The sequence below is a fragment of the Myzus persicae genome, unplaced genomic scaffold (genome assembly GCF_001856785.1).
Source record: "Myzus persicae strain clone G006 unplaced genomic scaffold, MPER_G0061.0, whole genome shotgun sequence".
In the NCBI taxonomy this organism is placed as follows: domain Eukaryota; kingdom Metazoa; phylum Arthropoda; class Insecta; order Hemiptera; family Aphididae; genus Myzus; species Myzus persicae.
The window spans coordinates 201,659-262,752 of NW_019103817.1; the positions used below are offsets into that span (position 1 = coordinate 201,659).

General features: G+C 32.3%; 1 protein-coding gene across 2 annotated transcripts; it reads right to left on the minus strand.

Moving 5' to 3' along the window:
* Nucleotides 1-18,773: 18,773 nt before the first annotated feature.
* LOC111035353 (homeotic protein ultrabithorax-like) lies at nucleotides 18,774-59,448 on the minus strand. Of its 2 annotated transcripts, XM_022316936.1 has the most exons (5): nucleotides 59,357-59,448; nucleotides 40,412-40,561; nucleotides 32,667-32,710; nucleotides 25,760-26,875; nucleotides 18,774-19,293 (listed from the first exon to the last, which is right to left on the minus strand). In XM_022316936.1, the coding sequence occupies exons 4-5, from the start codon at nucleotides 26,829-26,831 to the stop codon at nucleotides 18,887-18,889; spliced, it is 1,479 nt and encodes a 492-aa protein (XP_022172628.1). In that variant the 5' UTR covers nucleotides 26,832-26,875; nucleotides 32,667-32,710; nucleotides 40,412-40,561; nucleotides 59,357-59,448; the 3' UTR covers nucleotides 18,774-18,886. The 2 variants fall into 2 exon arrangements, with proteins under 2 accessions (XP_022172628.1, XP_022172629.1); XM_022316937.1 differs by lacking the exons at nucleotides 32,667-32,710; nucleotides 40,412-40,561; nucleotides 59,357-59,448 and having other exon boundaries at nucleotides 25,760-28,786.
* Nucleotides 59,449-61,094: the final 1,646 nt, after the last annotated feature.

Below are 61,094 nucleotides of genomic sequence, written 5' to 3' on the forward strand. Positions count from 1 at the left end.
CGCTAATAAGCCATAAAGTATACGTAGTTCGGTACTACCCACGTGAACACATGATGCGATTATTATTCAATAGTGAACTACATAAAATTCGAGAATTTCAAAACGGTCTATTGTTCTGGATTTAATAAGTTTTCATGATTAATAAATTATCGAGTTACAAATATCCAGCGTGGTTTAACACTATATGAACTCCACCTCAACGCTAAGCGAATTGTAATAAAAATAAATTACTTCATTACATAAGAATATCATTATTATATGAATGTGGTTATTATTATTTTTCGGTTATGATCGATCATCGTTTCAATAACAAACAGATAAGCATTGCTATGTTGAATATACATACGTAATATTATAGTGTTGAGCTAGTGTCACACTACAGTCAGAGAGTGAGCATAATAATATGTACAGGCGACATCATATAGGATATTATATGAATAATAAAGAGCTATTTAAGCTGTCAGTGGTCAAAGAACACGTGCGCCATCGAATGATATTCTGATTCTGTGTCATTTAAGCATAGTATATTATTATTACGATAAAATATTGATTAAACCGTTTGAATTTTGAAATGTATTTAATGTATTATATTTAAGTGTCTTCATACATGTAGTGTATCCCAAAAAATGTCGACAATCGTTGTTTTTTGCCAACAAACGTTAGTACACTCCAGCACTGTAAAATATTATAATTTATAATTATCATCGGCTACTATACAGCTACTTCAAAGGCACACGTATACAATAATACTGCAGTTGTGGGCTTGTGCCACGTTCATGTATAAGTAAGCAATTATTATTACATTATTATCGCAAATTGATAACCGTTTTAATGACTTTTGTTTCCATTTTGCGGGAGACATCTGTACATACATAACATCATAATAACATATATAATGAGTTGTTAACAATGAGTTTTTATCTTCACAGTTTTCAACTTTAAGATTATAATAGTGTGTCAGACCATTGTGCGCCGGCGATATGTGCAGACCCGTGGATTCCTGAAACTGTGAAATTGATTTCAAACGCGATGTGCCATGGCCGATAAGCAGCCGTACCTATTTACGTAAATATGTGGCGTGCAGTTAAACCGTGCATTACCTACTACTGTAAATGAGTGTGTACGATTGAATAAAACGCCTTTTTTTAACCAAAAGTTTGAGTTTTGAAAAAATCATATTGATACCCAATCGATTCCTATCGGTTAATCGTGATTGTATATTTTATATCAATCAATTATTAATGCATAGATAATATTCACAAGTATCGTTATGAAATGAACTTTGGTTATTATTAGAAATCGGTAGAATATGAATATACAATTTTTTTTTTTAACTAATGAGTGAAATATTACTCCCGGGTAATATAAATCTCAGGTGACATTTTACCCTTCAGTAAAATTTCGTTAGAGATAATTTACAGGAGCAAGTACAATTTTTCCGGGCAGTAATACCTGAAGAGTATGTGCAACTCTCTCGAATCTCGAAAAAATAATGTTTACTGTCTCACCAGTCAGTGACTGGCAGTCACCTACATAAACTAATATAAAATTATTTTACAATTTAATATCCTTCGTGTATTTATTACATCAATTATAATAAATAATATAGGTAGACTGGGCTAATGACCTTAGTAGTTGAAGCCTTAGCCCTCAATCAAAAAAAAAAAAATATAGGTAGATTGATGTGATTTTTTTTATTCCCACGGGCATTTTTCATACCAGAAAATAAATTTTCAATATTGAATGTGGATTCTGGTGGCATATTGGATGAAGTAAAAGTAAAAATTCTTTATTTGAAAAATATTTTTTTCAAACTAATTAAGAAAAACTAAGAAAAAATTACAGGAAAGCGAGAATAATTATGCAACACGGGTTTTCAAAGGTATAGATTTGTTCATTTCTTACAAATATTATATAATTATTATACATTTGGTTCCATATAAATACTCAATTTTTCTCCACATTTTCCAAGAATTTTAAAATACGGAAAAGTCATAATAATATATCTATAAATACATACTTGTATATAAAAACGCAACATATTCAAGCTTTAATACCTACTGTTTATACAAAAAGATAGTATATTTTAGTTTTAAAAAGTGACATCATATTAATTGGTCAGTGAATTTTAGGTTTGTATTTTATTCAATATAATTCTAGTAAATATATATTTAATTTTGACCGTCTTGATTATATACTACATTATGGGCATCAAAACATCAATAAAATTTAAGTCGCTACGCTCGTTAATCGTTATATTATAATAAGGCAGTACAAGAATGTGATTTTATAATATTCTGTGTAATTAAATAATAAATTTCAACAGCACAAAATATAATATAGTTGTCTGTTATTAGTTTTATAATTACCTATTTATTAGATTACAATTAATATCATAATTTTTTTTATGAAAACTATTTATTGTGAATAACTTGCACTGCCGTATTATACAGCAATAATATATTATGATTATCATATAGAGCTAAGCAATAAAATTTTACCAATTGCCAACAATAAACCTGAAAATTAAAATACATGACTGCTTATATATTGCGTTTTATAAAATAAAAAGGGGTAAGTATTGAGTAAACCGTTGACATTAGAGAATGAGATGATTTATCGGTTTTTTCAAACACGATAGAACGACATAGGTGTCGTACGCAGAATTGAGTGCAGCCAGACAATATAAATTATATAATAACATAATTAAATGCTATTATATCGATTTAATTGATATTTTAAATTGACCAAATTAGTCATATTATCTCGTAAAAAGTACTAGTATGTAAATAAAATAAAATACCAATCGTATCAATAAAATAATTAGCTTAGTTGCAGAAACACTTTTAATACAATAATACATAAATATTTCTATAAATGATTTGGTTTGATAAATTCTCATTTGATAATAATCGTTTGGATTGTACTAAATTGAATTATATCGTAGCAATTTATTGATTATTTTATTTATTTATCTGTACAATAAATACTCGATACTTTATAAAATACATAGTACAATATGTTTTTATTGAAATTGTATTGTTTATCACGGCACTCGGACGCTAGGAGAAAATCAACTACAAAATTGAATGACAAATAATACTTCTCTAAAATGATGTATACGACACGTTAGAATATTTATTGTAAGTGTCGGTAGCAACATTATATTGAACATAATCGTTTATTAATGGAATGGGTTGTTTTTGACCGAATCTCGGGTCGCCAGTCTATCGGGCTGAAAAATCACCTCAACATTTTGGAAAATTTGGTCCGTTTCTCGGTCAAAATGTTAAATAGACTAAAGTCAGTTACGTAATATGTAGGTACCTGTATACAGTTATACAAACAAATAAATTCTATAATTGCATATATAAGCATACAGTTATGTGTATAAAATTCATATTTTTTTTTTAATAACTAGTTATTCTATAAAATTCCTAAACACGTTCGTTATTATAATAATAAGTTATATGATTTTACTAGATAACATTAGATAACATTGAATAGAATACCTGTTGGGTTTTCGCTGATGTACCTATGAAATTTATAGTCATCGTTAGGTTGATAACCGGATTTTCAAATGTACATGCCGACAAAAGTGCACCACAAAACGGTGCTATGTTTTAAAAAAAAGGTACTTAGTAACTTTAAATGATGCCACCCAAAAATGTCTTGTACTAATAAATAAAATTGTATGAACAATAAATTGTAATAATGTAGGGATTTTGTGTTTGACTTAACATTGATATTTGATTTTTTTTTATTGTGGTTCCTGTAACATTTTAATAATTTAATAATAATATTGTGATAAATTTAAGTTACAAATCAGAAGAAACTTTTTCGAAATGATTGTTTTTATTTTACATACATATTATACATTTATACACTAACTAAACCGTTATTGTTAGTTTATAAGATATCTAGTTATTAGTATGTAGAATAACTAGTTTAAGTATGTATTTTTAGATTTATTCGATACATTAACTGAAAGTACTTATACCCGTAATTTTGTAAAATAACTAGTTATTTTATTGAATTACAGAATTATACATTATTCATACATTAGCACATACACATAATAAGTATTTTACGAATTACCAGTATAAATCGATAGAGTTATACTTATTGCTTAATATGTGTCTTAATGATTTTTACCTTTTAAGTTTAAACTTTAAACAATATTATTAAACCGGAAGTGTTGGTAGGTACTGGAGTTTCAAAAATCGTCAGAATGAAAACTCTTAGCACTCGTGTGCAATAACATAACGTTTTACTGTCGACACATAGTTAGGTACATACCTATTATTATGCATATTTGCGGATATCTCGAAATTCTATAGGTATAGGCCTACCTACCTTTATATTATATTATTTTTGTTCGGTTCGTGCGTATCACCTAGTTTTACGCGTATACTTTTTCATGCTGTTATCGTACTTTTAGAAAGAAAGAAAAAAGCTCCATTCGTATTAATATTAATATATTAACGATCGAGAAAACCATAATCATGTGCACACTGGCAATACACTAGGACAATGTTGGGCACCGACCTCGTCGGCTATCGCACTGACAGTTGTAATATGTTATACCTATCGCCGACACGCCAAGTCGATTTCAAATGTTTTATGATATCGTATACCCATTTTCCACTCTGGATTTCGCTCGGGGAGACTGAAAATCGGAAAATAAGGGTTCGCCATGAGACGTGTGTAAATTCGTGAAACATCACCGGGATCACTGCAATGTCAACGATCGTGACACAAATAAGAAGCAGCTCGCTATAATAGACAGCCTAACGATAGAGGACGAAAAACGAGGAAAAAATCGCTCGCGATATTCGCAGACGATACGATTCAAGCTCGTATCACGTTATTATATTCCGTCGAAATATTCCCGTTTGGCTGTGTCATGAAGGGTCCTGTGTCACCGTCACGGAGGCGCTCGAAATCATGAACATGTATACTGTTAAAAATTGTGATTATTTACACGGGAATCGTAACCAGATTTACATCCTGGTACGATGCATCTATGTCCGGTCACGTTTAAGGAGGTTCACAACTCGCTGTGTCGTGTAGAGTTCGGTATATTTAATACACAATATAGGTGACGTGTGACCAATATTTTGCTACCTATGTATTAAATAAATATACCAACACGACACTGCGCGGAGAGTTGCGAACTTCCCCTCCCCTCCCGCCATAGCTTATATTTTATTGATACGAACAAATTAAAAAATTAACTACATTTTCACAGAATTTAAATTTGAACGTTCGGATGTTCCGTATCGTTGTTGTCGGTTGATATTGTGACGCACGTGGCGGAATTTCTCTGTTGAGGCGAAGATAACCCAATCATAATATTAATATTATCTTATGTGGACAGGATTGAAGAGTGTTTGAGCTTCGTGTTCGAAAACGATGCTCGCCGACGACCAGGACCGCATAAAGAAATAAGGACCAGCAGAGAAGACTAGAACCGGCGCGTGGACCGTGGACCGAGTTGACGTTTTTTAAGCCTCCGCAGGTACCAGGACCGCATGTGACCCGGGTGGCCGTCACTGCCGCCGCCACCACCAGCGCGAATAATATTATTATTATAATTTATAATATTAAAATATCGAGCTAGAACATAAACGCACAATATTATACTGCTTTACTAATATATTCTTATAATAATGTGTTACGACCGGCCCAAAATATTATATCACATAATATTATAAATATTATTATTATGTTCGTTTATAAGTTACGTACGGGAAACAAAAACGCATTAATATTCTCTCGGAAAAACGTGCCAAACGCGATTTTCGTGTCCAATCCAAAACACGTCTTATTGCCAACGATTGTTTCACACGAACAATAATTATTATTATTCGTTTCCACAAAATGCTTGCGCGATTCGTATGTACCGTACATTGTACTAGAAACTGTAGAAAATGATTGTATGTATACTCTGTTCACAGTTATTGAACTATTATAATAGTACCTACTACCTACGTATCGCTCTACTTGGTTACTATTGTTATTCGAAGCAGCTCAAAGTTCGACGTGGAGACTGAAAACGGATGGAAATAAGTCCATACTATTGAATTGGTAATAAGTATTACATAATATTGAACAGCAAAAGTTTTTTTGAAAATCGTATAGCCGTAAATCATGTAATGAAATAATATTTTTTGGCGGATCTTCAGTTCGTCTTGCAAGTATCGTTGAATATTAAACCGAAAACAAAAAAATACAAATAATTATATCAACATCGTTATTTGCTAATTATACCAGTCACTAGTCATCGTGGAAAAATTATAACTTCAAATGATATCTTAAACGATTTCAACCTGAAAACAATTGATCATATCCATACATATACAATATATAAATTGTGCTTACATAATTATTACACTTTTGAGCAAAATTTAAGGTTTAGTTCTAATATAAAAGACATAGCTATTATTGTATTAATGTACCTATTATAGAGTAATATTTAAGTTATTGGTACAATCATAATATAATACATATTATATTATATACTTAAATTGAAGAAAAATTTAAGTTACTGGAAATACCGAGGTTTTATTATAATATGTTATAATTTTGACTATACTGACTAAATGAAAAATATTTTAAAATTATTTTCAATCCTTAAGCTGCCTATAACATAGTGGAAATATATTAAAAATTAAAATATACCTATATAAACTTACAGAAAAGTAAAGTTGCATTAATAAATTATACAAAGCATAATAATATTATTGGCGTAGTTGCATATTATGTATAGAACTACGCTAATTCACAAACTCTTTTAAGAATTCAAAATATTTTATTTTATTCTGTCCCAGAAAAAACCGAAAGACTCGTTGATAGTTTTAATTAAAACTCTATTTAAATTATCGAATTATAGCGCTGTAATGCTGCAGTTGTTCATAGTATGAATAAATGTATTATTAGGATTAGGAGACAATGGGACATGTGACGCTTTTGTACACAATATAGGTACGTATAAGCAATGTTATATTTTATGCATACCTACTACTGTATTATAGTTTACTGAAATATTAGTTAAACTTAAAATAGTTAATACGTATAATTTATTTATTATTTTTAAAAAATTTTAGTTTTATTATTACGTAGGTACAGAAACGGATTGAACGAAAAATGCACAACATATTCAATTTTTATTAAATATTTCATTATTACACCTGCAGTTATCTAGTAGGTACCTATAATCTTTACTGACAACTTACCCAAAATATGGGTTGCCATTCATTTTAGTATTTTATTTTCGTATTAGAAATCATTATTCGTTTTATTTTACACAGTATTCTTTATTGTATTTTTTTACATATTTCACTATATTTGAATCTGTATATTATTTTCTCATTAAATTGTTAGCGTTTATATGTGACCTATAATAGCCGTTAATAGCTATAATATTTGTCATATGACTTTTTCAACTCGGAAAAAAATTAAAATTAAAAACCATAAAACCATAGAACATGAATTTCCTAACACATGTTTCTATGAAAATTATTGTCAACGTATGATGGAGGTTGCGTCGTGCCTATTATACATCTATATTCTATACTGCGTGATGCCTACGTCATGATGCCGTGACAAAATTTTGTTGATAATAATATAAATAACATACAAATCCGTATTCGATAAGATATCGTAGTATTATTATGAAATAAATACGAGTAGATTTATTTTTCTATAAACTTTGAATAATTACTCTCACAAACATATCGTTGATAAATTTATTTATAAAATAATTTAATATTATTATAATTTTTGATTGAATAGACATTAATATAATATTATCATCAACATAATTTTTGCTTTACACTCGGTTACGTCTTTTTGCTGAATTTCGTGATACGTTATATCCGATGGGGCAATAATAGGACATTATGCTATTATCATTGTTATGCTAAATGCTTTTGTTCGTGCACCAGTCCATATAGGCGTGCGCCGACATTATCGGTACTCCGTAGGGTTGTCATAGTCAATATTAGTTATAATAAGTATTATTATTTAAATACTTAGCATAAAAGACAATACAAAAGCCGACCATGAAGCTTCTAAATGAGATATCTTCTACTGATACTCCACTCGTAAACTTTAACACGTACGCGGAAACTAACAAAACAACCTCTACAATATATACTCGACTACAAATGGCAAACCAACCAAATTAAATTCAATAAAAAAACAATACTATATGGTATAATCCTCAAGTTAAAAATGAAGGATGAAACTAACAGGCGATAATGATGCACTTGTAAATGGGACACGTCATATTCATACAACACATAACTACTTTTAGTCAAAAAACAAACTACACACCTATTATAGTAGTATACAATGTAAAGTGTCGGCAAATACATAAGTAAAAGTATTCAAATACTTTTTCAAAATATACCTTAATAATTCTATTTAGCTTATATATTTTCTATTTTAATTCTATGAAACATAGAAATTGAGAATGTAATGACATATTTTTTTCTGTGAATTATAATCAAAGAAAATCAAATACTTCTACAAAAAAACAGTAGAATATTTTAAAGTTCCACCGAATGATATACGGTGTAAAATATATTATGGTCTATAAAGTTAACGTAAAACATGAAAATCAAATCGAATTTTTTTTAAAAAATTTGAAAGTATTTTAAAGTAACTATACATGCTATTTTATAGTATTTGTATTTATACTGAAATAATTATTTTACTGAGTGTTAAAATACGTAATTAAATACTTTTCAAAATAAGTATCTGTATAATATGTAGTTGAATACTTTTAAAAATGTTTTTTACAAGACTGGTAGTATATTAGTAGTGTTATCTCTAAGTATATTATGTGAATAATATTATGTGAACTGATTTTAGGCTCGAAGGGGGACTTGAAAATGTAATACCTATATGGCTATATAAGACCCCACACAAGTTTTGTTCTAGTCAATACTTTTCTAGATAATGCAAGTGATTTCTGTTAATAGAATCATTCAGTATATACATACGTTTGCATATTATATTACGTAAATAAGTTGTGTTTTTTTACCCTTTAGTTACTTTAATTGATCAATCTGTAGTCGACCGGTTGCGTAACTAATTACCAGCTACCTGTACATATTATTAGGTACCTATAATATGTCGCAGTATTAGCTACCAGTTACTACCTACTACAACAAATCCTGCTCATGAACTATATAGCTATTTTACATATATGTATAAATATTGTAAACTGAACCATTACATGGTTTTGTACATACATGTTTTAAGTAAGAGTACTATTACTATGTATATAATATACGTATTATATACATAAATAAAAATGTACCTATACCCAGACGGTTATACAGTGCAACTCATTATAGATATCTATCGGTTTTATTCGGAAAACATAACATTTATAACGAGTGAGCTGATCGAAATCTCTATCTAATTCAGGGTCTTTCGGCCATTTTAAATTAATAATATTATCTCGCATATTTTGCATACTTGAAATTTATATATATATATATGCAAATAAATACACAATGTTGTATACACATTTTATTTTTCACTTATTTAGAGCTTGATTAAAGAAGATGTCCATTAGCATATAATTGTATAATAATATTCGTTTAGCTGCAGCTAAAAATGGTATTATAATATTATAATTTACTCGAGTGCCAACCTATAACATTAATTCAATGATATATTATGTTCGATATTTGTCTACAAAACATAACATTTATTTTAATTAATATTCAACTATTTTATTTTATTCTTAATTTTATCATGTTTTCCACATTTTAATATCTTGTAATTTATTATGTTAAAATGTCCCTACTTAATATTACCACCATTATATTGTTAATTTATATCTAACACCGATTGTAATACAATAAAAATGTGCAAATATTTGAGAACAGCCATAAGACGCACAAAATTGTAAATATTATTAGTTATAATAGTTTAATTTCAGTTTGTTAATATAATTTTTATTAAATAAAAAATAATGTAATCTATGCTAGGTAGTAGGTATAGTAAGTTCCAATATGCCATATATAATTAATTCTAAACATTCAAATCTGTATTCAATTGTATTAATTGTTTATATAATTAATATTTATTACAAATCATTAAAATATTGTGATTGAATTATCATAACTGCATAATATATATTAAAATTATGTTTATATAGGTAATAAAAGCAATGGATTTAAAATGTAAATAATGCTGTGATATTGCTTATTAATACAGTTAAGTACGGTATAATAATACGCACCTTAATAAGTATATTATATTATTATATATTATTACTGTAATTTTATTAAAATAATAGTATTATTATACTTGTCGAAAATAATTTATGCTGTACGTAAGTACATATATTGTAGATAAAATACTATTACCAAGATTTACATACTTAGATTTGTTTTACTTGCAATATCTACAATCTACATATTATCTGGTAATATCTGGTATAGATAATGTTGTCTTTTGGATTTTGCACGGCGACCTTAGACTTTAGTTCAATGCCTAGACAATATTGACACATTATACCCGTACCTTTATAATATGTGATAAATCATCCCCAAAATAATGTTATGTATTATAACATAGAAAAATTCTTAAGACTGCCAATGAAGATTTTAATCATGTCAAGGTCACTTGGATTTAGCCTTCCCTATATTGCGTGTCTCGTAATAGTGTAATAAGAATATAATATAAGTCGTGGTACATTAAGAATGGGCCGTTATTTACCGATCGAGCCTCCACGTCACTAAAAAAGCCTTACTCAAAAATGTCTGGGGCATTAAAACCCAGAAATTAACATACCAATATTACATAGGTATACGTATGATACCCATTAACGAAAATGTATACACCATAGCGCACAGTAATCTTTGCAATGTGCCTATATAATATAAGATCCTTAACAGTTGTGTCCAGGATTGTTCCGTGGGAGGTCCAAGCCTGGTTCATTTAATGTCGGGTAAGATCATCTAGTATTGATCACGAAAAAGGGGTGGAGGGTATTGACCACCTCGAAAACTATTAGTAACTATACTTAAAATGGTAAAAATATAAGTCGACATAACATACACAATAAGAATATTATTGACCTACAATATTTACAATTTCGTAGGTTTATAATAATTATATGCTTGCACTTAGACAATGCGCGTCTATATATTCTCTGCGCATGCATTTGTAATCGAATGCATAGATTCTGAATTCGTGTGGAAATAATGTGTAAGACTTACAACACGCGGATTCGGGAAAAAAAATTATGATATTCGTATGCTGCTCGTACCCTGTTGGTATATAGGGTGTAACTGACAGAAATGATTAATGCAATAACTTGTATTATAATCAATATCTTGAATTTTTTTTTTATATATAATTATAGTCACTAGCACAACTTGTATAGTATAAAAAATATTATTTTTATTTTTTAATACTGAATATTAACAATTTAACTACATTTTTTTTGGATAAGTTAAAAATAGCCAATTTTATAATCTGATTATAAAAACATTTATCTAAGTCGAGTAGTTTATTTCTTAGAATTTTTTAAATATCAATATATATTTGATTAAATTAATTTGGAACGTAATAACTTTTTTCAAAATATAATATTTTAGGAAATATGCTGACATAATAGTATATTTCTTAAATTATTTGCTACTCATATAATGTTAAAAAAAATTGTCCTACGTTAAGGTATCATTATTTTTGTTTTTTTTTTATTTTTGGTCAGGTTTATCTGTTACACCTTGTATATTATATATATAGGTCGCTGGTCGATTGTACATACATTGCAGGATCACACGTGGTATATTTCTATGTAGGTACATATCTAAATAACAAATGGTAATGATAAACCAAAAACAGTATGGTCATCGTTTGTAAGTAACTAGTATTTTTTAATATTAGCGTTTTAGCATTATACTCTTCAACTAACTTAACTTCGGCCTAACTAATCGCAATAAATAGTCATATTATATAACATTATTATAATATATTAGTTGAGTTATGATAATACATTTTGTAATAACACGGGACGTCTACAATAGAATATTATTACAATATACAATAGTATATAAGAGGTAGAAGTGTAATGAATATAAACAGGGTGCAGTGGGTGTCTCCGTCAATAACTTTGTTCAATCCATATTTTTTAAATTTCGTTTCGAATAATATTATCACAGAGTCGGAGAGCCACAACCGTTATAGTCCATACAAGTATACAACTTAGACACAGTTTAACTCAAAAAATAGAATGTACCCACTTTAATAGTTACAGCATGGTACGTATTTTGCTTTTAGCTCGTTTCTTAACCTACTTTTTAGATTTCGTTGGAAACGTTTTAGTAGTTATGTATAATTACGTTACCTACTCATATTTCTATAGAGTGTATATATATATATATATATATATATATAATGTAATAATATATAGTCCCATACAGCATCGAAAGTCTTAAAGTTCAGATAGGAGGCGGGCAGAGGAAAATAACACATATTATAATATCCACACGTCCTATATTGTCGTACGGTGGCGGGGGAGCGCGGTATGACGTATATCTAACATTATGAACGAGGACAAACACGTGGTGGTACATCGTAACCATCCTGTACCTATATATATATATTTAGGTTGCGTATACCGCGGGTTATTGTACGTCGCGTTTATTGCCGAAAGATATTATATTATATGTAAGGATTAAAGGATTACGTAAGTTTTTGGCTCTCGGGTATAATAATAATAGTAATAATATAATATAGTAATACGCGGGACCGTATACACAACTCGTTCGTCCGGCGGATTCCGTGTGTGGTATTATTGTGCTCGAGTGTCGGTTATTTATATATTATTGTGGTCGTGCAGTCCTGTATATAGCCAATAGGAATATTTTCATTATTAATAATATTATTCTAATATAATATACGCTATAGGCCTACACGTCCGGAGGAAATAATAACCATCGAATAAATCGTTATTACGCCGATTCGCATCATGCTGTTATTTCCATCCGCGGGTGTTCGGTTCCGGTTATTTATTTGCTGCTACCTGTATTGACCTATAGGCGTAGCACCTATATACGAGTGGTATACGTGGTATCTGGTTTCTCTCGCTTTCCGTCGTCGATAGCGCGCAATGTTGTAATAAATAACGATATTATAGAACCGTGCGAGGACGACTACGCAACGACGACGAAATGATGGTGATGGTGGTGACTGTAGTGATGATGAAGACGATATTGATGATGATGAGGATGGTGATGACGTGCATTTTATATATAGCCATATAGGTGTGCTTGTTGTTACGATATCGTATTCCCGACCCACCTGTGATCCTTGTTCGCCGACGGCCTCGAAAACCTAGATGGCGCTAGAAATCGGTGCAAGCCCGAAGGACTAAATTCAAATAAAAAAAGGAGTTCGTGTGTATAGTGCGACTGTGCGAGTACGTGACATGGTCACTGGTATCCAAATAGGATTTTCTGTGTGATTATACTCGAAAGGACTATACGAAAAGAACTTCGAGGGAAACCACACTCGGTCCATTTGACTCTGACAATAATATAGGCGGTGTATAGTCTGTTAATTACGTCGGTCCGAGATTATTTAAAATTATAAATTAATATAAACGAACCAATAATTCACAATGTAAATCTATCTAGACAGTGTCCTCGGGTCCGCTATAAGTCTATAATCATACTTAGAGGTGGTCACAGGGTGCATATTATTATAGCATTCTACAAATCAACGAAATGTGAATTGGCCATCTCTATCAGTTCTCAATCGAACTGTTTGATTTTTAGTTTAACATAATATAATAGAAACCTTGCCGAGTTGCCGTTTGCTTCCCTCATGAAGCCTTTAAAGAAAAATTGGTGAATTCAAAACTATAAATATGCCTTGTTCCAAAACACTTTAAAAACACTTTAATATCTACGATATTGTAATCATACATAATATGACTACTCTATAACCTATATACAAAACCATTGTTCACAATTAACACTTTTTTAAGTGTGAATAAATTTTAGTTAATTATCACTGCAGCATCGACCATATAGGCACTACAATACTACATATAGACTAATAAATTAAAGAAAAAATTAAAAATTAAAATTGTTCGTTCTCGAGTCACTGACAAATTAGAAATGGCCTTGCTCGTCGGTTAATCGATCTTTGTATTCAAATCAAGTCAATAGCCGAGAGTAAAGCGTACTTACCTATATACCAAGTAAGTATCATACGGCTGCACATTATACCCAGCACTTATAAGGTGACTGCCGAGGACAAACAAGCGCGACTTGGTGCATCGCTGCAGCTGCAATTTTTGCACAGATATACACACTCACAATACACAAGCGTAATAATATGATTTAAGCGTACTGTTAGTAGAGGTTAGAGCGTTATATTAATGTTTTCTTAATCGACAATACTAGCGATCGTCATCATACGACTGTAAATTATATGTACCCATGTATAATAGGCTTAGATGGCCTTCATGGCGCACTGGTATGGGTACGAATAAGGTAATAATTTAGGTAAATAAACCTAAATGCCTAAAATATGGAACACACTGTTTTTCCCGTTTTCCGAGGTTTACCCAGTAAATCGTAATAAATTGGTTTATTTTGTTATCTGTATAATATTATATAAATGGGAATAATTCGTTACCACCAAAATTGTACATTTCCTTTTCAGCTGTGTATAAGCTACTATTGAACAGCGCACTCACGCATGCCACAAATTAATATTTAAATTTGGTGACACGTAAAAAAAAAAAATGTTAAGCTATTAATATTATTTGACTTTTAAGCTCAATATATTTGATTTCAATTAAGAAAATAGAATTAATTATACTGCGGTGTAGGTTTAATACTGGTTACGTTTAAAAAGTGTACCTATAGATATTATAAGTACCACACTACCTACCATATTCAGGGGATTCATAATTTAATTTGATACACACATCGCAAGCCCGGGCATAAACGAATTAAAGCTAAGTTAATTTTAACTTTTGAACTCGACTTGACATTTAAAATTTAATTTTCATTAACTTAGAGTTTACCTAAACTGATTTTTATTGATATAAACTTAAAAAATAACGAGTTACTAATAGTGGAATAAAATTTACCTTAATTTATAAATAATTAAATAATAAATATAATACAACTAATATTAATGATGTATTAACGCATATTGAATGAACATTTACTTGGTGAGACAAAAGTATAAATACTATACTTACGTGGTATAGTGGGTGACATCCTCGAGTACGATTATACACGACAAGTATGTACAATTCATGTTTTGTCAGTGTCCGTTCAAGGTCCGATGGCCACATCACGCGAAACAATAATCACCACTCACGACGATTTATTATTAGATATGATATTATAAATTATAATATAATATATGACTGCGCTGCAGTTGGACGCGGTTATTAATAAAATATTATATTTCTTATACATATTTATGCAAGCGTATTTCCTATACGCCGTACGCGATACGCTTAGTTTCAACAATAACGATAACCAAAATAATAATAATAATAATAACTATTATTATTATTAATTAACAATATATATGCATAGACGTCGACGTCGGACACCCACAGCTGCAAAATTCTGCCGCCGACTCTGAAGGTAAGTATATTTTAATTTATAATATTATTTACGTACCTGCCTATACTATACGGAGACGGCTGAATCGCCTCGGTGGTCTTGGAAAATATTTCTGCGCACACTTCGAATCCGACCATCGCATGTCGATGTTTAATAATATTGTATATTAAGTGTAATATTATTATTAAATAATATGTATATATATACATATATACACATATATAGGTGCCGTGTTATATATCTAATGCGTATAAATAACAACACCGATGATTAACGCTGATTTTTTGAATCGTTTTTTTTCTTTTTAAAATACTAATATAACAAATCGGGTTAATATATTTAGGACAAATAGTAAATAATATATAATAATATATATATAGCAAATTTTGAAGTAGAATTCAATTTACACGTAATTATAATAATAATAATAATAATATGTAGTCTACTAAATAGCAAAAAACAAAAAAAATTACACTAACTTACAAATAAATCAAAATTTACAAGGTACAATTATATAGGTATAATAATAATAAAAAATTATTATCCGTTTCGTTTTTTAAACATTAGTACATAAAATTGACGCGAACCGACTATATAATCACATTTTTCGGTTTTTCATAATGCCCAATATAATATTATTATTAATATTATGCGTAAATATTGTAATACATTTTATAATATTATAATTTATTACGCTCAAATAATATTAAATTATTAGTATACTTAGGTCAATACAGATGACTGTATAGTAATATTGAAGACAACATTTCGGTCGCGTAATTTTGTTCATTAATATACAATGTCATAATAAATTACAAATTTTTTTTTGCTTTTTATACTTCCATAATCTATAATATCAATATATACAGTAAAATGATTTTTTTCCTGAAATCTATCTTAAAAAGAAAAACTTGAGTGCAATCGTTGTTTGTATATTATATTTTGCTTACCTATATAAAATATAACGGCGGCACATTAAAAATACCTATTATATATTTATATCATATATACGTACTATACGCGACAATTTAAGCGTTTGTAAAGAGGGGAGGGGGAGGTCGCATTAAAAACAATAATAAAATAGATTTTGGCACCAATAAATAATGTTTAAACACTAAAGTCGAACCGAACAAAAAAATAATAATAATGATGTCAATAATTATAATAATAATAATAATAAATATAATAATAATAATAATGAAACTAATACAACAAAATAATAGTCATACATAACCAGAACACAAAATAACGTAAAAAAAAAAACAATAGAAAGAAAAATTACACGTTTATTTCGTTGATATATTATACAGTTAAAACATAAATCGCGATGTACAATCAATTAATTAGACATTAGTCTGTTGATTATAATTATTATTTGTAACGAAAAATGTTTGTATATTACACAAAGGATTGCAAATTTGCAATATAATACTGTAGCTATAATGTCAAAAGAAAAAACTCAACAAAACGAAAGCCGCGATAAACCGTTTTTTCGGGGAGCTATTGTATTATTGTTACTGTTTCGTCTTAAATGATTCATTAATATTGTCGTACATCAATAATTTCTCCAATGATTGTATACATATAATATACATATACATATATAGGTATTCGTGTGTGTGAAAAACGTTTTATAATATCAATACTATAGGGGAAAGATTGCGAAATCGTAAAAACCGACTACTTTATTCTATCGACTGCAGTTTAAATTAGACATAATAATATAGTATTATGCATACGACTTATAAACGATACCTATGAGTACATAATATTTTAATGGATTTAATTATAATTTAGTAATTATATATTACATATTTACACTTCACATTTATTATATAAATATTAGAAAAAAAATTAAGAAAACGCTAAGACTCGCTTAAAGACGGAGATCGATAGTTTGTTTTTATCTAAAAAAAAAAAAAATAATAATTATAATAAATATATCAAAACCACTGGTTATGTTTCGAGAAACGATCTGTATAGTTTTATGTATATTATCATAATAATCATTACATTATTATCATTACGTTTATTATTATTTAAGTATTAGAGGCTAAGTAAAAAAAAAATGAAGGAAAAAAAAGAAACGATAACACTTGTTTAAATAAAATACCTACGACGATGCTATAATTATATTATAACAATATCATCGCATCACACTCGAACGCGTCCAACTCGGGGACTATTATTATTATATTCTACATCATTATATTGCGGCATATACACGTTTCGTTAAATACACATATACATAATATCTATAATATAGTAAAAACACATTGCGTTATGTATTGTATATTTAGCCTAATAGTATAATCTCATATATTTTTATATAATATATAAACGTAGTAACTTAAATTGTATCTTATGTATGTACAAGTTTAGACAACATATGATTTTTATAACATAGTAATATTATAAAATGTCGACACTCTGGAGCCGATTTATGTTTTTACACACACCGAAATATGCTAAGATAGTACACAGTATTAATATTGTCAACCGGCTGCGATTAAAATATGTGTACCTATACGTATACCACGTTTACCCCACCGTTTTGGAATGTCATACCTATAATTATATTGTTATTGTTTTCGAGAGATGATTTGTATTTTTCCGGTCGATCTACGGCGGTTGATTATTACTATGATATTGAGCGAGATTCGGGATAAGAGCTCGTCCGGTTTATGGAAGAACTATGAGTATAATAACATGAAATACGAATAGCCGCGGAGTACGGGTTTTATTGTAGTAAACGGACTCACGGAGTGCAGAGACTTGTCCGTGGGAACGGCGACGAGAGGGAAGCCATTCCCGCGATCGCTTTGATAATATACCGTGGCGAAATCTGTTCACGAAACTCACATCGATCGACTTTATTGGTGTGCCCGACCGCTGTAATATTGTACAGGAAGATCATTCTGGCCAACCGCAAATATATGTATAATAACTAATAAGACATATTATTTGTCTGCAGGGGACGAACATTGAAGGAAAACAAAATACATTTGAAAATACCAAAAAGGGGTCGATCTCTTCTCCGCGAATGTGTTACATCATTAGATATTTATGTTATGAGAAATAGGTCAAGACTTACGTCGCACTCGGACTTACGCCCAAAGTGCTCAGACGGATTGCATCGGGTAATGATGGTGGAGGTGGTGCGGTGGCGGGGGCAGCGGCTGCAGTTGATGATGTATGTGGTGCATGTGCATCGGTGGATGGGCGGCGGCTGCGGCGGCTCCAGAGTAGTGCGACGGTCACTGATGGTGTTTGATGGGCCCGTTGCCGTGGTGGCCGCCGATCACCTGCATGTGATGCTGGTGATTGGCGTTGGCGCTGCCGTTGCTGTTGTTGTTGTTGTTGGACTGCTGCTGTTGCTGTTGTTGCTGCTGCTGTTGCTGTTGCACGGCCTGCCGCTGGCTGTTCTTCTTGTTCTTCATGCGCCTGTTCTGGAACCATATCTTCACCTGGCGTTCGGACAGCGCCAGGTTCCGGGCCAGCTCCCAGCGCTTCTGCTTGGACACGTAAGCGTTGAACAGAAACTCCTTCTCCAGCTCCAGCGTTTGGAACTTCGAGTAAGGTTTTCTCTTCTTGCGCACGGTCACCTGACCCGTCCATTCCAGCGGGTTGGACCCGACGCCCATACCGATGCTCGACAACGAACCTGCGAGGACACAAAACGAACGAAGTTAATAAAAAAATACTTGATATTGGGCTCGTGAATTTTTTATAAAAAATAACTGAATATATGCGACGATGGCACATTTTGAATTGGTTTATTATTACATTTATTGAACTTCTAGTCTCTTTTGTATGTACCTTTATAATGTTTAAATCTGCAGTGTCTGCAGCAGTCGGGAAGGTTTTTTTAAAAATATTAATCGAATCACAATACAAGTAATATGCATTACAAAGTTTCTTAGAAATATAAAAACCTACAAATTAGTTTGGAATTATAACTTTTAAGACGGTCTGCAGTAATACTGCGAAATAGTTATTCGAGGCGTCGGATACGTTGAATAATTCGATATGAATTTTCCCTTTCAAAAATAGATTATCTTCTTGATATTATTCGGAATTTTGGCTGTTGTATAATAATATAGGTATATCTATAAATCATATAAAATCAACTTTTTTTTTTTAATACAAGTTAGTTATAGGTGTTACTTTATTAAACTGACATATAATAAGTATAGTTTTATTAAAGCGAGTTATTTGATGTTAAGAGTAATTCAAATTATATTTAAACGCTAATTAAAAAGATACGGGTTACCATATACGAGTATATTTCTGATTTATGTAGCCCTCCATATTTTTCTGTTTCATACTTTCTTTAGCTTTAAATGTTTTGAAAAAAAACATTGCAAAAAATATTATTCCGTAAAAATGCCATTCCTTTATTATGTTATTCTTTTAAATTATAATTCCCAAATAGATTTATATTATAAAAGGTTATTTTTCTTGAAATCACAGTTCCGTTTGGATATTTTCCCGATTATATTGCTCACCCTAAATATAATTTATAGCTATAATATACAATTCCGTATAATTTCATTGCAGCACACGTTTAGGGTTTCGTGTTAAGATTATATTGTAAGTTGCAAAGCAAGATCGAAAGTAAATCGATTTTGACCCAAAACGATCGTCGATCACGGGTTATCATTTTTATTTGTATTACTATCATTATTATCATTATTAATCTTCAGCGACCCGGTCGCCACATAAATTTATTTATTATTATTATTATTTTTTTTTTTCGTAAACGGATTGAAAAGCATTTTTATTTTTACAATGATACGACGCATTAAACACGTCACGGTCCATTTGTACGTGTATTATATAGAGTGATATGTTTACGGCCGGTTCGGCGCCGTTTGGTCAGATCTCGATCAAATACCTATTATGTACAATATCGGCGATCGGCGCGGTCAAATGGCTATTCGTATAATATCGTATACACAGGTATAAACCGTGTCCGTATAGGTATACAGGCCGTGTGACTTGAACATCGGTCATTTGAATATTATTCTTATTTAAACCGTCAAATCGTTCGGTGTAAAAGCGTTTTACCTACGTCGTATATGTGTCGTCGATCAACGCGTGCACGGGTATGAATACACGACGAATGCGATGCAGCGGGTGATCGTCGCACGGTATAATGTGGGCCACATAAAATACCTCATGTCCTCATATCTATATATATATACCTTTAAACCATACATACATACATACATTGTGTAGGCATGGGTGAACGCTGCAGGTATATATTTTATGCGGTATGGGCGGGAGTGTTCCCTCGTCGCGCAATTTATGGGTAGTACCGACGATTTAGTCGGAAATCTGCAATTTTTCGGGGTATTTATACAATACCTATATGTTTGTGTCTCGTCTGCGGGTGTAACATCCCTCGCGCGGTTGGGGTGAAATTTGCGCACAACCGCCCCTGCTACTCGCGCAGTATACCGCGGCCGGTATCCGATAAAATATTTGTATTTATATAAATTACGAAACGCGTTATTTTATAATATATATGAGTAGATCGTCGATGTCGGCATTTTAATGAATTTCGAAACGGGCGTTCGTTTCGTCTCTTCGATTTACAAGATATTATATAATATGTAGCCTACACCTCTAATATTATAATAATATTATATTATGACGTGTACAATATCTGACCGCCGCACATAGCGCACTTGAAGGGTTGATTTTTGTTCGGTTTCGTATGGTGCGACGGCGGTTGGAATTCGTCCGACAAAATGTACCCAAGTCGTTACCGTAACCGCCCTATATTAGCTTCCGAATCGAAATCAGCTACGAGGTGTGCCGTGTCACACAAAGTATAAACCCACACACTCGAACACGCACACACATAATATAGATATTATTATAATGTATTAATGAGGGACAAAATAGTAGACGGTCGAACGGGCGCAGCAGCTGCCGTCAGGGGGCACTAGTTGGGCGCACACTCCGGGGCCGCCGAGAGTCGACAACTTGGAAAATTAAAAAATGGTTTTTTTTTTTGGTCGTGCGCGACACATAACAGTAATAATAATAATAATAATAATGTATGTATGTATATAGAACATGTAGTATTATAGTAGTGTGTAGGAGACTCGCGCGCGTACCTATATATATATATATACACATAAAATATTACACAAAACGCGCCCGGCGACGGGGGCAGACGGGTCGCGCGCTTAGAAACTAATAATAATAAGCAGATGTTATATTGAAGCATAAACGGAATTTAAATTTTTCTACGCTCGCACACGCGCTCACGTAAATATTTTTTGTTTGTGTGTGTATGTGCGCGCACACGCGTTATGGTTATAATATTATGTTCCTCCGGAATGGCACTCGAAGTGTCGTCGGCGTACACGTATATATTTAGTAATAAGTAATAACAATCTCGTGTGTATGTACGGAACCGACAGTGGTCGTCAACATTTGCGTAGTAGCAATAACATGCAGTGGCTACATTATTATAATATGTCGCCTATTTGCAGCCAATAATATTATGTGTTTGTACTGCAGCAGCACTGATATCAGGGCTTAAACAGTAGCGAGAAATAACTGCGGGGAGCACTATAATAATATGATCTCCGTATAGTATTTACAGCTGCATATATTTCGTGTCGTGCAAGTCCTATTAGGTATATAAATTAAGGATTGTGTAGCGATAACTGCAGGATTGAAAATAAGGAACGTTAGTAAAAATTCATAAAGCGGTAGTTATTAAAATTAGTAGGTAGAGAAATAAAAACTAAAAATAATCAACAATGGTTTTAAAAGCACAGTGAAGCTGTCGTTGAAAGATTATAGTATCTGCTGGTATTGTCACAATGCCATATTCTGTTTCTGCAAACTTAACATTTTCGACAGAATAGAATGTATTTCTCGGTAAGACAGTGAAGAAGATTTTTCGAAAAGAAAGAAATGTTCTAGTCGAAGGCGATAATTTGAAGTCGCATATTTGAGTGTTAAACGTGGCTTTTGGAGGAAATGTTAATGGTGACCTTTTTCAATTGTTTTGAGACGCAGCTACGACAGGAGGGCTGAGTTCTCTTGTACCCCTTTTCACTTTGAGCCCTGTATTACCATATTTGTTGGAGATATTATGTGTAACTAGTGTATGAGTGTGTATAGTTTTATCGTGAAATTGATATGACTATGAACTCGCAGCTGCTCGATTGACGAAAAATAATGAAAACCTGTTTGCTTCCTTCACCCAATTATTGAAGAAGTTAGGAATACTTGTAGGCAGTTACAGTACTAGGAATAACGTCTAATCGAGTAACATAATTGTCTTGAATGTACTTCTAGTTTAATCGCTTTTTAGAAATATATCAAGCTCGCGGCACTGCACAAACGAAGGATATTTTTAGAATTTTCATAGCACAAAAACTCCCAATTACCCTAGAAAATAATTTCTAGATTATCCTTAATTTTAAAAATAGGTGTTTTTAATCTAAAATCACTACGATTTAAATGTATAAATATTGTACACAAAACGCCTGTCCTATCATAATATATCGTTCACTGAATTTAAGACGTCGTACGATTATAATAGGTATATATTATTAATATAAGAATAATATAACCTAACCTAAACCTGGAACAATGTGTGGGCATAATCGTTGGCGAGTTTGCAAATCGAAAATGTTTTTCGTCCTAGACGATAATATAATGCCTAATATAATATTGTTGTACGGCGGGTGGCGATCGACCTGCATCAGAAGCAGTTCAGTGGAAGCACCGGCGGCGGTTGCAGTTGTAAAAAGTGTCTCGAGTCGTAAAGCTGTCAAGAACTATGGTAATAAAAACACCTAAGTATAGTTTAGTTAAGTATATAGTTTCGACGTTTACGCTCGGCCGCGGTCGACGTTTCGGTCATTTCGGGCATATTATAGTTGAGCTGCTCCATGTACACTCCATACCTGAAGATGTCTACATTTGGTATATATTATTATGACACGCGCGGGACAGAGAATTCAGAGGGCTGTGGGGGTAATGGAAAGGCGGCGGCGAGGGACAAGCTTTTAATCCGGAAAACCTATCGGTCGTCGGCTTCCGCGATCCTCCGGGGACCACCGCCGCGCCGATTCGATATTATATGATGTACATAATAGTATGAAGTATATATAATATAATGGCCGCGCGAATTTGTGCAAACAAAATAAATAACAATATCGCACTTTACAACAATAGTGACAACAGTGGCTTGCGACTGCAGCAGGAGCAGCATTCGTCGGGTAACGAAAACACCTATATATCGCATTTTGGGCGGCCGAATGAGCAGAAAAACCCACGATTTTAACCTCGGATAAGGGTGCGGACGCCACCGCCGGGAGGACAGCTGCAAATTAAGCGCAACATCAGTCGGTATCGGCGGCGATGTATTATGTATTACAATAATAATATTACCAATAATATTATTCGACTTTAACGTTTTTTTATTAGCGTCTTCCGTCTATTTCTGCTAGAACTGTCAGCGAGCGATCATCAAATCGCCCCGGTGACATTTTGAAATAACCCATTTAATATAATATGTGTTTTCATTTTATTTATTTTCACGCAGCTTTTTCTTCGCCGTTTAAACCTTTTTCTTATCGTGTATTCGGTGCTATAGTATTTTGTTATAATCTCAAGTGATAATTAAAAATAAAATTTGCCGTTTGGCCGAATAATTGTTTGGGACGGGTTGCACTGCGGGGTTGTTGGGAGCAAACTCGAAAGCCATACGCGAATCGCGAGGAATTTTATAATTTATTGTAATATGCGCGCTGGTACCGCACGCGTATACTGTAACCGACCCACAAAACTACTCCACAGACACACACACATCTATAAAATGTGAATTGTTTCGGCACGCGATGACATCGTAATTATAAATTATAATGACTTGCTCGGAGATTTGAATATCATACGTATTTCATATTACATAATCGAGAAAAAACCGCACAAAAACTGGTCTGGATAACGGTGACCGCGAGCGCGTGTTCGAACGGTGCAGCCTAAATCAAAACCACCGCTGCTGCAGCAGCGTAGGTATAATGATATTATTAGTATTATTTAAATTCGTACACGTCATTATTAGGCGGACAACGAATTCGGTAGCACCAGGATGTATTATCATCATCATCATCATCATCATCATCATCTCGTCGTTGTCGTCGTCGACATCGTCATCGTCGTCGTTATTATTATTTTTTTATTTTAATCTGGACCCCGCTCGTTGTACAGCTTGCCCGGTATATACCTATGCTTACAGGTATATACCGGGTCATACGACGACGGTCCGACCCGCGATGCCGCTCTGCGTGAGTGCTGAGCTGCCCGTGTATATAGTAGGTATGTATATAATAATAATAATAATAATAATAATAATAATAATAATAATATACACACAATGATAATAATAATATACGCGGCGGCATCGGCATCGAACTGCTGCAGAGAGACAGCTGACCTACCCGTCCAATAAAATCGTATACTTTACGGCCGCCCGTCCTTTTGTGCGCGGACGGACGCCCGTGCACGTATCGCCTCTGTTGCTCGCGCCGCACAATAATAGTAATAATAATGATAATATTACAAACCATATATACATAATATAATAGGTATATATATATGGTCACACCGCCCCTCTGCAGCAGCACCCACTGCGGCATATTATGTATATACAAGGCGGCACATTTACCTAAGTATATTATGTATATTGTATATATATATATACTATGCACTGCACGCGCATATGTATATATAGCGTGCGACGTAGGAGAAAAGAAAAAGACGAAGAAAAGGTCGAATAGTAGTATATTACGTCATTGCGCTGCACGTCGCGTTTGTTTTGAAATCGTATATTTATGTCCAAAATTTGTGTACAAGTCTCCGACCCCGCAGCACGTATATATAGTATTATCGTTCCCAGAACCCACAAACGGGTCAAACCGAGTTATTGTTCTTGTTATTATTATTATCATTTCGTCCCCGAGAAGGTAAAACGATGTGTTATGGAGGTGTGACGGGCACGTTATTTTTTACGACACCTACTCATAAAATATAAAAATGACCAAGTCCCGGTGAGGTTTTTTATATTGTAATCGATTTAAAAAACGAGTACGTACCTGTTGGTGGGTAAGGCGTCGACGTGACAGGATCGTGCGAACTCCCGTAGTTCCTGAGCGGCAACGACGACGGAGGCGGTGGCGCCGGCGGCTGGTACGCGTTGTCGTGGCCGAACGGGCCGGCCGCAGAACCGTCGGCCGAGCCGGACGTCATGCGGGACGAATTGTTGCCGCCCCGGTCGTCGCCCGGGCTGCCGGACTGCAGGTATGTCGGCTGCGGCGTGTCAGCCGGGCCGCCGCCGGACGGGTGTCGGGACGCCGAAGCGGCGGCTGCGGCTGCGGCGGCTGCTGCCGCGGCCACGGACGACGACGATGACGACGACGTGGTAGTGGTGTACGGCGAGTAGTTGGTGCACCAGGACTGCGAGAACTGGTGATGGTGGTCGGCGGCGGACGGTGGTCCAGCGGAACTGCTGCACGGCGTCACGCCACCGTTGGTGTACTTACTGGCCAGGCCGCCACCGCCACCGCCGCCGCCGAGGCCACCGCCACAATAGTCTGTGGCCGCGGGTGACCAGAACGGCAGGCCAGTGGGTGGTTTGCGGCCACCACCGCCACCACCGCCGTCCATGGACGTTCGGTGGTGGTGGTGATGGTGGTGGTGGTGTCCGCCGCCAGCGTCCGCGGCCAGGTTGTAGTAGGTCGGCGCGGCCGGTTGATGGTGGTGGTGGTGATGAGGTGGTGCGGCGTACTGGTCGAACGCGGCGTGGTCGACGACGGCAGGCGAGTAAGCGTTCCACTGGTGGTGCGAGTGCCTGATGACGCCCGCCGAACCGGCGGCGGTGTCCATGCACTCGTAACCGCCACCGCCGCCGCCACCACCGCCGATGGAATGAGACTGCAACCGCTTGGCCGGTATGTGCAACAGCGGCGGGGGCTGCTGTTGTTGCTGCTGTTGCTGTTGCTGCGGCGGCGGCGTGGCGGAGGACGCGATCGGCGTGGACGACGGCGACGTCTTAATGACGGCCGCCGGCGCGGCGCGAGCGATGTCCACCGACGGCGGCTGCAGCGACACGGACGACGGAGGTGGTGGTGCCGGCGGGCTGTCCTCGTACAGGCCGCCGTTCATCATCGTCCACCAACTCAGCCCGGGTCCGGCTGTCGGGGTCGGGCACCCTGCTCCGGTGGTAACATCGTGTTCACCGCCACCGTACAGCGTACCGACGGCAGCGTCCCCGAGGTCGCCGATGATGATAATTGTTGTGGTTTCGTACGGGGTTTAGGTGATAGACGACAGCAGGCGCAGGAGATTTTGGTGGAGTAGACGATGTCGGCGGCGTTCAGACGTCGGTTGGTGTTAGGTCAGAGTCGGCAACAGAACACAAGAAGACAAGTCCAGATCAGTTTAGAGTATTATATTATTGTGATGATAGTATTATAAAGTGGTTTTGCATATTATGTATACATTTATTTATATGCAATAATCAGCGTTCGCGTGGATAGTTATATATTATTTTAAATAATAATATAATATTATGTTATATATTTTATATGAATCACTGCCGCAGCTCCGCCGACGAGGCGCGCGCGCGTTTATTACGACGACGCGATCATGTACGGCCAAGGGTTCTTACGAGCGTCGGACGAAATAAAAAAATTAAGTACGAACTCATAAGACCGCGGTAAAAAAAAAAACCGTTGGGGGAAAAAATATCACGCCCGTTTCACTTTTAAAAAATTATAAATAAACAAATAAAGAATTATAACAAACGATAAAATAAAATAAAATAATAAAGTATCGTAAAGGCAAAACTTCGCGGGAGACGACGATGTTTTAATGTTATAAAAATATCGTGCATGTGAAATACGCGACGGAACTACCGAGACCGCGGACGGCGCGTGTGCGTGTGCGGCGAAGGTCCGAAGTTTCGTACGCACGGTGCACGAGAGCGGACTGACGTGAGAAGTGACGACCGCCGATGACGGGTGACGACACACCGCGCCCGACGGCTCACAAACGGGCCGACGCGAGCGCGTAGTAGTTGTCGTTGGTGTTTAGCGGCGTGCACCGCCGCCGCGCGCCCGTCCGTGTGCGCGCGTGTGTGTATGCGCGCGCGCGCGCCGCGCTCCCGTCTCTCGCTTCCGTCCGACCGGCGCGCCGCTCGGCGGACCGGCCTCGGACTACGTGTCACCACCGTGCGGCCGTCGGCGCTCGCCACAGCGCTGCTCTCAGGGCCGTCGCGCCTCGGACAGAGCCGCTGCTGCTGCCGTCGCTACCGTATATCATAATAATAATATTATACACACGAAATATTATTATTATATTTGTCATGTCCGCCGCCGTCGCCATAACGATATCCAAGGCGCCCTTTCGTCGCGGCACCATGCTATTATGACAATGGCGCGGGCCCTAGAAGTTTTTAGTCGTTTCATGAGCATCATATTATATAAGAATACCTACATATTATTATCGCAATTTAGATTGAACCTATGACTAACCTGAGACTGTGAGATTAAAAAAAATTACTTTTATATCGAGATGATCACAACATTTCACATAATTATGGGGTCCTCGAAAAAAAAACATAGTTAAAAATATACTTTTTTTAATGTATCTGTATATAGCTATTATCCCCAAGTGTATGTTTCGTTTTTATTCATAATTATTAAGAAAATTTATAGTTTAAGCTCAAGTATAATTTTGTCTCATAAATTTACTGTTAGGATGTATTTTATCTACTCTGATTTTGTTCTAATTTCAATAATTCAAAGAAAAAAAACTAAAAAACCCTTAATCACATATATTATAATGTGGCATTATTATTTATTCGAAAATAGACTTATATATATATTATATACTCCATATTCTACTGCTATATTTACTTATTTCCATATCTTAATAGACTCGTTGACGTGTTTCATACACTATATTTTTATGCTTGTATTCCTATTTACGTTTCGAAAACCGGCAGATGAAAACCAGTCTATATAATATATTAACATCTATATTTTATAACGTGAAGAGTGATTTAGAAAATAATATAAGTATATAATGTCTGAAACCTGCAGTGGATTTCGTATAGGTATTATATTATATACATATATCGGTATACTAACGTATATATATTTTTTATGATGTTCATATGTATATATATTATATCATACAGTATATACTTATATATATATATATATATATATGTATAACTGAAGTTAACAAATCCGGATTCTGGTTTCATATATTATCTGCGTTTCATGCCTACATATTATAATAGAATGACTGTTCGGGAACCGGCTCGTCAAAAATAATATATATTATTGTTCGTCACGTCCAAAAAATTCGATGACTAAATATATTATACATTATACATAGCGTACAAAAACTATTTGAAAACTGTGTGCGATGCGAGAAATATACGCCTATATACCTACTATATAGTATATATAGGTATATATTGGTATTTACAATCCTTCTGGAAGTAGGCACTACCAGTATTATATTATATACCTACCTATATATATATCATGAAAACCCATTACAGACGACGGTCCGGCGGTAAAATAAATTGTATTCCTGACCTCAACCCTTTTAGAGTTTACGAGAGATAACGGTCGTCGTTTACCATCTACGTCTATAAGCTGCACCTATATATATATATTATTATATAACATATATACATATATAGTTTATGTACAAAATGAGTGTGTATATCGATGTATACGGTATTATAAGTATATAATCCGGACGTCTGACCGCCGTCGACTTTTGAAATCCAAATTCGAATAACGGACGCCATATAAGGTACGACATAATACAGCATAACATACATGTATATATAATGGAATGTACAGTATACATGTAGGTACATGCGATATTGTGTGTTATTGTTGTAGCCGTTAAAACGCGAGGCAGTATACTGCACATTATGCGACGGATTAAAGGTGTAAGCGTGGACTTATATATTTTGTAATAATAATGCCTATATAAGGTTTATAATAATAATAATTTTAGCTGCAGGCGACGGACGGATTTGCACCGGTGTACAGCGAAGAAATGAATAGATGAGAATCGCCAAAAATTTGAAGGGAATAAATATATAAAAAGGAAATGGCGCGTGAAAAGACGAGCCGGGGAAACGCGTGCGCTCAAAATCCAAACCTTACAATATATACCTATAGGTACATAAAATATATTAATAGCGTGACAAAAAGGTCACATGCAGACAGATTAGTGGTGTATACCATATTTCCACGGCGAGGGACGTAGTTATATAGGAACCTATATGTACCTATACATTGTACCTCAGACAAATTTTTCTTTTTGTACACAATGCGACACAACAAAAGCGGTGTTGACTCTCGAATCACGACTCGCCCGACGTGCAGTAGAAATATACAATGTCATGTATCTATATATTATATATAGGTACCTATAATAACATCAGCTATTGTGAGGATGATCAACAACACGCCATTATGTTATATACAATATAATATATAATATTATACGTACCTATATGTACAAAGCATCTTTGCGATCAGCCTGCAAAGTAGGTATACATGCATTTATTATAAATATGAGATTTTTAGTCACGGCCCCTCGACGAAACGTCAAATATTATATTATATATTATTCGTGGGTAGGAATATGTAGCGAGAAAAGAGGGCGCGCGACAACAAAAAGTAGAGGGAAAACAAAAAATTATGTATAATATAGGTTATATATATTATATGTAGGCATGCAGCGGCCGAGGGAGAGTTTTCAAAGTCTGAATGTCATGGGGGGGGGGGGATGATCGGGAGACGGTATAATACTATACATGGCGTCGTTATTACATTATAACCGGTGAGATGGAAAATTGCGCATTGTGTCAGCGGCGGCGTCGTCGCCGGCTAAAGAACAACGGGAGCTATACACAGATGATATATATATATACATATATATACATACATACATATATATGTATATATGTGTGTGTGTACGCGCATATAATAGCTGACGTCCAAAATCATTATATTATTTGTATTTTGTGCGTCTCGCGATAGGGGACCGTCGGCGAATTCAATTTGTAAGTGCTGCAGCAGGCGAAAGCCGGTGTTCGAATTTTATGACGCTCGGAAAACAAACGACCGAAAATAATATAATAATCTGTAGTCTCTCGTATCTCCCTCACCATACGCATAATATAAAACTTGCTCGAAAAACAGTTTTCTGGGAAAAAAATACGAAAACATTTCTCGGTATATAATAATATGTTGTAAGTATATATATATGGGTATAATATATATGGGCGGGAGCTGCAGATGATACGATGACCGAATTTTTAATATTTATATAAAGAGCAGCAGGTTTCTATATACACGAGGAAAACATAAAGATGTTTACCTACCTATGTATACCTATACCTATAAATAAATATATATATATATAAGTATATTTTATAATGTATATAATTATATTAAGATGTCGTCATCTCGTGGTCCACCTGCACCGGTCGACGCTTATAATATATTATTCCTCAAATATATTATAACGATATTTAATTATATTGTATACTTAAAATAATCTTCTACAGACGACGATGATAATAATATATTAAATCGTATAACATTATACAATGATAATAATATAACACACTAGCTGCAGCCACCGCCGCCGCCGACTGTATAGATCTCAATCGGCTACGACCGGTCGAGGCGGCGGCGGCGGCGGCGGCGACGAACGCCGCCATCTTTGTGCGCGCATGTCGGCTCATTATACGATTTTCGACTGGTCCGCAGACGCGCCGCCGCGGGAGGTCCCGACGTCCGAAGAGCGCACGCACACAACTGCGCTCGTTATCTACTGTATATACATTGACTATATTTTTGTGTATTATTTATAGGAAATATGATTTAGCTGTACAATTTTATTTGTATATATTTAATTAACAAATATGATTTAACGAGTAACCTATGTAGACGCGTCATACATATATATACCTATCTGTATTATAAATAATGTATTATTCTCAAGCTTCGAATACCTATACTTGGGATTATGGTAAGTATAATAGGTGTAATAGGTACCTACTACAACTGTGTATGATGGTGTTTCACAGTCAATGACTTTTTTCTATTTTTAAAATATTTATTTTAGAAAACCAACACCTTGTTGTATTTAATTAGGTATTATTATTTTGAACATACAACAATAATTTTTATTAATAATCATGAGTACAATATCTTATGATGCTGCTCCTAAACTCAAAATAAAAATAATTAAATTGTTACCGTTATGTTTCTTAATAATATATCTAAGTTTACTTAGGTAGTAAATATTTTAAGAGATATTTTGTGTATAGGTAAATATTTAAAAAGTTTAGTTATTTATTTCCATTAAGTATATAGGTTGGTACCCACATTTAATATAATATATTCTATTCTATAGGTATTATACATATTGTACACCTTCATTTTGAACTTTTAAGATTACTCAGAGCAAGAGGCAGTGGTAGAGGACTGTACATATATTACTATAGTATAGACCGCATAGACGGTCGGATGTGTAGAAGGGAAACATATAAGTGAGTTACCTTGCGTACATATTATATTATTATGTATAAAGCAAAGTTATTATTCGAACTCCTAAGTAAAAATAATAAAATATTTTCTAGGAATAAAATTAACTTCGTGGAATATCTATGCGATATACCGACACATTTTTAAAGGTAGGTATATTATGTGCGGGAATTATCGCACGCGAACGCTCACCTCAAAATTGCATAATATAATTATTATTATTATTGTATACATAATTAGGTATTAGGTGTGTTCCATTATTTTTAAGGTATAGGTACATATTATAAGTTATAACATTATATTATAACTATGTATAAATAGGTAATATGTATTATAATTATTGCACCCTTAAAATATGAAACAGTATAGGTAAGTATATAGATTTTTTGAGCATGGATTCGATAATTACCTTGGACGCTGGCCAGAGTGATAGCAGGCAAGAAACAGTGCAACCTGTAAACACAATAAAATAAATTAAACATCTTTGATTATTATACAGTTTCGGACAAATTTACATATATATTATCATGTAAGTATCACAGGTACAATATTGACTCATATAAGTACATGACGTATCCACACGATCCAGTGTTGTATAATAATATATAATAATAAATTCGCGTGACGGAAGGGGTCCCCCTGCAACGCGGCTGCACGCTTCGCTGCACTGTAGCTATAGTGCACTGCAGTTTGCATGCACGCGCGGACACGTGACAACACGAACATATTAATATATACACACTATAATTTATTCAACGCGTGTTCTATTTATAAATTCAATTTAAGCACGATACATTTATGTAGGCACTATACATATATATATATATATATATATAGATATTATTAGGCACACCACCTAAAGTTATATAATATATTAGATACTTTTATTTTTGGTATACTGAGCTGTGGTATTTAGAATTTTTCTCCTTTGCAGGGAATGCTGTTGCAGATTGTAAATATTAGGTATACTATTATGTAGGTATAAGTCAGTATACATTGGTGTTCAATATTCATACAATTATATAATAATATATTTATATGTATACCTATACCTACCTACTTGTATTTCATCCACAATTTCTATGAGGTGGATAATATTATATTATAAATCCTTTAAGCTTTCCTTTATAAAACTTGTAATAATTTATTCTCACAATTTAATAACTATAAAATATTGTGTTGTATACATAAATAAGTATATTTATAAAATAATAAATTGTAAGACTCACAATAAAATATTTTTTTCGTTTGAATATATTGGCTAAAACCCGTTTTTACTGTTTAATAACTTTTTCCCGAATGAATTAAATAATAATATTTGTATTTTACATTTTTACTTTTATGCATTTTTGATTATTTTATCCACTCCTTTTGTAACTGTATGGTAGTGTTTCCACTAAATATATATTCCTGCCGGTCTCTGCTCATATAGGCACATATGTATAACATATTACTATAATATTATAGTTGTATAATATTAATATTTAGTAGAATATTATACATTTATATACTGTATAAAATATAATTATGACGAAAGAATATATAATTTAGTATGTATAGAATGTATATATTATATTATATCCATGTCCCTGAGATCGGACAGGTCTCACGCTGATATGGCCCACGAAAATATAAACATGGTATATGACTGTAGGTCGAGGAATCGTTCCCATTGGCAAATGTGTATACAATGTACGACATCAGCTATGGGTGTATAACATTGTATGGTTTATGTTTATATAAGTCTTAATATATTATACTTATTATAATGTACGACCATCCTTATAGCTTTGCCGAGTCTCGTGAGATTTAAAATATAATTTTCGTTATTTCTTTTTTAAACCAATTTGAAGTGCACTTGAGAATATTTTAATATACTGCAGGTATCTTATTATACCAAATAATAATCACACTGCACATACTCGAGTGCTGCCTGTCCGTGGTATACCTAATATAATGTATTTTCGTTGTTTATATATAGCCATTTAAGAATTGATGTATTATATTTTTTTTTTATATATAACGTGTTGTGTCACGTTTAATACCGCGGTATGCTGCGGCGGTCACATATGTTTTTGTCGACGACGACAATAAATCATCGGTATAAGAAATCGCTGTAGCCATATGCAGTGATACGCATTCGTTGAATAACGGCTAGCGAATAAATCACCTTCACCCGCATAATATAATATATTATATTATATTTATAACACAGCTGTTGCAATTTATGTATGCATATAATTAGTAGATATAAATAAGTCATATCATCATATTGTTCTTTATAATAATATTATATTGACATGGATGATACACGAATTATTATAGCGTGACAGTGCGACTGCGTTAGTATATTTGAATTGTTATAATGACGAGATTATAGTATTATGGCATCGGTGACATTTGTAAAGCCATTTTATAAAATCCTGAACCGTATTGCCTTGAAGATCATAATATGAAAACCCACGATTCGGCGCATAGTTTAAGTATACAAATATCATGTGAATTGCAGTCAGTTATAAATTATATAACGATAAACGATATACCTACCAATATGTCTATATACTCTCGTCTCTTTCATCTTCACATATACATAATACATATATACACATATTATATATATTTATAAATATAGGTTTGCACATGTGTGTGCAGGCAAATCAAGTTTTCTCGTTTATCAATAAATATCGAAAAAATCGGAGGAACCACGGTGGGCCTGCACCCTATCGCTAGGTCCCCGTACGGCTATATACCTATACATGTAATTTTATAATTGCATAATCACGATATACAATGACAGTATACAGCATAGATCCTATATATAGGTATAAATTATATACAATCTCTATCCGAGATTCCGAGATGGAATATACTCGCTGCACGTGCAGCAGCAGAGCTGGTCTTGGAATACAATTTCCGGTCCCGGCGGCGTTTACGACCTCGTGCATCGGACTTCCTATGGCATATACGTTCTATGTATATATATATAAATATATTATAATATATATGGTATTATCGTGGTTTCAGGTTTGTACTGTATAATATAATACATTATTGTTGATGTATATTTCGATGCACCGCACATAAAAAACATTATGCTTATATGTAAGTCGCTCAGTTGTATTGAAGTCGAAAACGTACAGAAAAAATTTGGGGGACTTGGAAAATCATATTATAATCAATATAGACAATATAAATGATTATAATTAAAAGTAATAAGTAAAAAAGGTTGGTCTATAAGTGCATGTCGAGGGAGTCACTGAAATGGATGTTGTAAAAATTTCAACTTCAAACACTCTGAACAATCATAAAAATTTAGTTTGACTTTCCGATAGAATTTTTTTTTTGATAAAGGTAGATCAACTTATAAGGAATTGTATACAATTTTAAAATCTTAGGTATAAAAAGAAAAGTATCTATTAATTTCTAACTCAAAATAGTTTTCTAATTTTAATGATTTTTACGAATTTTGTCAAAATTCAAAATTCAAATGCTCATGAAATATTATTGTGGATTTAAGCTCTACTTTTTTTTAAAATTTCTTTTAACAACAACTTATATTACTTTAATTACATTTTCAAGGTTTTTGACAGAGCGACAATTTTTTTATCGACATTACTTTAAAAAAAAAACAAATAATTAGCGAAAATTGCATATACCTATAATTTAACACGAGTTAAAATATTTTGAAAATGTTTAGAAAAGAACGTTCCTTCCAGAAAATTTTCTGTTGAAGAACATCGATTCATTAATCATTTTACTGTTCCAAAACGTGATGACAGACACACAAAAAAAAAAAAATATAAAAAAAAAATTAAAAAACACACATTGTAAAATCAACACATTCATCTCTAAGCTCAGAATTTAAAACTTTTTCCTATACGTATACGATTTCGGAGAAGGGGGTTCAATTCCCCAACTATAACTATGTGTTGAAAGGTTCTATCAATGGATATAGTCTCCTTCCTCATGTAAATAATGTCATGTAATTTTATAATATTCGTAATGTATTTATTACATTTGCTTATTGTATACATTTGATACAGATTGTAAATATATATAAAAAAAAAACTATGTGTACCTATATAATTGAACTTCACGCTTTGGGTATTTGGCAACGATAGAAAAAATATAAATATAATTTTAAGGGATCGACGAGGGTGGTATAATACTTTAATGCATACCAGCTATATGTATATATTAGGATATGTATCACGTGTGTGCAGTGTTTGATGGTTGGTTGGTTGCATTGTCACCCCTAAAATTCGTGCCACCTCTATGTTTAACAAATATATCCCTTACGACTACATTTCTGAACTATGTACACATGCAAGAAATGAGACGGGCATAATATTTGTTCGAAACATATGCTCCCATATTGCATCCATCTGGTACAAATAGGTATGTATGTATAATTATATCAATGTCATGGAAATCATGGTATAATGTACGTAAAATATATATTAATATATTTATATTATACATTGATATAATTATTTTGTAACAGCCTGTACATTTTTTACAATATATCACATCCATTATTCATTATTTTTATATATTTAAATGCTTTATACTTTATACAGAATAATTCAACCCATTTCATTATTTAATACAATAATTATATTAAGTATTTATTAAAATTGTAGTTAAAAATGAAAAATCTATGTCCCTACTTCAGGATATTGCTATAAAAGAAAAAAAAAGAAAATTCTTAGTACTTACAAATATTAAATGGGTTTTAATTAAGTATCTAACTATATATATATACTTGCAGATAATTTAAAAATCAAAATTGAAATGTTATTGAAATGCATAATATAAAAATATACAAATAAAATCATTGCAATTTAATTATATTATATGCAATTATATGATTCATAAACGGCGATTTTTAATTGAATGAGGTTTTTCATTAATTTTCACTTTATTATTTGTTCTGTCTGTATTTACTTGATTTAGATAAATGTGTTGGTACATAAAATGTTGACATTGAATGCGACACAAATGTTATAAATTATAATACGAAGTATTATAGGTAAAGACTTATGGGTACCTATTTACCTATATGAATACCATGCACCTTCCTATATATTGAGTAATATTTATAGATACATATTTAAAAGATTTACTTATATAATATACAAATTTTACACGAATAAATTAAAAAATAAATTATTTTATACTAGTTAAAAATTGATAACCCAATAATTATAGTTTGACGATTTAATCCATGTAGGATTATACAATAACTACATATTTTTTATCATATTTTGTACATTTATTTCCAATGTTTTTCGGCCCTAAAAACGGACGATGTATTTAAAAAAAATATTTTATAGCTATATACAGTCATACAGATAATGATATGTTTATAAATATTATATTGTTTGTGTGTTGTTATAATATATTCTGCTATTGTACGCGTGGCATTATTATAACGATCGTCTTGGGTGATGTAAAAATATAATATTAAAGTTGTAAAACGATAAAACAATATATTAATGCCTTTTTTGTCGTCAAATCGTATTATACGTTCAATAATATATTATGTATATAACAATTGTTATTTGTATTAGTTATATTCTGTCCTGTTTGCGACTGCTCGACGCGAGCCGTTATAATATTGCGATTATCATATATACGCACGATTTGTGAAATAAATTGACGACGAATTCAAACTATAAAAAAGTTTGAAGTGGTTTGAATAATGTCTTATAATGTATGTTATATATATATATACACTGTAGACGTTTCGTTAACGAAATTCCTAAGCGTATATAAATTGCGCACTGAAAAAGTTTGTAGCGAAAAGTTTCCGTCATCCATATAATATATATGTACATATGCGTGTACTATATCTTCTATCTCTTTAGCATTACGTTAAAGCTTTATGTCATATATATTTCATTCTTATCTATACTCGTACATTTCATTCAAATTCAGAGTTTTGTGGACAAAAATTAAAAACCTAAAAATAAAAACGTCTAACGAATCGAACAATCCATATCATACAGCTATTATGTTTATATTATATGACTATGTATATATACTTAAATAGAAGCAAGTGTTGGTAAGGACGGTGAAATGAAAGATGAAAGTACATTATATATATTATTGCACGAGTCTTAATTGTATACTGCAATATAATATCACATAATGCGCACATATCCTTGAATTACAATATTATTCAAGTACCTGTAGCGTACCTATATTTATGTTATACATTATAGTATATATAGTAATTCATATTGGTACCTATATTATACACAGTTGGTATATAAGTGACACATTCAGTATATAATGCATTTAAATATATAATATATTTACCAATACACAATCACTTTTCAGTTATACGCGCATATAGTTATATGTATATTATATTGATATGTGTACCTAATTGTAAAATATAAAACACTAAAATTAAATTATTTTATTTATTTCAGGTTGCTAATGGTTAGCTACATTTCAGAATAAAAATCATTAATTATTAAAAACATTTATTATTGTTTCATTTGATATTGTCACGGACAAGAAAGTCTCATTTTAAAAATATCATATAATGTTTGTTTATCATTTTTTTTTTTCGGTGATGTCAGTAATCCTACTTTAGTTTAATACTTAAATTATAAAGGATTTCAACTATATATTTTATACGTTGTGTTATCCCCAGCTTTTGAATATGTATAGGTAAGTATAAAAGTATAATAACACGTTTTTTAGGGAAATATTATAATTTTTTACACATACGTATTTATGCTGTGCTGTGTGCATGCTATGTATAATATAGTTACGTATATTATATTGTTATATTAATCTGGTTGAAATTCCATCTATTCCAATAGCTAAAATACTCAAGTGTATAATATACTCATGATACACATACACACACACACACACACACACACACTTGGTAGTGTGTGTATACGAACACACATAAATTGAGTTTAATAAATATATCAGCTACACACGCATGACACGACACACGTGCAGCATACACGTGTAGGTCGAATAAATAGGGGAACACACTTCGGTGATTTTCTCAGATAACGCCATCTTCGACGATATAATATATTTTTCACGGATAATTCTCTTTTTTTTCATTTTGAAGCCGCCGACGCGCAAAAAGGGCGTATATACGACGATGTGATATATTATATACATACACATACATATATTTTATTTTTCGGCTCATTTTATCGGTCTTTGGAACACGTTTTTTTCGTTAGCGCTTTCACATAGATTGTATTATTATACATAAAAATTAAAAAGGAAAATATTTTTCGACACGTGTGCAGCAGCCACATACAATGTCGCTATATAATTATTATCTCAACCGACAAAATAGATTTTTTTCTTCTATATTTTGGACACGGGGTTGATTAGAAGTGTTAGTGCGTCTAAGGATATACGCCTTATACATAATGTCTGTACTTCATTATATGGGATCTTTAAAATTAAAATGAAAGAGAACGCGTTTGTAATAGATGAGGAGTGACTTGACACACCAACGCGGTCGGATACTCTTACAAAAAAAAACGAAAAACGTGCGCTCTTCTACCAGACACATAAACTACGAAAAAAACTCACATAAATAACTCGGAGAGGAGAGATAGGACCTTGCTTATATTGCGTATATAACTACGTATTTAATATAATATAATGTAGTTATATATTTTAATTTTAGATAAGAATCTTATTATGAAACCAGTCTCGTCGACGAGAAAAACAAACACATATACTTTACTGTAATCAAAATATAATATATATTATGTTCTCTTCAACAAAACTATTCGTTGTATATATAGGTACTACTTGATAATTTTCCGACATTTTTTACTTGTTCAATTTCACAAGCTTAAATTCTAAAAAACATATAGTACCTATATCTATATACCCAAGTATAATACATAATATTGAGGTATATAGGTAAATATACGTTATGCCTACACCTCGTGGTTTTAAATTCTAGGAATAACAAGACTAACTGCACAGTTCACCTTGTATAGGGTGTATATTTATCACTCAAATGTATTGGTATATTGCAGTATCCGTATATATTTTTATCTACATCTATACCATATATAGAGCCGATACCACTAAAATATCAAAGTATACCTAATTATTATAATATGTATTATTACGAAATGATTGCGTTACCTGTTTGAAAAATAACTCGATTGAAGTTGGGAGTCCACGATTAGGCGTTTACATTGGCTTCGTGCAGAAATCTGTGACCGTTCGTCGGTTGATGCAGCGATCCACCCTCTTGCTCACGGCTGCTGTGTCTCCTCTAAGTCTTAGCCGTATCTAAAATGAAACACAACGAAGCACATTATATTAGGAATTAAATTTCACACACACGTTCATGTACACGTACACACAGCGTTACGTTTCAGTACATACACGCATTACATACACACACAGCATGTATGTATATATGTAATAAGTACTATGCTATATATATATATATATATATATATACATACGACGTACCTATAATAGGTACGTGTCTCGCATATATAATATATATATACACTAACATAGGGTTGAGATACATCACTGCAGCAGCAGTCTTCTCACGCGGGGTGGTTTAATTTCCTGAGCGCAGGGGTCCACAATCGCAAGCACTTGTACACGAGAGGGTCTCCGTAGCAATGCTCCAGCGTATATACAATATATATATATAGGCGAAGCCGTTTTATCGCTCTACTCGAGAGTAAATTTTAATTTCGAATAATGCATTATATACATACATATATATATACACAGCACCGCGAAGAACCACGCCGTTTTACCGAAAAGCCCGTCGGCTGTAATCCCTCGCGGGATACGATTGCCCGGAATTCGTGGGACGGGCACTAATTAAAAACAGACCCCTCATCGCATCATGTTTGTGTAAATACATATATATTATACGACTGCAGCGGCATGTCTCCTCCCGACTAATTATGCAGCACATTATAAATGCTGAGACTCTGACATATTATTATTTTAGACCAACTTTACTATAATCATTGGGTTGGTGAGTGGACGGAGCAGGGAGGAAAGTTCGCTGCTTTTATATGAGAAAATAAAATATAGAAACCTACATAAAAATTATGATATAGTCTATTCGCAAAATTAATAATACTAATTTAACGCCAAAACGTTGTCAATATATTATATTTAGATTTTATACTAATCATTTTGGAGTAGATAGGTAAGCAAATAATGGTTCAGTAGTCAATAAATGTAGTATTTTTTGTCAAATATTATATTATAATTTATAATGATTAAATATTTTGAACAACGAACTTTGTTTAAATGCGTATTCTATAATATTTTTGAAAACAAGCTACTATGCACTTCTGGGCATGAACTGTAGTCATATTTTTACATGAAAACAAATGCTGTAGCCGACAAGTATAAGGAATTTTAATGATAATTACATTACTCTATCTATGTGAATATCAAAATATTTAGTTTACCATAGATGTTTAATTTAGTTGGGTGAGATAAAAGTTAATGTGTTAAGTGATTTGAAAAACAATGATAATAATATGGATGCTTGGCCATATATGATTATATATAATAAATACACACTAAATATACATATATCTTAAACAATATATTATAGATGTATATAAGTAAATGATGTTGCTTCGATTAGTGCGTCTATCGTATACACAATATATACTTCATTCAGTTTTATACTATCTGGGAAATATTGTTAAACTAGATTTGTGTAGAATTAACGACGTCTATAGATTGCCATATTATTAAAATATATACAATATAATATGTGAGCGATAGTAATCCGAGCATCGTGTGCGGGCCATCTTGCATCTTCCATCCTCCCGCCATTGCCGCGCTATTCTGGTGGTTATCGAAATGCGCACAGCATAATCGGTGGCCCCATCGCCGAGGCCGCCGCAGCGGCGACGAATCTCCGCCTCATCCCGTATACAATATACTCGTAATTATAATATATATCGTCTGTAGTTGTAAACGCGTCTCGTGGTGATTATAATATAAAACACGTGTACCTATGTGTATGCGAGCGTATATATATACACTTACACAGAAGGGGAGAGAAGCGTATTTATCGTGCTGCGGGACGCCTGTTGTTCCGGACGGTCTTGCGACACACATGCGGCGACGAATGATATTATTATACATTATATATACGATGATGATGAAAAATGTCCCACTCGAAAACCGTCTGAATTTATTTTCGGTCGCGTGTGTGTGGCTCGTCCGACCGACAATCTATTGATATGAGACTGTACGCACGCACTATATACGTCGTTATATAATATGTACATGTTAAACGGGAGACCTCGGCGTACTATATTGTGTATAATATGATATAATATACGGGCGGCGATGATTGACCCGGACTCCTCGATCATCGGACGCGTAGACCACGATATAATAAAATACATTATGTGGAAAAAAAACGCAGACGCAGGGTGCGGTTGCAGCTGCGCAGGCGGAGGAGTGAAACCTCGAGTGGAAAAATGTATACCCATCGCTATACACAGAACGATTATTGGACGAGGAAAATAAGTTTTAACCCAAACATTTGGGATCGATGTATATATATATAATATATATAATATATAGGTACCCCCATAAGCCTCTATATATTGCAGCAGCATTGACGACGACAACGTTATAACTAATAACGAACGTAGAAAACTATGGTCTATTATGCCTATACATATAATATATATTATAAACATCAGTGCTGCTGCACCACATATCGTACACTCCAGCCTACAGTCTAGACGCCATTTTCCTCGCGGTTTAAATGTTTAATATATGTATAAATATAAATATACTTTTTTTGTAAATATAAACAAGCGTAGTCTATGTATAGATGAAGATTTGTAAACGACAGCAAAAGCTAAAGCTAGCGAAATGTCTTAGGTATTTTATCTTCGTGTTTACAAAGCTGCAGGCAATATTACTGTGTACTATATTATGTTTTATTTTAAAATGATTAGCGTTTCACGACCCCGTGATGAACTATTATAACTTGTTTCCAAATAATATAAGCGTACATATAGATGTACATATTATTATACTCCTCGTACCACAAGTATCATTAATAATCGATTATATTCGAAATAATATTTATAAATAATAAATCAAGTATTCTACCGGTGTACAAAAATATTAAAAATTGTTTTTTGTCTCGGGTACAAATATCGAAATATATAATTGCAACAAAATTGATTTTTTGATTTATATATACCTATTGTAAAACAAAAATCGATGTTTTCTTGGGATAATTTGGTAATTAGATTAGTATACGTATCCCTGTACATCCTATATTTACACATGACGCACTTATAGCAGGTACCATTATTGTGTATCAGCTTACACATAATGTATATACCGCACATATAAATAGTTTTTTTTTGTTTATTTTAAAACCACAAGTATAAAACTATATGATAACTTAACAATTATATAATATAAATAGTTAAAAAAATATATTATTTGCATCACCGCGATCACATCACTACAATAATTTAAACATAGTAGTACAATACATACTATAAAATATACGGTCGACATCTCTGAAAGTATAATATATGTACTTATATATATATATATAATTATGCTGTTATATATTATAAACACGTGCAGATTTATAGCGATCGTATAAAAATCGAATCTCAGCTAAATGGCGATCTTCTATATAGCTGCTGCAGCAGCCGACTGGGGATCGCGGTTTTATCGTGTGACGGGTCGCGGGCGGCCGAGTATGTATATAGACGTGTACGTACATTTACAAAATACTATGTCTATATAGTTGAGTATATATATGTTGAGCTGCACTCAAACCATAAAACCGTGCGGGCACGCCACGGCCCTCATCCTCGTCATCACGCTCGGGATTGTGTGTACAATATATATATTATATAGAGTGGAATAATACCAGAGAATTGTAAATATATATATGCTATATGCATAAGCCGAGGTGATTACGAGGCTACTGCTGGAGCAATCTCGGTTGGCTTTATCCGAGTGACTTATATCCACCACTATCGTTACTAGAAACATATATATATTATATATTTAGTAAACTATCATATATAAATTATGTATTATGCGTGATTAGAAATGTGTGCGTTTTATACGAAAATGGTGGTGGTCTTGTGCCGCGTAGAACACTACAGCTAGATATATATATCTACTTGCAGACTTTTTGAAAATATATATATTTGTAAACATTGTAGACGCTTGAAAAAAATATAGTATAATGTTTATTATAGAATATATAATAGCCATATAGCCTAGGCACAACACTGAAGTAGTGACAGTGCTATATATAGTTATATAGTTTGTATACCGCATATATATATAAATTTTAAATTAAATAGCATGTAAATATATATATCTTTATTGTATAATGTGATAGATGGATGTAATTGAAAAGTTTTTTGCGCACTCACTAAGCGATTCATTACGGCTAGTATAGAGATTGCACGCTAGATCTTAATAATTACAAAATAGTCAAATAAAAATGAAAAATCAATATTATATTGAGTAGGTATACCTATATAATTATTACGTTCCTTTTTTTTTTTTCGTGTTTGAACCGACGGCGCCGCGGGAACTGCTTTCGCATTACTGCCGCGAAATTATTACGTTCCTACATTACTATAATGTAATCTATACCTATGACATTTAATAACATCAATAATGATGGATTCAGAATTTTGTTTGACTGAGTGTCACAACATAGGTTTTAATTGGTACTACAAACGATATCAGCTGCACATATAGTGATGATGATGATGTAAATATAATAATTTACCCTACACATTTGTTCGTACAAATAATAGAAGAATATTTTGCAACGAATAAAATATTAGGTATATTAAATGCAGATTTTCTATAAATTAAATAAAAAATCGCAAGTGTCGAGAAGTGGTGCCAAACATTGCAAACCTGATGCGCAGATTATTACTACAAATCAAAACACCATATATAGGCACACTTTAGGTATAATACAATTTATTATTTATTTTTTATAGGTATATATGCAGCCGGATATAGCGAATTAGCGAAACTGCAGAAAAACAAAAATATCGTCCCATGATGGTCGTTGATTTTTCTGACCACTAATTAGTGAATATATTGTAAATAATACACCATGCCAGAGCTATATTGTTACATTATATTGTAGATGTATGCATTTTAATAATGTACACATTTTGTTTTATCCTTCATTACAGCGACCCTTTTCGGAACCGTTTCCGTCCCGCGATGAAAGACCGTATACGGACGACGGACGTGATGAGTGAACGCACGCACGCTCGCACGCACGCACACCGCTTGCACCGACCGCCTAACGACCAATGGCGACGGCCATGGGTGTCGCCCCGGGGGCGATGGCCGCCGACCCGCACTTCCATCCCCGCCTATTATAGTGGTGGATGTGTTTCCCTTTCGCCCCCACCGCACTGCCATTCGAAAAGAAGAACGACGGGGAATGTACAGCAGCCGCCGCCAAGAGGACCGATTTATTTTCGTTTTTACTTTTTACCCACAAACAAAAAAAAATCGTTCCCCCAGAATTCTGTGCTACAGCAGAGTATCGATTGCCGCAGCATAACAAAATTACTTTTCCTATATTTCTCTTAACTGTATAATTGTGACATTTGCTATGAAATGTCTTGCGTACCCAGTCCTGCATATTATTGCGGTACGACACTATAATAATATAATATCATTCTTAATCATAAATTATAATAATATATCGATATGTATGAAATATGAATAAACTTATATTATGTAAAATCAAGTTATATACCTATTGCGCAAGCAATACAATTTAAATTTAACTATATACATCACACCTATATATACATTATATACCTATAAATTACAATACTGGCATTCCCTTGGAATGTGAGATTTATATTTGAATCATTTTTCCTTTCTATATATATCTATATTATGATGTACATATATATAGACTATAAAGTATAAAGGTACATATTATATTGAAAAAACACACAGCATATACGATATACCTATAGGTATATATATATTATATATATATTATAAATATCATGTAGAAATATAGTGTATAAGTACTATTATATTCATTATAATATGAGCTATTATATTTCGATAGAAATATTATATAATACAATTTCATAAATTAAATATGACTTAAATTAATTCAAATATCAAATAATTATTTTAACTGTGAGCATAATATAAAAAATAGTATGCATTATAATTAACTATAACAGATATTAATAAGATGTACCTAGAATTTTTATATATAGTTTATACCCACTATAAATTATAATGTAAGGTTCTATGAAAATGTCTACATTTTTCAAATTCGTATATAAGTTATCTATATAGACTCTAAATGTTAATGTTTGCTTCATACACAACTAAACATTTAAACAGTTAAATATATATGTTTAGGTAGGTATATATTGTATCAATAACGCGTAAAACTATTTTAAGATTATTAGTTAGGATAGTTAGGTATATATTTTACCTAATAATCTGATAACTATAAATTATATAATAGGTAGGTATAAACCTAAATGCATATGCATATAATAATAACTGTATACATAATAGCCAGGGATATCTAAACATATACCGATAAATAGTTATTTAAATAAATATTATTTTGCGTTTCTTATGTGTTAAAATTAAAAATTATTTGTATTCATGGTATTAAAATAAAAATTCAAAAATTATGTTTACATATGTTTACATTATATGTATATATATTGGATACATTATGGTAAGTAATTACATATAATATAGTTATTATATCTAGTCTGATACTGTTTTATTAATATAGGTGATTAAGGGTAGGTACCTACTGAAATATATATGATGTGCATCATAATGGTTTATACATGCAGTTCACTACACCAGTGTAGGAGGTAGGTATACTTATGAATTATAATACAGTAGTATAATACCATATTATATTATATACTATTATATAAAAAAATAAATAAGAGATAAATTATTTGTATGTTATATACTCTGTGGAAATTATTACAATAAACATGTATGTATGTGAAACGAAGTACCTATATTTACATATGTATATTATTACATTTAACCAAAATCACATTTTTACTGAGCCAACCTCCCTGCGTCTCTTGGGTAACGCTAATAATCTTATATGAATAGTACAGGTACCTATAATAAGTAGTAGTTTTTTTTGCGCAACTAGTACCTGTACTTGATTTAGGGATCGAGCCTCCACTCACAAACACCGTTTGAGTCAGCCCTCATCTCATTCATGTATGAATATTATAAAAATGGTTATTAGTACCTATACCTACATAACTTGATAAGTATTAACTATAAAGTATGATACTTGAAATACAAAATTAATAGGTACCTATTTATTAACGATTTTAATATAATACTCGTACCTACATTGCATACCTCCTTTTAGCTATATAGGTAAGTATACCTATGTACATATATATATATATATATATTACCAGTCGTGAAATTCCTTCTGGTCTTTGTCCTCGCTTATAAACACTGCATTATATATGGCCATCGTATATTATGTAAGTACAATATAGAGGTACATATATTGTTATATATTGGAATACCTATATTTATTATCCTTTATTTATACTATGCAAATTTGAAATTATATATAACGTGTACATAAATAATAATATATTATAATATGTAGCCATGTAGGTATACCTCTATTATATTACAGGTGATTTATATCTTTTTCCAATGCAATATTAAATGGACAATTCATTATGATACGGGTTTATATACGAACATAAATAAATGAGTAAAATAATAAATATTGGAAAAATTAATAAATAACGGATTTCCGAACATGAATGAACATAATTCATCGGATTACAAAATACCCACAATATGAGCGTTTATCTATATGATAGCACATATACGTAGGTATTATATTTAAGAGTACATTATAGATACCTTGGTATAAAATATTTATTTATACTATGTACCTAATATTGGTACATAAATATAAGGGCGTAAACGTCATGTGATCAATATTATTATTATATACCCACCCTATGTAGCGTATTTTCTCGGAATCATGCATCGTCTATACTCTATATTACAACAAAATAATTCGTAGGTATTTAATCTTATAATGTTATTAATATTATATAGGTATAAGCACTAAATAACCATAAACGCGAAACTTTGTCGTATACTCACTGGACACGTGAAATTCGGTGGCCTTGGGAATTTACGACTTTTAACAAGCACATATCGCTATATATATCAATATACCATACGTATTTATATATATTGTAATATTGTATAATATTATATATTTACAAAGTCAAACACATTGATATGGAATTTATTATTGTACAATGTATGTATGTGATTACACAATAATATATATTGTAATCTCGTTCTTATATAAAATATACGGCAGCTACAGTCACGATATTCACCCGGCCCGTTTGATCGTCACATATTATAATACATGTATATATATGTATATATGAATATACTATATATATATATTATATTATTCTGTGTGGGTAGGTTATATATTATATGTACCTATCTCTATATACGAAAAATTAACAACAAAAAACGCGTTTCTATTAGATATAAAATATTGTATAGTCCGAGGCGTGCTGCTGCGTTTCGCATATACCTATATAGTATGTATACATATAAGTATATAACATGAAACAAAATTACAATATTTCACCAATAATTTACCGATCGTATATCTTCGCATATATTATAATAGAGGTAGGTCGTAGGTGTATGTACACTGTACACGCGCTCCTATCGTAGTATTTTTGTGCGTTCATATATATGCATAAAATTATGTTTTTAATAAATTATCGACCATCGTAGGTATATACCTAAAATATGTATTATATTATACGTGTCGTATATATAATAATAACACACGGCTATTGAAAAATATTATACGCTTATATTATTATTATTATTATTATAGATAGGCGGGGGTAGGTATACACATCGCGTGTTGGCAAAATCGCGTGATTTACGGTCCGGCTTGCGAATGGTATATTTTATTTTCCATTCCGAAAAAGTTTTAGGGGAAAATAATACGCGTAAATATATTGGTAGGTAAGCTACAGCACACACACGCATATAATATATTATATCTTTAAAAATAATAAATTAATAAATAACGCACGACAATATATATGCATTATGATAATAATAATATATATGAATAGATAGCTTCATGGGTTTAGCGATAGGTAGATACTATGTATATATAGGTAGGTACCTTATATGAAACGAGGGGGTCTCGTGTACGAAATATATTACAGATATATTATATATGTGTGAATGTATATATAGGTAATAAGTATATACCCATAATATCTCTGTGGGATACGAATAGTTTGTCGTTCGGCGATGCGAGATATACGCCCAGTCTTTTTATTTTTATCTTAATAATAATCGGAATTATTATTATAATCCAACCGGTGGATATATAAGATATATTATATTGTATAGGTATACACATACAAAATACGACAGTTCGGCGGTGAATCGTTTTCCTCGGATTAAATAAATTATGATACATACGAACTCGGTATCCGTAGACAGTTTATATTAACAGAAGTGCGGTATATTATACATTACAAAAAAATATAAGATACTATTATTACATTCTGCAGTAGGTCCTACATAGGTCTTGTGACGTATATATTTATAGACGTTTTCGGTTGCGCCCCGCAGAGGACGATGACGATGGCGTGACGACTTTAATATACACATATTTATTATTTAATATTTTAATACGTGGGATTGTAGGAGAAGAGACAGAATTTACATTATTTGTCATTCTTTTTTTATTTTAATACAGCATAAAGATTAGGTATAGAGATACAACAATGTTTCTGGAGAATTATAATATTTTATATACGGCGTGTCGTATATAAGCGGCTGAACAAAGTGGGATTATGTATATACCTATTATATATATTATAAGATTCTCCTAATATATCTAAGTATTGAATATAAATCGCATTTTTTATAACAATTTATTACACGTGTGTACATTTTTTATTCACAAATATATTATATTGAAGTCAATGACCACAGAGGGCAGAATATTAATACCTATATAATTTAGGTATAGATACATATATTATAATAGATATTATTGTGAGTCATATTAATTTTGATTTTTTTTAATATTGTCGAAATGTCGATAAACAATTTATTCAGGAAAATTACCAAAATACTCTGTAATAATTATCAAATAAAAAAACACACATTATGTGATAAACATACACACAAATATACAAATATTAAATAAGACATTTTAATACATTATACATATAATAGAATATATTATTAATATAAAATATTGTATATAATCTCAATATTATCTAATTATTACTTTTGGTGGAAAACACTGATTGTTTTAATTATTTCATTTAGAGTTCACATTATTGCAAGATCAGGATCAAATTATTGTTCATATTATATATAATAATAATATACTTATCAAAATATTCAATTCAAACTACTTATAATATACCTAGGTTATACCTACCGATTGGTTTTAATTATTAAATAAATCAATTATTTATAGACAATTTGAACTGTTATAACTCATAATTACATAAAAAATAAAATTATGATTTTTATTGTTTTTGATTCCGAGTAGGTACTTATGTATATGTGAATTATGAATCTACCAAGCCTATACCTATATATTTGCTATAATCACTATAATTATTATATCATTTTATACCTGATCTTGGAGCTTAAGTAGGTAAACTAAAACTCCAATTTTTAAAATGTTATATTATAATTTTCTAATAGGAGGTACCTATAATATGTGATGAAATAAATCTTAAGAATATAAATAAAAAATAATGTTATTTTATTAATTTATATTTTCATTATTTAAATCATTTATAAAAATTGAGAAAAAAACAGAAATAAAATAGAATAATTAAATCTGAAAATAATAAAAAAAAATCTTAATTTTTGAGTTTAGTCTCAGCAGTTATTATTCATCAAGCCAAAAATTATTTAAGTTCCTATCATTGAATATTATATATTATAACTATAAATATTATGTATATCAATACAATATACCTACGCATTATAATATATATTATAAGTAACATCTGATTTATGCATAAGAACTTTATTTTAAAATTTGTGTGTCTAATAAATTTAAATTTTTAAATCTATAATAATAATAATAAGTTTATCCCAACATCACAAATTATTAGGTACATCAAAATTTACAATTATAAATAAAATATTGCAGCACTCCGGTAAGCAAAGCGTTTGCTTGGGGGGGGGGGTTAATTCTTAAGAATATAAAAGAAAACAATTTAATAGAATAAAACATTTTTTTGATGATTTATTTGTTGAGTTCTGGAATGTTTTTTTCGAATTGAAAAAGCTACGGCAAGCTTTAGCTTATAAAATTGTAAATATGAATAATTAATCGTTAAAATGGGGCCCCCGACCAATACCAAAAAAATTGATCATCATGGAGAAATATGTCGTGTATCGAATATTAGGTATTAATTATATTATGTTTCTGAAATAAAGTAAAGTTTAAATTTTGTAAAGTGATAATTTTCGTATCGTTTTTATTCCGTTCGATTTGATTTATAGCCGTAAATATCCTCTCTTTACAAAGATCGCAATAGTCGATAATAGAGATAAAATTTAGGTTTTAGGTGTATCTATATGAAATATGATTATTTGATTATTATTTTATAATTATTCATTTTCCATTTTCCGTTGTTGGCGTTACCAGAAAAACTGCATGTGGACAATTTTATTTTATTTTACTAATTAACAATCATTTATTTAATACCTGCATTTTTTATAACATGAATGTTTATTTAATCTAATCATTATTAGAAAAAGTAAATGCCAATATTGTTTAAATTTTTTGTTGTCATAGTAAAAAAACAAATTAAAAATTATCCATCAATGTATAATAATGCTGACATAAAAATAAAAAATTAAAAAATAATATTATTAGAATTAAAATTTTAACGTGGGTTTACTACATAATGGGCTCACAATCTTATTAGTTATTAGTTATTACGTTTCCATAATTCCAACAGCAGTGGTGGGCGTGGCCGAATGGGTTAAGGTGTCATTTAAGAGACATTTAAGAAAATTATCAACAATTTAATTCAACAGTCAAAATCAAAGCCCAAGTTTAACACGAAGTGGGATTGAGGGCAACCTAACCGATGCCAAACGAACCACATACATTTTTACAAATTTACTTTATAGGCGGCGAGGACTAGGAAAATAATGAATATTTGGTTATTTTGTTATTTTTATAGGCCGTCATCGTTCACAGTGCTCCATTTCTCTTTCAATCATATGCTAGTATACAACATCCGCCCACACACACACAATAATTTTGGATTTTTAAGTTATTTTACAAAAATATTCATTCGAAACAATTTATACGGCAAAACAACGTTTACCGCAGGTAGATTGCCTACCTGATAATATACTGCTCGCACTGATTATAATCAAGTCTCTTATGTAGAGATGGCATTTTTAATAGGCAACGAAGTGCACGGGATCAGCTAGTTTATTATAATATAAGCATATCAAAACTATATAGTAGGTATTTAATAGTACATATACTTAACACCTATAAGTATAACTAATTAAAATAAATAAATTATCAAATATTATGAAAGGTGCTTGTACAATAAATTTGATAATAGGTAATATATAATATAAGTAGCCTATATCCTGTACTTTACCTGAACAATGCATACTGCAGTATGGAAGAAAATCCACCACAATTATGATTAACAGAATATTATTTAAAATTGTATTTTCCACAAACTATTAATAATATATGATTCGTCATAGAATAAAGGGTGTTTAATTTTTAAATTAAATTGAATAATGTACATTGAAGAAATCACATGTATACGCACGCTTCAAGTGATGAGCGATTACAAATCGAAGGTGAATTGTTTCGTACGTTACTTTTGTATTTCAATAGAGGAAACATATATATTATAATATGCACTTGGCCTATACATTGCAATTAGCGATGGGTACAAATGCAACACATACAAACACATACATTTAATATATATATAGATAGATAGATATACACGTGCGCTATATATATGTAAACCATTGTTTTGTACAATGACGAATATAATTTGTTTGCTGTCTCGTAAACAACAATTTGTTTGACATTGAACAATACTGCAGTTCAAGTGACGTTTGTCCGATACGCGGTGAGTATCTGTGGGATATATAATACAAATATATACATATATAAGCGAATTGTATATTACATATACATACGGCTTATTCTGCATAATCCGTATACATTAGTCTCCTCACATGGAGCGTTATACAATATTATAATTGAATTTTATTAATTAAAAAAACAAACTATAGGTACATGAAAATATGATTGGTATTGTAATACATTTGACATATGATGAAGGTTAAATAAATTGCACAAATATAAGGTATAGTGAAAGGTCTGTTTTTCTTCAATCTGATGCGGTGCATAATAATTTATAAGTTATTTTTTATTTTCAACACATAGGTAGGTATATTATTAATTTTTTAATACAATTAAAATTGAATCCAACATGCAAATCAAATAATAGTATATTATAATAATGTGTGTTTGAAGGAAACGATATATGAGTATATAGGTTGGTACGGATAAGTGTGTCATGTGACACGCGTGTGTGATATTGTAAGAGACACAATTATATAACTTACCTAAATATGCAGAAAAAAAAATTGGCACCAGGATAATAATTATGTGGTCTTTATTTTATTTCATTATAAAATTATATATGTATATAGGAAGTTTAAACTTTACCGTGTAAATACTATAGATAAGGTAGTGATGATATTTATTCAAGATTGTTTTACTTTTCTTAACATATACCTGATAAAACCATACTTCTTTTATATAGGTAGGTAAAATATATTACTCTTATATTAATTAATATTTGTTAAGCTAATTTTTTAACATAGGTATACCTAATAATACTACTAAATTATATTATAATATATTATGTGTATGATTCTAACATTTTTGCAGTAACAAGATAATTTTTCTACATTAATTTTACATATTATATGTACTGCTATTTGGCTTAAAACCTCTAATCATATTATACCATATGGTATAGACAAAGATGGTAATCAAAGTAGGTATAAGTAATATGGGTTTTTGGCACTTATTTTAAAGATACTAGTATATTAGAACTTCTACAATATTGTAACTTTTGTATTTTTGCATTATCCGTATGAATATTACAGAGTTGAATAAAATGTATTTCATCCGTATGGGATACGGTGTCATAATAACTAGGTTAAAGGTATAAACTATAAAGTAGACCCGCTATATATTTATTTAAATAATAATTTTTAATATTAATTCATCTATTCCAAAAGTCTTCGATCCACATCACGAGTCATCATTTCAAATATAAATTAAAATGGGAATATTGCAGTGGGTATAAACTTAAACATATTTAAGTACCTATATTATTGATAGACACATATAATTATATAATATTCGAATAGGAGAAAGTATTTTCGTAATAATTCTATAAATTCAAACAATGTTAGTATAAAATATCAGTAATTAGTAATTACACTATCATTCTAAAGACCTTCTTGGGCCCCTTATATTAAAACGCCTCCGCAGTCATCGATACTTATAAATAGTATATACCTAATAACCAACCTCAACAATAACGAGACACACAACTGACAAGTTAACATTTATAATAGTTATTAATTATTATAATTTATTATAATGACAAAAACGTTGTTATCATTATGCGAGTTTCGGTGTTGCGGTGGCGGCGGAGGCACCGAGAGACGGAAAACGAGAACATAATATTATTATTATTAATTATTGTAATTATTATTAAGTCGTAGGCGGCAGGACGCTCTCGCGAAAGATCAGAGAAAAATATACCCTCGGACTGCGCGGTCCGACCATGGGGCCCTGGTGTCGTACACCGACACGCGTATGACGTTGTGCACACGTGTGTCCGGGCGGCCACGCCGGTCGCGCGCCGCCGCCGCCCGTCCGTCTTTCTCTCGCTTGGTCGGAGTGCACCGCTCGCGCGGACCGCGGCGACGGTGACGGCGAAGCGGTCGTATTTTTTCCCTCCCGCCGTCGCACAGCCTGTACCGCCGGCACGCCGGTGCATCTGCGGATGCACTTTCGCGGCGGTTGTAAATGCACTCGCCGCCGCCGATGCGAAATCGCGTAGTCAGATGCCGCCGCTTCCGCGATCGATTTTTCGCGTCACGAGTCTCGTTTAAACCGCGACTGCATACTTCAAAATCACCCATGGGCAGGTAAAATGCATGAACGGTACCGTTCCTGTCTAACAATTTACAAGTCAGTCTAATCCGCGGCCGCTGGAAAGCAGTGCCTGGGAAAACGGACGGTTTTCAACAATAATATTATTTTCTTATTTTTTGGCTCCTCGAAAAGCGGTCTAGGTTTCGGCGGTGGGTCGCGTCGAGCACGCCGTCTTTTAAGTAACGATATTATTATTTCCATGAATAAAATAGGTAGAACACTGAACGTTCAAATTTCGGCGGGGACGACGTTTCCGGCGGCGGCTGCGGCGGGCGAATAACGAAGCGATTGCGCCCACTACGCCCGTCCGCGTGGCTTTTTTTTGGCAATAGTGTTTTTTTTCGGCGTTGGCCCGGGCGGGGACGCGGCCAATGGGACGCCGGCGTATGGGCGGAACGGCGTTGCCGAAAAAAATGAACGAAAACGAGAGAAAGAGTAAGAGCGAGACCGACCGAGAGAGAGAGACGACACATAATACAACAATATATAGGTAGATAGTTCCAGAATAATATGAACACCACCGAAATCTTATTATTGTGTATAGGCGTAGTAATAATACGCGAATGAAATGTATCGACTACCCCGCGTCCCCGCTAGGCGTAGGTTATTATATTATTAATATTTTACCGATAATAATAATTTTTAATCGCATGAAAAAAAAAAAAAAAAACAATCATCGGTAATTATTACTGATTAAATAATATTATAAATAATCGAGACGGGGTACCGACCGATAGAGACCGATTGTCGGCGGCGGCGGCAACCCAGAACCGTCATAAGATTGTTGTTTTTATTATTATTATTACTTTTCCCGTGGTGGTTCCGTCGGCGTCGTCTGTCCGCGGACATCCGTCGTCGAAACCGCGAGTCGAGCGTGTGTGGCCGGCCGCGGGCGCCGCGGAATCGACGACCATCATGCATTTACCGCGGACTGAGTACCAGGGCTCTATGAGCCATGTGCGCGCGTCGGGCAGCCGCCGCCCGAGCTATCGGCCGCCGAGCCGTCACTGCCGCCGTCAAAAACGCCGCCGTCAGCACCACAATCGCTACCGCCACGGTCGCTTTCCATCTTAGGACCATCACCGGACAAGTCGAGGCGGTAAGCGACGGTTGTGTACCAGGGACGTAGCAACCGGCAGCGCTCGTTTCGCGTCGACAATAGCGGCGGCGCGGCGTAGCGTGGTGTTATTATTATTATTATTATTATTCATTGGCATCGCGATCGTTATTACGTCGTACTCGTTGTATATTGTATATTGTTACCGTTCTTCGCAACCGACTATTTTAAATTGTAAAAAAGTAATGTTAACAATTATTTAAAACAATGTTAATTTACATTATTAAATTGTATACCTATGCGTTGCATTCTGAATCAACGGGACAAATTATTCTCCACGTTATCATTGTTTGAAACATTTATACGTTGGTATATGTGATAAAATTATATGAATGAAATATACAAAGAACAACCAAAAATACTACGGTTTAGTATTTACTATTTTTTTCAATTGAAAAGGTACTTAGGTTACACTTCCTCAGCAATGATTACTTTATCTGAACGAGTTGACTACAAAACGAGAAAAACAAAAAATGATTGAAAAGGTATAGTTATTACTTATAAATATTATTTTAAAAAAAGGTGGGCAAACTTTGCTGTACATTAAGTGTCGAGTGGGCCACCGTATAATGGATGTGTGGAATTTGAAATCAATAACATAGAATCATTGTGAAGACGATATGTACATTTTTAAATTACAAAAAAAATTCTCCATTTAAATAATGGGTATATCGAACAAATTTATACTTTCTATATAAAAAAAACCAGATAAGTGGATGTTGTTCTGCTGTACATTAGGTGTCTAGAAGGTGGTTGTAATAGATGGTATTAAATTTGAATTCAATGATATAATATCATTGTATGAGAAAAACGATTCTGAACGGCGAAGGTATGTCAGTCTAAGATGCGTTATACTGTTATTACTTAGGTATTATTAATACGGTAGCCAGTAAGTTTAATTAATATTATTCATAGTATTATTCTTATCAGTGATGCTGAAAAAATGTCATATATACTTCAGTAAAATTGGGCTATTTTTGAACCGAATTACAACAAAATGACTAAAATCGTTTTTCTCAGTACCTATGTTAATATGAAATTTCTTTTAAATTTGAACTTAAAATAACTACAAAAGAAGCCGTGTTTATATTTATTTTTAATTTTTTGGTTACAAAATTAACTACTTAAGCACATAGAACCTTGTTTTAAATTTTCTATCCTTAGCTATATTTTTGAACATTTAATACATTTTTAACTACGAAATCGTTTTTTCAATTTTCAATTTAAGAGATGTTGTCAAAATTTGAACTGTAAAATGATTATAAAACAAAAACGTGCATATGTATTACTATTATTTTCTAATATATTTCAACAATATATCAAGAGTCATTTTCGTGCTTTTGACCCAACTAACAAGATTTTATTGACATTTATAGAAAAAAATACTAAAAAAAAATTTTTAAATGTCCGTAAGCAGCGCAAAATGAGTCTAAATATTTTGAAAATTTTACGAGAATACGAATTGATAAAATAAATATACGGTGTAAATTTCAAGTATCTACAGATATTCGTTTGTGAGTTACAACAAAATAAGAAAATCACCACATGAGAAATCTTGTGAGTGAATATCCACTATTGTAAAATTTTAACTTTAACCTTCATACAATTTTAATTCGACTTTCCGATACAAATTTTTTTTTGTTGATAAAAGTAGACAAACTTATAAGGAATCGTGCATTAAATTTTTAAATCTTAGATATAAAAAGAAAAATTTTTATGAATTTCTAAATCAAAATATTTTGTTAATTTTCGTGATTTTTACGAATTTTGTCAAAATTCAATATTCAAACGCTCATATTATTGTGGATTTACGCTCAACTTTTTTTTTAATTTCCTGTAAAAACAACCTTGTATTATATTTTCAAGTTTTTTGACTTTTATACAACAATCAAAAATTTTGACTACAAAAGCAAATAAGCCTAGCAATATTATTTTTAAGTAAATTAAAAAATGTATTTATTATTATTAATTTATAACATTATTAAGTTTTTTTTCAAATGTTTAATTTAATTAATTTACTTGTTTCTAGTACTATACATAAAAACATGAAAAATAAATGAAAAAATGAGTATTAGGTCATTTCAATTTTTTTTTTAATTGACTAAATCATCTTCCTATACCTCTCTTGGAGATAACTTATTAATAATATTTGTGTTTCATATAAAAATAAAAATATCGTAGAAACCAACGAGAGATACAATGTTTTTACAACTACCTAAATGTACACTAAAATGTCTGCAATTATTTATATTCTCGTGCTGTGTGAATATCACGTACCTATATGCCAAAATATTGTAATTCGACGTTGCTAAATTTAACAGAAATTGAAATTTAGTTTAAAATCGGTTTATACATAAATATCATTTAAAAATTAATCCCAAATAAATGCGTAATTATTTTGAAAATTACGATTGCTTCGAAAAAATTATCTTTGCGGGTACCTATAGGTACTCAGAAGCATTACATGTATACCTAGCCTTATAAGCTCATGAAACGATGGCTCGCAAAAAGAATAAACCAATATCGTGTAGGTATAAAACGTATACGCATCTAATAAACCTATACATATTTATATTTTTAACTTTCAAAAAGCGCTTATTTTACGTACCTGAACTTCGAGTTCGCGGGGACTTTCGATCGGAGACGAATTTATGAACTGACCTGCAGGTCATACTCTGCTGTGATGTGCACATTGTCGGACCCGAATAGTATACTGAAGGACGGCAAACATGATAATGATATAGGTAATACTACAATCCCGGCTTGAAAAAGGATTGGGTCAACAGAGGAATTTCAGTATACGAGAAAAAAACCAACCGTGGTATATTGTTGGTAAAGTATACACGGGTTATAAAATAATAACAATAATATATGCGTGTCTGGCGCGGCGTGCGCACACCAAAAGGGTCGTTTTCGAGAAAATGTGGGTCGACAATATTTACTTATATATTTTTTGCTCAACCCCGTCAATTTGTTTCAGTTTTTATGTTCTTTGGCTAAATTATGTATATTATATTGAATGCTATGGAGTATACCGGATCGCAGCGATATAGACGACAATATGGTTGACCTAGATTTTTTTCCTTTAATTTTTTTCATACTTTTTCCATCCCGTTCAGATGACAACGGTTTACCAATGTTTGTATACAATATAATATATAATGTTCCACCACGTTATGCCGTCACAGGCGAAAACGCCGAAAACCATAATGCGGCCGGTCGAAACATACATAAATATATGTACCTATTTAACATACATTACATATAAACTTCATATTTGACCACTTCGTAAATGTATACGAAATTATAATTTAAAATTCCCACAGGTCAGCTCAGAGTTCCAAGCGGATTATACGTTCACGGCGAGGCAAGAAAATGATTTCACGGCGTTGTTATTATTATTACTATTCTTTTTTTTTTGTATTTGCATTGACCTCCGACGGAGGAAATATATACGAGCATGTGTACTAACCTAACCGATTATAGTTATATATTTCCAAATAAAATAATAGGAGGGGTTGAATGTCATTACCTCAGTGGATTTGAAATTCACCCCCCCCCCTCAGAACTAGGATATATCCGCCACTGCTTATAATATCATAGTATTTAAACAAATAATACGGGTATTTAGTTAATATTGTTATTATAAAATATGCAGGTATATAATATGATGTATATTTTTGCGTACACAAATTATATTGTCTATCGAAAACAGTGAAAAAAATGTTTATGAACTAATTTAATGTCGTTTTAACGATGCTATATAACGAGCACTAAAGCACACATTAAATCGTTTTGCTATTTGTGGCCTGTGAATTAAGATATACACGAGTATGTACAAGTTTAATGGTTTGGTGTAAGCCACAGCCGACTTGTTTACATAGATAGATATATATTATATCACTACTATCAGAGAACAACACCTGTTTGAGTGAAATATGTTTTACCTGTAAGACTAACATAATATGTAATACACCTATGGGCTATGAGATGTGTCATGTGCGTGTAGGAATAGATATCGTTGTCGCAAAAATCAACTCATAAACACAAATATAATTTTGTTTCTTAATTTTGGTTTTAGGTATAGGTACAACCATGGAGCTAAATGTATAATCATGCATAGCATGGGTTATAACTTATTAGTTATGTACCTAATTAATATTTAAAGTATCGAAATAGTATCAGTAGTTCTTATCGAAACATCGAAGTGTTATATTGCCATAGTCGTATTAAGCCAGTATACCCTACCTAGTTTGTATATATTAGCAAAATAAATAACTATACATTATTTCGATTTTAATATTAATAAGTTATTAAATATTTTTAAAAACTACTCGTCATATACA

What these genes read in the sequence shown, in the direction of transcription:
- LOC111035353 (XM_022316936.1), bottom strand. Translation starts at nt 26,831, where the DNA reads ATGATGAACGGCGGCCTGTACGAGGACAGCCCGCCGGCACCACCACCT. An exon ending in GACGCCTTACCCACCAACAG is followed by an intron (nt 19,294 to 25,759) that starts GTACGTACTCGT and finishes GTGTCCTCGCAG; the next exon opens with GTTCGTTGTCGAGCATCGGT.